At 40.4% G+C, this 64,258-nt stretch overlaps 1 protein-coding gene and 2 long non-coding RNA genes across 3 annotated transcripts; 1 reads left to right on the forward strand and 2 right to left on the reverse strand.

Annotated features, from left to right (window-relative positions):
• Positions 1 to 1,068: 1,068 nt before the first annotated feature.
• LOC124281193 lies at positions 1,069 to 18,529 on the reverse strand. The gene is made up of 3 exons (XR_006899871.1): positions 18,420 to 18,529; positions 14,069 to 14,075; positions 1,069 to 1,080 (listed from the first exon to the last, which is right to left on the reverse strand). It is a non-coding gene; the product is annotated as an uncharacterized LOC124281193 (long non-coding RNA).
• Positions 18,530 to 28,589: 10,060 nt separating this feature from the next.
• Positions 28,590 to 47,561, forward strand: LOC124281148. The gene is made up of 3 exons (XR_006899857.1): positions 28,590 to 28,601; positions 31,648 to 31,650; positions 47,453 to 47,561. It is a non-coding gene; the product is annotated as an uncharacterized LOC124281148 (long non-coding RNA).
• On the reverse strand, positions 37,941 to 50,765 carry LOC124281147 (myosin essential light chain, striated adductor muscle-like). The gene is made up of 6 exons (XM_046717172.1): positions 50,661 to 50,765; positions 49,796 to 49,823; positions 42,838 to 42,984; positions 41,590 to 41,757; positions 39,291 to 39,377; positions 37,941 to 38,506 (listed from the first exon to the last, which is right to left on the reverse strand). Exons 1-6 carry the CDS (start codon positions 50,661 to 50,663, stop codon positions 38,457 to 38,459), a joined length of 483 nt encoding a protein of 160 aa, XP_046573128.1. The 5' UTR covers positions 50,664 to 50,765; the 3' UTR covers positions 37,941 to 38,456.
• Between the last annotated feature and the right edge of the window lie 13,493 nt (positions 50,766 to 64,258).

Consider the following 64,258-nt stretch of genomic DNA (forward strand, 5'->3'; position numbering starts at 1 on the left):
ACCCTAGTATGGTGACCTACTTTCAGTTTTTAGTGATCTATAGCCTATTTTTATATTGTGTTGTCCCCTATGGTTAAAATGTTTTAGACTCTATTACTAGTTGTACATGTATATCTGTGATATTCTAGTTGTTTTACTGCCCTTCGTCGGCAGGTTTTTATAATTTCCATATATTTCATTTCAATATCAAATGTTCTCGTCACGATATGGATGTAATATTGCCAATGTGACGTTAAATATTAACTCACTCACTCACATATCGATAGAGCGTTGTAAGTCTTACCAACGAAACGAAACATTGTCACTGACCACAGCAGTATGTCTCTCAAGCAATGGGACTACCGAACGTTTCACAAAGGACATTTCTGGATCCTTACCATTCGCAAACAACAGTGTATGATAGCTTAAAGTGGCATTCACTGTCTACATTATAGATGCGTATGTCTACCTAACTCATCGTTTACGTACATCTTGATGTACAGAAGTTGTCGCAACGCGAGTTGAGGGTGACATTAGTTGTGTTTGCGCATGAATGATTTATGTTGACGCAAAGGAATCTGTTTGTAATAAATTGATAAATCAAAATGATAACACGTCAAGAAAAAACTAAGGCACAGGCAAAGTTTGGGTGTGGTGGAACGAAACTTGATGTCACTACAACCAGGATCTATTGACTGAAGCACATGGAAAATAATCACGTCTGGTATGTCGGATCGGCCGTAAAATACACTACAGTGCAAAAGAACTACCTCAGATGTGTGACAGCAAAGCTACACGATGCTGAATTTCCACATGGTGTTTCCCGCCGTGATATTGCTGGAAAATTGCTGCAAGCGGCGTAAAACCAAACTCACTCACTCACTGAATTTCCACAACTATAGCGTAGGCGATTTCAGCAAACCTGTCGCGGTTGTATCAGAGTGTTTCGGAAACTTTCTCTGTAATTTTACGGAACTGTCAATAAGAAGTACCTGCAAACTGCAGTGTACATCATCGGACAACCTGGGTGGCTTTTTAATACACATTGAGTGAGTGAGTTTTGTTTACGCCCTTTTTAGCAATATTCCAGCAATATCACGGCTGGGGACACCAGAAATGGGCTTCACACATTGTACTCATGTGGGGAATCGAACCCAGGCCTTCAACGTGATGAGCGAACGCTTTAACCACTAGGCTACCTCATCGCCCCTTAACACACATTAGACCACTAACGGTAAATTAGTGTAATTGCTGAGGTCTTTCCTGTACGAATGCCCTGTGATATGGACAAACGCTTGAATAAACAACTCAAAATTTAGACTATGGCGATGAGGAGATCTCCAATCAATTTGAGAAGTTTTTCTTGAATCCTTATTTTGCACCGTTGATGGCTCCGGATCTTAGTGGAGTAGCTCCAGCGTTTGTTGTCACAGCAGAGTTTGATGATCTGAGGGATGATGGTCTGATGTATGCTCAGAGGATGAAGGACGCCAGGGTCTATACATGGCTTTATGATGCGGGACAGTGCCATACCTAAGTATGCAGACGCTGATCACACAATAGACACGTTTGTAAAGTATGCAAAGAAACAGTTTAAATGATCAGTTACTGTTCCTGTTCTCTCATGTTTGATTTCTCATGTTATAAATGTGCAAGCTGATTCTTCATCTGTATTTAATAAACTTAATAAACTGGCCTTCAGGCTATGTTTGAAGAGCGGTTCTAATTCCTAACTCGTGTTTGCTGATGGGAGTGGGAGTGACTGAACCGTGTTTCACTCCGCATTCAACTATCAACTCCAACTAGGAGCTCCAGCAACTCCAGTACCTGATTTCTCGAAACAAACCTACGTTTTTATTGAGATTGAGTTTGACAATTTGAAACAGCTGAGTTTCTAACTGAGTCGCATCCTAAAACCAAAAAGCCAAAACAACTCGTATAACCTATGTACCTAACTCAAATTATTCTTGGAGATGCATTTTCCTGCTTTTTCTCAAATTTAAGAAAAAACTGTAACTAAAATCATAACTCATACTTAAGTTTCTTTCGAGACATTGGGGTCAGTCTTTGGTGTGAGTGAGTGTTCTTTTTTTCCTAATTCAACTAAGACTTCCTAGAATCTCTGGTATTTAGTGGGTGCACAGATTTCGAGATTGCCCTTTTCACCAAGATGTCAAAAGCACCATATAACTCTTGCCCAGATGTTGTTTCATCAAGGTAAAAATTTCAAAGGATTTTATGGTAGACATGTGTAGGACAGTTCCAAATGTGATGCACCCAATAAGATGTCCGATGCAATTCCGTCTGTTTGTTGCCGTGGGTTTGTTTTACGTGAAAAAATGACTATACATTGCATGTGTTTTGATGGGCGCCAACCGTGGGTCAGGGTACGCGCTACCTTTTGCCAACACGTGGTGTCAACACCATTGGAGTCGGAGTCGCACAATCAAGGCTGCTTTTAGCATATTTTGAGAACAATATAGAATATAGAAACGGTTCGTCGTGTTTATTCATATGTGACCAAAATTGTAACATCGTCTTTTGTTATGAACGGACATTAAATGATAAACGTTAAATAAACATATATATAGAAAGGTTAGATAAGAAAGATATTATAAGGTTAGGTAATATAGATATTAAACAAATAACGCGCCGTTGGATAAACATAGATATTACAAGGTTAGATTATACAGACATTGTATTGTCAGATAATAGAGATACAACAAAATAGTGCAACGTTAAATGGATATAGATATAGAAAGGTTAGGTAATAAAGATATTGTAACGTTAGATAATAATGATATAAAACAAATACTGCAAAGTTAGATAAACATCGACATTGCAAGGTTAGATTATAAAGACATTGTATTGTAAGATAATAAAGATACAAAAAAATAGTGCAACGTTAGATAAAGCTAGATATTGTAAGGTTAAGAAATAACCATATTTAAAGGTCACATGCCACCAAAAAATCAAACATAATTAAAACACAATTATCACTTATTCGTGACATATGATATACATTGCTGGTTATGAAAAAGCATATAAACAAAATTATAAGCGTACAATCGCAAATCAAAAGTACAATATTTTGTACTTGGGTTTACTTCCCAAGAAACGAAGCACCCGGGATACCGAACCCAGTCAGTACGGGTGGGTGTGCACTCAAGTGTAACGGCTGGTTCATTTGCAGATGCTGTCACGGCTCATTGTCTGTGTATATATATAGATGTTGGGTTTTGTAAATACATGTTCATTTTTGGTGTATAACATTTTGCAATCAACAGACATCATAACATGTCATGTGTACAAGTATCACACCTGCCTGTCTGTGTAATTACATAACGTGACAGAGACCGAACTCGCGCCATAAATCAATGCGTTTTGTTTATGGTGTATAGCCTGATAGGTTTGAAGTTCAAATTGCATGTGGTCAGTGATCGAAGTTGTGTATTGAATATTGTCATTAGCAGACAGGCAGGCAGACACATAGGCGTCAATAAAACAGACATTGAGTTTTGTCTGTGACAACGACATACCTATATCAAAGTTAGGAATTCTGTCAACGCTGAATAATGACATTGCTTTTAAGTATCGAACTGAGAAAGTGACTCGGTAAGAAGAACGTATGGTGAAATAGACAAATGAAATTATATAAACAGTTAAATCGGTAATCTACTGTCATAACATATGGAAAGCTCGCGCCTGTCAAATATCAACAAAACATTAGAAAAATAGCTCACACCAAAGCCTTCACCGAGTATTCACCGGACAACCCGCTTCCAAGCTGCGCGAACCTATTTCACTGCGCATGTTCTATGAGCGCAGCCCAGCTGTTGAAACCACTTCAATTCTTCTGGGGGAAAGGTAGTGAATCGTTTGAACTCCGATTTCGCGCGGATTCTTTCATCGCGTTATTTTTCAACTTTATAAGTTGAATTTGCACTTTTGATGAATTGTTTCTGTATGTCCATACCGAAAGGTATCAGAATCTGCAAAGTTGTGTTTTACGTTGCATGTGACCTTTAAGGTAAGATAATGAAGATGAAAAAAGTGCAACGTTAGATAAATATATGTATTGTAAGATTAGGTAATATAGATATTGCAATGTTAGATTACACAGAAATAGTAAGGTTAGATAAAAAAGATTTAGAATTAGTTCAACGTTAGATGAATATAGATATCGTCAGGTTAGATAATAAAGATGTTTGTATGTATATATATATATATATATATATATATATATATATATATATATATATATATATTGAATGGTTAGATTTTATTATTTTTCCAAGGTTAGTTGATAAAGATACAAACAAATAGATTAGAGAAATATAGATATTGTAAGGTTAAGTAATAAAGATATTGTATGGCAAGAAATAGGGATAGTGTATGGTTAGATAATAAATACTTACTTATAGACAGTGCAAAGTTATCTAAATACAGATATTATAAGGTTAGTGACGTTGATAACGTTAGATACACTACACAGCGTATCAACATACAGGAGCCATATGACAGCATGTACTTCTAATGTTTTGCAAGCTTCACTGTGAAAACTATCGGCCATATTCCATAGTAAATATCTGTTATTTATTACCCATACGGGTGAGGAGATCCCGTGTAATATTTTGATATTTGCACAGTGTGCAATTTAGAGATTCTCAACGTCGATTGGTCAATCGTATATTTGCACATTTTCACTGGATGCCGGAACTACTTTCACATAACCCACGTTCATTCATAATATTTCATCGATTCATTATTGGATTGACCTTGCTGACACGAGTAGGCTTGATCGACACATTTGCGATCTACGACTAGATATTGGATATGTAATTGTACTCGTTGAAAATATAGTTCAAATATACAAGGGGTGTGATTAATAAATTCGCCCTGAAACGACTTTGGAAACTGTTGAATTGTGGTCTTTTTCATACCGTTATCTACAGTACTATATTGTGGTTCGATTGTGATTCCATGAGGCTTGAGCAGTTTGGTTTCATACGCGCATTAATACAGATCAGCTGATTTAGCTGTAAACACTTACATAAGCCATATTTTACAGTAACTTTAAATAACTGTTATATATGTATTCAAATTATACGATAAAAGACATGTCACAGCAGCACTTCTAAACGGAGACAACCCATAATATTACCCATAATATTTCCGAGAGAATGCTACAAAAGAATTATCGTCGGCACAAACTATGACGACGATGATGTTTGTTGGGACACACTGCTTCAATTCGTGTTAGGCAAGTCTGTCATATCGAAACAATGGTTCGTTTTCACCTGTTGATATTGTGAAGTAGGACGCCCCATCCAAACTCCACGCAATACTCTGGCCATTGATTTCTTCAAAGTAAGGGAGTGTCAAAGCCTGCGTGGAATCCGTTAGAACCGACTCCATGTCTTCCTCTTTCTCAACATACCAGTAGAAGACATCCTCTTGGGACTTGAAGACGAATTCTTTACCATCAGGAGATATATCTCCTGCATATGGGGCCATAGATTCGCTCTCCTTTGGGAAGGCTACATCAAAGAGTAGTTTAGTTTCGCCATCCAGAACCTCATGAAAACCACCAGGTTCATCAAGCGTCTCCATCAGAAACAGCCGACCTCTTGGTGAAACCATCAGTGTTCTACAGTCCTCTAAGTCTGTTCTATAAACATAATTATGTAAAACTAAGTACTTATGCCCGTTGAAATATTGTACGTACCATATACGATGGTGTCTGAATATCTGTTCCCCTTTGCTATTGACTATTGACCAAAATATTTATTAGATATAACATTTAGCATTCTGATCATCCTTATGATGAAACAATTGTGATAATCTTCTCATTAACATTACAACTTATTTGCTTAACTATACTACCCATTAAAAGTTTAGATTCACTTAAAGCACTCACTATATGTTATGTAATATATGGTTACATCGAAGCTGAATTTCTCCACAAATTTTGGGAACCAACTGCAAACGTTATACAGATGAATTGCCCGAGGATCATGCATCAAATTGCTGAAATGCATGTGCAAATATCGTGCATGTGAACAGCTGCGTTTTGGTTTAAAGTTTTGTTAATAATTTGCCAATTCTCACTGATTTTTATCATTTACTGAACTCATGACAATATTATTTTCAACAATTTTTTACAATACATCAGTTCATGTGTAAAACAGTACCTTTAAACAGAATGGAATATTTTGCAAAATCTAGTTTAGAACAGTTGACTGAAGTAAGTGTCTATATTTACACTAATGAGTCTAAACTTTTGATGGGTAGTATTAATGGCATCATATGCCAATTGTGTTGAGTAGCTTACACACATGTATGCAGTAAGAATATTTATCATACAATAGCATCTGACTCCTTTGACAAACAATATTCGCTACATTTTACATTTAGCATTTTAATCATCATTTTGATGGGACATTTTTGAAGTGTACATTCGCATTGCAAATACTTCATATCTTCTAAAAATCATTACAATTTAGCTGTCCTTGTCATTGTCAATATATAGGTTGTATTGATAATGTACGAAGTTGAAAACTTACTCGAAGCTGATCACCTCAATGTCGTCCTCCCCAAGAGAGTGTTCCCGACCGGGCACCATCACCTCGGGTTCCTGTATCTTGTAAATGAGATTAGCAGGTCCTTCTCCATTATTTCCAGTATCAGGTATATAAATACAATGTCCCAAACCACTCGTATCACACGGACCACAAGCAACGTCCTCCCAGTCGACGTTGATAACATCCAGATTGATCTTGGTAACGAGCGAAGCATTATTTGCATAGTAAGCATATATGTTACTGTCATAGCCACTGTCACTGTCTGTCGGGCCTTCCATGACTGTATACACAATCCCCGGATGTTGGCGGCTAGCACATATTCCTGATGGATTCATCTCTCCAGAACTAAGGATGGAACCTACATACTTTCGCTCTGAAAATCCTGAAACACGAAGTCGAAACAGGTGAAACAAGATTTGTATCTATGTTTACAGAGCATAAATGTATACAGAACATTGATTAACATATGCAAAATACATAACATAGACATCATATAAGTAAAAAGAGCATATGTGTACATGACCATATATTTAATCATATGATGTATGCATATGATGCTTTTTCGCTGGCATACATGTGCAGCTAATCAGGCCTCTTAATCATAAATATCTTAATATGACGATAAAGACCTATTTCACATTACACATATTCGTACAGTGTTTAATTCACCTTTTGCTTTTCCGTGGAAAGGTTCTGTATTTTTAACACCATTATGTCCTCTTTCTGCTTTCTGTCCAAATTTCTCCGTTAGTTTCTCTTCTAAATATTTTATATCCTTCGCCACATCATTTAAAAAAGTATTTCGTGCAGAGAAAGTATCGATCCTGTCACCACTTCCATTGGAATGCATTTCTGTTTTGTATGAAGCATCACTTGCACTGCTGATAGTTGGAATGAGTTGCAACATCAAAATCATGAGCCTTGAAACATATATTTCCATCGTGCAATGTATGTGACGATGTTCAAACACTGACGAAATTACAACGCTCTATTTGTAAAGATGATCGAGCAAAACATATATAAACCTATTCCATTACAGGAATTTCAGTCTTCAGCTCCATCGAGCCCTTCCTGAACCTACAAGACAGACAATGGGTATACATGCCTTTATATATAATATAATTGTATACTGGAATATTCGTGTCATTTGTAGTGTATGTAAGTCACGAATACTTATCCAGTTACGGAACTGAACAAAAGTGACTATTACATTCGAACATTTTAATACGTCATGTTGTAACAATACGTTTAGCCTGAGATAAACAAGGCTGTAATTTGAGTGAAGCTTATCTGGCATCTCTTTTGTACATAACAAGGTATAACATGCACGTGTATCAGTTATGATAAGGAGTCAGTGATAAGGAACGTTATACAAGAGTATGCATGTCATGTTTCAATGAGGCAAATCAATAATGTGAACTGGTGTTTGCGATAAGGGTATCGACATTTCCCGCTTGGGTGAGTGAGTGATATTTCTTGTCACATACATTCATGGCGCTTAAATTGAGAATATAAAAACCTGTTGAAGAACTACATTATAAACAGCCAGAAAACAACAGATATAGATGTAACAGTAGAGAGACTGAAATAAACTTTTGTCAGTCTGTCTGTCTGCCTGTCTGTCTAACATGCAAAAAAGGTACCAATCGTCATCAACTGAAGTAGATCACCATACTAAGTAAGGACCATGGGGTCTTACGGTACGTTTGCTTCCTGCATGGACCCAAACTGGATTTACACAATCACTTCAGCCATTCTTCACTTCAGTGATTGTGCTGTTTATATATTTACAAAACATATTTATCAAACCTTTTCAAACAATTCTTCTTTTTTTTAAAACAATGATTAAATGATAATTGACCTGGTTAAAAAGATCCTTCATTGTTTTTACACCTTGTGATGGACAAAAAATACAGTGAAGCAGGACATGCTTGACCGTGATTATTTCATCACAAGGGATGCTTATTGGAGGATTCTGACCTTTCAATGTCTAGAATGACCAATACGACATTGTCGCATAATAACTTCTTCCAATCTGGACTGACAACCCAAGTAGGTATAACCAATAACTGGTTTAATTTCATATAAAAAAAAAATATAAACACCTGAGTGTCCCACTTCTTTTGCGTTTGATTGTAGATGTTGTAATGATCAGTTTGTAATCAGTATACAGAAGTAAAAGTGGTGTCACAGATTTGTTGAGAGCTGCTTTAGTGTCAGCCATAGTGTTACCAGAAATCCCAACATGGCTGGGTAGCCAACAAAATACGATGTCGTAATGGCCAGTAGCAAGAACCTTAAATAATTCAATTAAAATTGGATGTTTAGAGAAGACATGTTTTTGATAGTCTGAAGACACGAAAGAGAATCTGAAACAAGAGTCATCAGAAGAATAAAAATCCCCCCGGACCCCACAAATTTGGAAGAACAAATCATCTGACAGTTACTAAAGTCCAACTTGTTTTGAGAGAGTCTGAAAATATGGCGAACTGTGTATATTTAGACTGGTTATTTATATATTTTAGAGCTGTTAGTATAGCATTAGCCTCTGCTGTAAAAACGGAGCCGCCATACGGTAAACTTGAAGGTGCTGTTCTGGATCCCATGACATTGGCACTAGCAACTGTCTCACCATATTCGGATCCATCTGTGAAGATATATTTAAACGTAACATAAGTGTAATTCATTATCTTGTTGTTGGTTTGTTTCATATTTTCAGTTCAGTTAATGTTATGACCACCTTTAGACGTAGTAACTGCCAAGCTGAGTTGGGGGCTATATGTTAGAGATCGATTTTAGCTTTAGAAACAGCAGATCGTATTCTTGATGATTTGTTATTGTAGAGTTTAAAATCACAGTCATAGGCAGGGTTGGATTTAGTAGAACGTAATTTAGAAATATATTGACAAGATAGTTAAAGACAGCGTAGTTTTAGCGATGGATCAACAGCCGCTACGTCTAAACTATGAATCGGTAAGGCTCTGAAGACTCCAGGGCAAAGTCTTAGGCCTTGGTGATGGATTGGATCTAATAGTTTGAAATTGCTGTTACAAGCCCCACCATAAATGATGGAGCCGTAATCCAATTTAGAACGGATTAGAGCCTTGTACATCTGGAGAAGGGGTTTTCTTATCCCTTCCCCACTTCGAATTTGACACAACTTATATGTAATATGTCAAGCGCCTTCGGGCAATTTATTTTTAAACATTTAAATAAGGCTGAAAGGTCAAATGGTGATTGGAAATATTACTCAGGAATTTAGCTTCCTTTGCAACTTCAACAGGTGTGCCATCTAACCTTTGTTCTGGATCTACATGTGGTTTGTATTTTCTGCATAAATGAATTCAGTTTGTTTTGGTTTTCGAGAATTTGAATTCATTTTCCAAACACCATTGATTATTTCTATTTAAGCATAATTGCAGCTGCTGTTCGATGGTATGCAAAAAATAATTACACGGCAAGAAACATTAAAGCCATTCATCAATTGAATTGTTGAAAACTTTAGATAAACTGTTTATCTTTATATTGAGTGAAGTGACAGACAAAATACAGTCATGTGGGACTGCCTTTATGCTGCTTGTAATAATCAGACATGGTAGAACCTAAACGGACTTGAAGTTACCTGTCATGTAAAAATAATAATATAATTGAGCCAAACGACCTCGCGATCTAAAATCGTTTACATCTCTCAAAATTCCATATTTCTTCGTTGTGTTGTGTGCTTTTTGTAAATCAAATAGGATCAACACTGCATGTTGATTTTTTATAATGGCATTTTTACAAATGATTCCCATCGCACTAATGATCAATAGTACTTCGATTTTTACGGAAACGACACTGTACGTTCTAATGTCATAAAATAATATTTAAAAGCGTCTCTAAACACGATTCTGGTGACTGGTTCAGTAGTTGATAATGTATGCTATCATATCCTGTGGCTGTATCGTGAGCCAGTTCAAGAATGGAACATATCTCATTGTAATCTTCCCCATTATCTGAAAGGAAATTAATAGTTTTCTTTTCTTGTTGTTTTTGTTATACTTTTGGAATTGAGGTAAATTGTTAGAAGAGGAAAAATATGTGGCCAACGTTTCACCACATTTTATAGAAATATCGGATTTATTGGTTAAAAACTGGTATCCATCTTTAAGATGGTGAACGCTCAATTTAGAGCCCTTACATTTGATTTTCTGGATCATATTCCATTACCTTTGATATCGGTGTTCATGAATTGATTTTGGATATATAACTTCGCCAAGAGCGGCGTTTACTGTGTTTAAACAGAGACCATATACCGATCGGTATATGATCTCTGGTTTAAAGTTATGCGAGCTTTAGTGTTTACATTTTTTAATATACTCAAATTGTGGACTATCTGATGGTGACGGAAGTAGTGGTCAACCTTTTTCCTTGTCTTCCCAGCTTGTTTGCAGTCATTGTTGAACCATGGTTTTCTGATGTGTGGAATTGCACAGGACTTAGGGATACACTCGTCTGCTATATTATTCAGTTCATTCGAGAAATATTTTATAGCATCAGGAACATTATCAAAAAGTTCAGATTTAGGTTTGTCATTACATAGAGTCTCATACAGAGGCCAGTTAGCCTTTTCACAATTCCATCTTGAGGATGGAGGAACAGGTTTTATTATTGTTGGAAATGGTCACTTGCAATGAGGTTGTCGTGGACTGACCTTTCAGATTCATTCAGTAGGTTTAGGTCTGTCAATGACAAATCAAGAAGTGATTAGGTTCCTGTGCCAGGGTTTAAATATGTGTAGGAACCATCGTTATATATGCATAAATCATTATTTGAAATGAAATCTTCCAGAATCATCCCTTTATTGTTTGTATTTGTACTGCCTCAAAGTGGGTTATGCTCATTCAAATCACCCACGGTGGTCTTGGATTTTGGAAGCTGGTCATAACGCTCTTGAAGCTTGCTGAGCACAAAGTGAAAACAATGCGTGTGGTTATCCGACTGCCTGTAGTTTTGTATGAAGTGAAACAGTACAGAAACACGCTGTGAATCACACACTGCATTACGAAAACGGAAGGTCCCCCTACTATATAAATGCAACCAATGTTGCGTCAACAATAGTATCAACGTTAACAGTATTATGATAAGCACAATCAGTATTTTATTGGTGCGATTTATCTGGGGCTGTTGGAATGGTAGAGGTGGTCCACAACAAGACAGTGAGTATCCTTTTACGCCACTTTTAGTAATATTCCAGCAACATCACGGCGGTGGACACTACAAATGGGCTTCATAGATTGTACATATGCGAGAAATCGAACCTGGGCCTTTGGCGTGAATCACTGGGCTACCCCACCGCCCCATAAGACAGTATGTTTATCCTGTACGAACTTACTCAAATGTAATGACCCCTATCTCTTCCTCCCCCAAGGAAATAGGTTCACCCATAACTAATTCTTCTGGTTCCTGCACTTTGTAAATGACAGTCGAAGGATCACTCCTTCCATCTCCAGTATCGGCTATATAGATGCAATGTCGAAATTCTTGTGTGTCACAAGGGCCACGTGCAGTGTCCTCCCAGTGAATATTGGGAGAATCCAGAATAATAAATTTGTATGGTGCTATGTGTCAGTAGTTTTGTTACATGCAGTAGTAATTCTAGTATTGATTCTAAGTGGCAGAAAACTGACTGAGGCGCTCATAAAATACACTGTGATGATGCTCCCTCCGCAGTTCTTGTACTAGAGTAAGCTCCCCTTGTTGTGTACAGTCGAAACTCAACCCCAATGCTTGACACTTTCGCTACTCTCTTTGTGTAGGGATCTCCGCTGAGAGAGACTTGACTTGTTTACAGTTATCAGCTTCCGGGATTAATCTACATTGGTCGGGTCGCTTCGAGCCAGCATGTACTTGAAAACTATATTTACCTATTTAGGTGCGATAGAAGTGAGTTCCAGACCCCATTTCTACGACCTGACTTGAGGCTCATCTTCTCACCTTGACTTGCAACTCTGACACATACAGGACATTCGTCCTCTGACGTTTGTAATAAAGCCTGATAGATACATAGCTGCCGTCACATATTTTGTCCCAAACCTGAACCCGTTGTAAACCAAAAAATGGCATTTCAATATAGTTCGCTCATTGTTTAAGGATCGTGGGTGTTTTTTTGTTTTTTTTCATTTGTTTGACTGTTTGTGTTCCTACGTATTTTCTTGGTTAACCCTCGCGTTTTGAAATCCATGTAATACACATCCCAAGAATCTGGTGATTCTTTCAGGCATCTGTGGCATTTATACTCCATGAGTGACTTACGGGACATAATGCACATGGATGTCACGATTATTATGGATGATGTCGTTAACCTACTAGCATCACTCCGTAGTGCAATTTCGACTCCATCATGGGCATATGTTTATGAAGGACTATCAAATATCAATAAGACCGGGTGGGCTTGATGTTTGGATTGCTTCCAGAGTAGTGAGTATGCTCTCGGCACTTAACGTCAAACCTTTCAAACATCCATGTCCAAAACAAATCATAATGAAGCAAAATATTACTTGGTGCACATGTATATAGGTCCTGCTGATACACAATACCTTTTGGAAACCATATGCTATAGCACTTTTTGTTGAGTCCCAAATGACTTCTTCCTAAAAGTCGTCTTTGGGACTACAATTTCCACATAAAGTACGGATTCTGATACTGTTTTCGGTTGAATGGCACCTGAGATTCGAACCCGTACCCTCAGAGTCAGGCAACAAAGACAGCGATTCAAAGTACTGGAATATATGTCATATATAGGGGCCGATTTCAAGAACGATTAACAAAATTGCACTGTAATATTACCCTCGATAGAAATGGGAAATGCAATAGAATGGGATATGGCAATCACCAGTTGCAACTGACGTGCATCAACTGCTTGGAGTGAGATGACCTGAAGTGACATGGCGTCACCTTGGAAGAACCATGACCAAGGAAGAACATCAGCGTCCATGTTGTTTTACGACAGGATATTGCCCACTTGCCCACTTGCTCACCCATTTGTCGACACTTGGTGTCATCACTGATTTTCGGTCCTCAATTCGTACACTTACCACGGCTGTTTAGCCCTGGATGTTGCATACTGCAGCAACAGACGCTGTTTGTGAGGAAGGACATGCTCACCCAATTCACTAACACCTGGTGTCATCACTGATTTTCAGTCCTTAGTTTGTATACTTGCCCTAGCTCTTTAGCCCTTTGAGTCAATAGAATCTGTTTCGTAGGATAATAATCAAGGCAGGTTATTCTCTTACATTGAAGTTTTATATTCATGTTAATTTTTAACAGTGTGTTCAGAAAGGAGCGGTGGGGTAGCCTGGTGGTTAAAGCGTTCGCTCGTCACGCTGAAAACCGGGTTCGAATCCCCAATTGAGTACAATGTGTGAAGCCCATTTCTGGTGTCCCCTGCCCTGATGTTGCTGGAATAGTGCTAAAAGCGGCGTAAAACCATACTCACTCATTCAGTGTGTTCAGAAAGAGACATTAACCCTAAGTCAGCAACTTTGTAGCTGTTGTGGCACGGAAACCGACTTTTTTGTGAAACTGGTATGTTTGGAACAACCCAGCAACAATTGACACCAATTGTCTACTTCTGTTTGACTCATCCGTACATGCAGTTTTCCCCCTCCCTGATGTTTGATATACAGAGATAATAACAATGAAAAAATGTTTTAAAAATACAGATGACAAACAGTTTAAAAATACGAAAAATCTAGATAACTACTGTACGGAAACACTTAATTGCCTCTTTCCGCAGAGCAAATGGGACAGTCATAACTTTTTCTCCCATGAGTTGAGTTTTAGTTTTAATGTTCCAGGAATATCACGGGTTTTTTCAAAGGTTTCAGGTTTATTTCAGGGAGTAGACAAACTGGGAGTAATTAACTATACAGATACAGTACATTATTAATTGTAGGGGTGCTCCATTTTATGTTTATGTTCATGAGTAGGCAAAGTGGGAGTTATCATAATGGGAAGATACCCCAGGAATGGGCTTCACACAGGGAATCGAACCCGGGTCTTCGACGTGAAGAGGGAAATCTTCAACCACCAGGCTACCCCACCGCTCCTTCTCTCGTATGTGTTCCTATTTATGTCTGGCATTAGTTTTAGTGTTCACATTTCAGCACAAAGGGAAGTGAAAGACGAAATACACATATCACAGTATGGAGAAAGTTTCACACGACCAGTTTGGGTTTGAAGCGGTATTGTGTTGCAATTCAAGGTCATATCGAAGGTTTCGTGGAATTATGGTTATCTTTTGTTTAAAACAATCTTGAATGTCCTGTATCGACCGTAATTAACTAATTAACGATAATAATGTCTGGCATTACTTGTTTTTGATTGCGTGCGAATAATATGTATTGAGCGATGTTATCGTTTTATGTGTAGCTGTGTATTAGATCAAAGGCACGTTTCTGTGATTAAAAGACGATTTTTATCGGTAGAAATGATATAGGGTTAATCAGATATAGTTATCGTTGTGTGTGACAGCTGTGATCAAACTATACTGGTTATGTACTTGACACAAAGGAACAAACGATAATACGAACAATGTCGGTGGAAATCTAAGTGAAGAGCGGAAGAGGTGAGGTGAGGTGAAATTGGGTTTAACGTCGTGCTTGAGAATATTTCGCTCATATGACGACGTGCATGCGTGTGTATGTGTATTTGCGGCTGCTTGTACTAGCCCAGACTTAAGCTTGTTTTATAGTGCTAGCCCACTGAGATACCATGCCGCAGTGAAGCATGAATACCCCATTCAGACACATTATACTGACTCCGAGCGGACCAGTCCTTGTTGTACCCATTAATACCGAGCGCCAGGCAGGGACCAACAAGTACCATATTTTAACGTCTTTTGGTATGACGCGGTCGGGGATCGAACCCGCGACCTTCCGCTCTCCGGGTGGACGCTCTAACCACTACACAAGGGAGGCGGTCGAGAGCGGAAGAGATTAGATGATTGTGCGCGTGAGAGTGAGTTGACTGCGTGAGTGAGTTAGTGAGTGCGTGAGAGAGAGATATGAGTGAGTGAGTGAGAGCGGATGGACGCTGAGTGCATAAGAGTGAGTAAAGGAGCGAGTGATTGCGTGTGTGAGAGAAAGAGCTGAGAGAGCGAACGAACGCTGAGTGCATAAGAGTCAGTGAATGATCGAGTGAGAGAGAGAAAGAGAGAGAGAGATGAGTGAGAGCGAATGGACGCTGAGTGCATAAGAGTGAGTGAGTGAGTGAGTGAGTGCGTGAGATGATGCCAGAGCTGAGTGCCCGGGGACAGTGTGTGAAATAGCCACTGATCCGCTAGCCTGTAGCTAGTGAATTACCATCGGATCATTCTTTTAAATATATCACTCAATCAGATCTGTAAAGTTATAATGCACTTTAAATCATGCAAGATTATGGCCTGATAAAAATGTTCATCATATTAGCAGCTTAATCATGAAACTCGTGTCATTCCGACAATATCTTATTCTGATCTGTTTTTGTAATCATTTGCTTGGTTTCCACATTCAAATTTCGGGCTAGCAAACAAAACTGGCTAACAAAATTTGGAAACTATTTCGCACATTGTGTGGGAGTGAGTGAGTGAGTGAGTGATCGAGTTCACCCCAGTCAGATAGACATAGAATGTAATGATTCTGACGAGGGACATATCTTGTCAATTTCTCAGTACAGCACTAATGGTGGAGTTTCATTCAAAAACTAGAAGCTGCAAAAGTGTATTCCCAAATATAACACAAGTTGCATTTGATTACTTTCTGAAAATCATTGTGTACACATCTCAATACTTTCCTCGAATATTATGCAGTCATATCCCTCTCTCAGTCTGACTAAATCTATCAAACAAAATGGCAAGATATTTTCCACTTTACTTGTTGATGCTCATGCTGTTGAATACTGGATTGTCTTTTCAGAGATTCTTTACAGACCGCCACCATATAGCTGGAATATTGTTGCGTGTGGCGTTAAACAACAAACCAATCAACCTTCAACTTTACTGGCATTGTAAAAGATCGAAGGCCAATTCTCTTCCACTGACTTACCAACCTGAACTAAAAATCTAAAAGACCAGTGAACCAGATTCTGTTTAAAATTTAAACCTATGCATAAAGATACAAGGAATAAAACATACTCTCCTGACGATTTTATGGCAAAAAGGACGACTTCAGCTTTCCAATGGTCAAAGTTTCTCTTAATGTCGAGCGATTCAATCTTTTGTCGTTTCCATTTGAGGTACAATCCATATCACTATGATCTATCAGTACTATATACGATTGGATGTACTCCAGGCTTGTATTTGTTCTTGCTATTATTAAAATGTTGACAGAGTTCACTATTTGTAGACCGCCTCCGTGGTGAAGTGGGTAGAGCATCCGCCCGGAGAGCGGAAGGTCGCGGGTTCGATCCCCGGCCGCGTCATACCAAAAAGACGTTAAAATATGGTACTTGTTGGTCCCTGCCTGGCGCTCGGCATTAATGGGTACAACAAGGACTGGTCGGCTCGGAGTCAGTATAATGTGTCTGAGTGGGATATTCATGCTTCACTGCGGCATGGTATCTCAGTGGGCTAGCACTATAAAACCAGCTTAAGTCTGGGCTAGTACAAGCAGCCGCACATACACATACGCACACATGCACGTCGTCATATGAGCGAAATATTCTCAAGCACAACGTTAAACCCAATTTCACCTCACCTCACCTCACCTCACCTCACCTCACTATTAGTTGCGAGAAGCACGTGCACAAGTGTCGACAAAGTCATTGATTCACTTACCTGAGCTGTGCTGTCTCCATCCTTTCTCGAACACCTGTACATGTCCGTGTCTTTCTTTGCACTCCTCCCTCGTAACACTGACTGACTGACTAAGTTTGGTTTTACGCCGCCTTTAGCAATATTCCAGCAACATCACGGCGGGGAAAACCAGAAATGGCTTCACACACTGTACTCATGTGGGGATTCGAACCCGGGTCTTCGGCGTGACGAGCCAACGCATTACCCACAAGGCTACCCCACCGCCCCTCCCACGTAACAAATAGTGAACTGTGTCAATCTTTTAATGATAGTTTGTTAAACAAGTTTTTTTTCTGGAAGCTGATCGACAAGTCACGTTTCTCACAGCAAAGATTTCTATACAGAGAAAGTAGCGAAAGTGTCGTTTGGGGGTTTGAGTTTCGGTTGTATGCAACAAGGGGAGCTTACTCCAGTACACGACCTACCGTGCGAGCATCATCACAGTGTATTATATGAGCGCCTCAGTCAGTTTAGCCCCCAAAACAGCTCTGTCATGGACTGAATCTATTCTTTGAATTCGACCTTGTGGAATTCTGGCACATTCCTCTTGTGCAGTGCCTCCGACAGTTGATCTAACGTATGGGGCGTCGGTTTACGTTCAAGTTCGCGATGGTCGAGGTCATACTACAAACACTCAATGGGGTTGAGGTCGGCGATTTGGAAGGCCATGGAAGCACTGTAATGTTCTTTTTCAGACGATACTTACTAGTGACATGTGCTTCGTGAGGCCTGGGTTTATGTAGCTGGGACAACTCCCTCTGGCGGCCAATGATCGGAACCATGTGTGTCTGTAAGATTCCGTCTCTGTACAGAATAACAGTTAAATTGCCCCCAAAAAGCGCAGTAAGTTAGATTTCTGCGTGTAAGATATGGCTCCCCACATCATGCCATTCCCCCACACCATATCGGTTAACCTGGTCAACACAATTCATTTCAACGTTGTTAACACATACTCTTCCGTCACGGCACTGAAGCAGAAAACCTCTTTGAGAGGCATTTACAAGTTGGGGTAGTAAGGCATAGGCCTGCGCAATATAAACGGTTCAGACATGAAAACGAAACGTATTGCGATACGCTGATCGAAAACTGGTATTTTGACATGCATTCGGAAAATTTCGTAACACTCGGAAATCCGCGGATATTTCCGTTTTCCATTGTGTGGTGATCATGTTGATGAAGATGTTGATGACTGTGGCAATTGTGGTAAATGTGGTGGGAATGATCGTGGTGAAAATTACATTTAACATTAAAGTTTTTGTTCAAGTATTTCGCAATTTGTGGATCTGAAAGTTTTAAATATGTACTCATTAATGACCAGGGATCTCTGATATGTCCTGACCAGGTCAAGTTGCTGTGCAAAGTCTCAGGGCATTTTTTTTGAGAGTGGGGAAACTTGTTCAAATAGCAACCACTGTGTTGATGTTGAATTATTCTTTTCCAAGTTTCATTTGTGCCCAGTATTATTTACATTCGCCGCATTTACATTATTTGACATGATTAAAAGTATATATTAAAGCTTTTATCAAGAATAGTGATTCCGCTGTGTTTTTGCTTTTAAAATCTAGCATTAATTCGATAATACGCAGTTTTTTTGTTTTTAAAAAAACCGTTGCAATATATTGCAATACATATCGCAATATATGCTTTCGCATCGCAATATATCGCAATATAAAAATCCTCTGCAATACCCATCCCCAGTAAGGAAGGGTAACAATAAATGGATAAACACTTGCTTGACAACGGTGTTAGAACCTACACCGTAACGTCACTCATACTGCAATAAATTTAAAGAAGTTGTTCATCCATATATTGCTATCGTTCCTGACGTAAAAAAGCGTGATTTGTCACTGAACCATACACGTCGCCAGTTTTGTAGATTGCAGGATCGAACGTTCTCGCACCCCTAGACCTGTCGATAAGGCCAAAATAAGGTCTTCTGGCTCGAAGTCCTGCTTCACGTAAATAATTATGAATTAGCGCCGACACTTCCCTCAAACCAGGCACTTCACCTGAGTTTGTAGTTGCTGTGACAGTTCGATTCCGCAAATGAAGTACCCGGATTTACCTGTCCTGCGCTGCAGTGGTAATCCGAGGTCTACCACATCGAGACCGATCTTGCGCTGAATTGGTTTGTTGATATCGGTCCCATGGACGACTGATAGAACTCTGGTGAGCATTGAGGTGACTCACAACGGCTCCCCAGCCTCCAGGCGTCCCAATTGCATGGTTCCGATTTGCAGCAGTGAGTCGCGATATTCTTCCATTTAGCTCAAAAACGCCAATTCCAATGACTGTCACTGATGGCCGTTTAATGCAAAACAGCCTTATATAGGCACTGTCCCTGCTCACGATTCCTCAGAACTGCACGTGCAAATTGCGAACCATTTTTTCTGCATGACATTTTCATGTATACCCATGCCAATAATGGTTGTCGTCCCCTTCCCCACCCCAACCCCACACACATCTCACACGCACGTCCCTTCTACAATTAAAAATATTGAAGAGGGTGATAACCATTATTAGCATGAGTATAGGTTGACACTATCGAACGTAAAAGAGGATTACATTTTCCAAAGATGAGTTTTTGCGCACTGCATACGTTCCATGTACACAAACCGGCATTATAACGGCGAAATTATAATAATCAAACACTTATTTTGAAAACAAAATTTCAATCCATCATTATCACATGTGCATTTCTTTTGGGGAGAGTATATTTATTATTGTGCATATTTACCTATTTCCCAAGTTTGCTGGTGAGTTTAAGTTTGTTGGGTTGTGTTATCGACATTATAGCATACATCCACACAATGCAGTAATATTGCAGGATGATTGACACTATGGACTCTCATCGTGAAAGCTTAGAACAGATCTTTGGAGTGAGTGAGTTTTACTCCGCACTCAGCAATATTCCAGATATATGGTGGCGGTCTGTAAATAATCGAGTCTGGACACGACAATCCAGTGATCAACAGCATCAGCATCGATCAACGCAATTGGGATACAATTACATGTGCAAAACAAGTCAGCGATCCCGACCCATCTCTTAGGACAAGCATGAGTTACTGAAGATCAATTCTAACTCTTCGCGGGTCGAGTATTTGGAGGGAGATGGATTACTATGATACAATAACATTTACGTTTGCGAACTCGCTAGCTTGAACAATGTCAGCGAATTGTTAGATTAATGCATGTAATCTCCAAGCATAATATGGCCGTTCTTGGTCAGTCGAGCTATTGTCCAGAAAAGTGGCCAAGTGTTTACCACTAAAGAGCAAGAGATAGGATCTAAGCATTTCAGTGTACAGGTATGGTCATAATTAACCGACAATTTTTGTCCTAAGATTATAACGTATGATTAGCGTTTCATAGTTAACTCTGACCATACCCACAGAAATGTTCTTGTCGATATTGCGAAAGCTTCTTTAGAGAAAGTCAAATCTATGCAGATATTGAAAATGCAAATTCACATGACAAGGATTGTCTTTTTCCTTTTTCTTATTCAATATGTGCACGGAGACACAAGAAAAAACAAATTTGTCTCTGGTGGAATCATACAAATGGATGTTTTGAAACTCCGGTACGCATTTTTGGTCGATATGGAAGAAAGGATGAATAGGGTAGAAAAAAGGATAGAAACACAAATCCCCAAAGTGAAGGAAGAAAGGATTGATGAAGATAGAGGAAGGGACCGAGAAGGACACAATGAAGTTAAAACAACTTTCACAGGGAAAGCCAAAGGTGAGTTTACATTTTTACGATATAAATACTTTACGTTCAGTGGTACCAAATGACTCGGTCACATGTTCGTTGGTTATTTAAAACTTTCATTTGAAACGATTTTGTAGTGTGTTTGCTGTTTGCTGTCGGCCTGGACGCGGCACACAGCAATGTTCCAGCTATATGGCGCCGAAATCGAAATAAGCGAACTCTAGCGACGAAATACGCGACCTGTGATCAACATCAATATCATCGACCTTAACAGTAGTGAGTGAGTGAGTTTAGTTTTACGCCGCACTCAGCAATATTCCAGCTGTATGGCGGCGGTCTGGAAATAATCGAGTCTGGACCACACAATCCAGTGATCAACAGCATGAGCATCGATCTGCGCAACTGGGAACCGATGACATGTGTCAACCAAGTCAGCGAAACTGACCACCCGATCCCGTTAGTCGCCTCTTACGACAAGATAGTCGCCTTTTTATGGCAAGCACATGGGTTGCTGAAGACCTATTCTACCCCAGATCTTCACGGGTCCCTTAACAGTAGGGTTACGATGACATTGATGTATGTCAATCAAGATTGTGAGCCTGGACACCCGATCCCGTTAGTCGCCTCTTACGACAAGCATGGGTTTCCGAAGACCAAATCTTCAAATTGTGAGATAAACACATGATCCCATGAAGGTGTGCGGTGATCCCCAGAGGCATATCTTTGCTGTACAGTGCGACTTAATATTATATATATTTTGTCCTTTGTAATGTTTCATGGAATAAACATTGATAAAGTCAGTGATTCAAACTATGTCTGTAATACCCTTAAGTCTTTGAGTCAGTGACATGAAAAAATTAGGGTAGCAGCTAACGTTTTGGTCATACCATGCGCTACCAAAACCAGTTTTAAACAGCAATGTTTGTATATTCGTAGGGGCGTTGGGGTAGCCTAGTGGTTAAAGCGTTGTCTTGTCACGCCGAAGACCCAGGTTCGAATCCCCACATGGGTACAATGTGTGAAGCCCATTTCTGGTGTCCCCCGCCGTCATATTGCTAGAATATTGCTAAAAGCGGCGTAAAACTAAACTCACTCACTCACTCACTACACACGATACTGTATCTGTAAATATTTTTGTTCAAATAATATTATTCAAAATGAGGTAACTACTTAATTTTACAATGTGAAGCCATGTCGCCTTGGGATCAAGTTTAGGGTTTTATGCAAACTGTGGCGTACCTGATATCTTTTTGATAACGTCCTTCACAATTCAGAACGCTTTTGAGTAAGTGATCAGTGGGGAAATCGAACCCGGGTCGTAAGCGTAACGAGTGAACGCTTTAACCACTAGCCCATCCCACCGCCCCGGAGTTCCTCTGATATGTCATTAACAGATCAGGGGCGATGAGGTAGCCTAGTGGTTAAAGCGTTCGCTCGTCACGCTGAAGATGCGGGTTCGATTCTAAACAAAGGGTCAATGTGTGACGGCCATTTCTCGTGTCCCCCGCCGTGATATTGCTGGAATATTGCTAAAAAGGACGTAAAACCAAACTCACAAACTCACTCATCAATCTGTTCTAAGCTTTCTTGATGAGAGTCCTTAGTGCCACTCATCATGCAATATTACCGTACTGTGTCGTACAAACTCAGCAGCAAACTCGGGAAATAGGTAAATAAGCGCAATAATAAATATACTCTCCCAAAAAAGAAATGCACAGGTGATAATTATATATGCATTTTCAAAGATTGTTTTCAAAAATTAATGTTTGATTGTAATAATTCCGCCATTATAATGCTGGTTTTTGTAGATGGAACGTATGCACAGCGCAAAAACGCGTCTTCGGGAAATGTAATGCACTTTTACGTTCGATAGTGTTAACCTACAAATTGTCATGCAGAAAAATGGTTCGCATTATGCATGTGTAGCTCTGATCAATTTACCAAACCACTACATTACCTTTTCAGGATTTTCAAAGCGTAAATGCGTTGGAACGGCTGAGAAGTGTTACCAAGACATCTCCGGTATGTGTGTCAGTCGGCAACACTGCGGGGTACTTTACGTCGTTTACGCAGCATCCGACTTGAAAGACGTACAAGAGAGAAGCCAGATTTACGCTGTGGACGCAAGAAGTGTTTCGCTCATCTCGAAGATTATTCTGGATGCTCCCAATATTGACTGGGAGGACATTGCATGTGGTCCCTGCGACACACAAGGAATTGGACATTGCATCTATATAGCAGACACTGGCGATGGAAGGAGTGGTCCTTCGAATTTCATTTACAAGGTGCAAGAGCCAGAAGAATTAGTTATCGGTGAACCTATTTCCTTGGGGGAGGAACAGATAGAGGTCATTCCATTTGAGTAAGTTCGTACAGGATAAACATACTGTCTTATGGGGCGGTGGGGTAGCCCAGTGGTTACAGCATTCATGCCGAAGTCCTGGGTTCTATTCCTCACATTCGTACAATGTGTGAAGCTCATTTCTAGTGTCGCCCGCCGTGAAATTGCTGGAATACTGCTAATATTTCTTACGCCACTTTTAGCAATATTCCAGCAATAGCACAGCGGGGGGACACCGGAAATGGGCTTCACACATTGCGCCCATGTGGGGAATCGGACCTGGGTCTATGATGTGACGAGCGAACGCTTTAACCACTAGGCTACGAACTCGTATAATAATGGCTGACTGACTGAGTTTGGTTTTACGCCGCTTGTAGCAATATTCCAGCAATATCAAGGCGGGGGACACCAGAAATGGGCTTCACTCCGTATAATAATGAATGTAACATAACATATTCATGTGTCTATAATCAATGTACGCCTGAATGTTATTTAATCCTCTTGTCGGTGTGATCACAGTGATTTGAGATGGGGGGGAAGGAACAGACTGAAAGGACTGACTGACTGAGTTTGGTTTTCGCCGCTTTTAGCAATATTCCAGCAACATCACGGCGGGGGACACCAGAAATGGGCTTCACACATTGTACCCATGTGGGGATTCGAACCCGGGTTTTTTGGCGTGACGAGCCAACGCTTTAACCACTAGGCTACCCCACCGCCCCACAGACTGAAAGGAAATTCCAATACAATATTTCAAATATCAAACTACAAATATAACTGCTTTACATGTGTATTTTCAAAACTGTTGATAACCCATTGCCCGTATGGCGGGAATATATTTGCCCGTATGGCGGGAATATATATGCTTCCTCTTTGACAAACCCGTGAAGATCCGGATCAGAATTGGTCTTCAGCACCCCATACTTGTAAGAGGCGACTAACGGGATTGGGTGGTCAGGTTCGCAGACTTGGTTGACACATGACATCGTATTCCAATTGTGTAGATCGATGCTCATGCTGTTGATCATCGACTACCGCCATTTTGCTGGAATATTGCTAAGTGCGACGTTAAACAATAAACAAACAAACAGAAACTAACTTGACGGAATAAAGTGAGTGAGTTGGTAATTCCACAATATCACGACGGGGGTCACCCAAAATAGGTTTCACGCAGTGTACCTATGTGGGGAATCGAACCCGGGTTTTCGGCGTGACGGGCGAACGCTTTAACCACTGTGCTACCCCATCGCCCGAATTTACGGAATATGCAGGTTTTATAAAAGTCACCTGTTTTAAGCTAAAACGTATGGTGATTTCTTTGAGCGGCATGAGTGAGTGAGTGAGTTTAGTTCTACGCCGCTCTCAGCAATATTCCAGCTATATGACGGCTGTTTGTAAAAAATCGAGTCTGGACCAGACAATCCAGTGATCAACAACATGAACATCGATCTACGCAATTTGGATGGCATGTGTCAACCAAGTCAGCGAGCCTGACCACCCGATCACAAGAATCTGTATCGAAAACGTCGCACTCATGGTTGTTATCCATGAAGGTTTTTTTCAATAACATACGGTGATTGGCGTATTCCAGACATACCATTTATACAATGATCTATTATCGTCGCAGCTTAACGATGATAAAGACATGATTTTGCATTACTGTGTCGAGATGAAAGGTGACTGAGATATGCTGTACACATAGCCTTAGTTTTATTTGTATGACACTTGGAACTTCAGAGTGAAGGGTGTCTCAATGTGATTCCAGGTCACCTCTGAAGGACAGCCAGACTCTCCTGGTTTCACCACGTGGTCGACTCTTCATTTTGAGTTCACATACAAAACCTATTGGTGTATTTGAGATCGTAGATGATGAACTCAAACATCTCTTTGATGTCGTCATACCACAGAGATACAAGCACACTGGTCCGTATGGCGGAGACATCTCTTCAAATGGCAAAGACTTCCTCATCAAGTTCCAGGACTCTGTATTCTACTGGTATGTGGAAAATGAAGATGACATGGAAGCTGTGCTAACCGATCCTAAAGAGGCAATGCAACTTCCTTACTTTGAAGAAGAACATGGCAAATCAATTGCTTGGCATCCAGACGGGGCGTCTTTCTTGACACTATCTGCAGGCTGCAACGAAGTCCTCTATCAGTATGATAGACTTGATGATGTTGGAACCGAAGACGGTGATGCAGAGGACGATTATTATCTCACTCCTTAGAGTGACAGAAATGGGCTTCACACATTGTACCCATGTGGGGAATCGAACCGGGTCTTCGGCGTGACGAGCGAGCGCTTTTACCCCTAGGTTCCACCGCCCCAGCACTCCTTGGACCTACCCACCTGAGCCAATACGAATTTTGACCATGTACACATACACTCATATTTGTCTGTTTATAGAGTCTTGATGACATCCCGTTAAGTTAGCTGGTAAGAAAATACGATTAAGAAATCAAAACTGTAGATAATCACATCTTTCCATAACAAAAGAAATATTTACGTCAAATTGATGACTATAAATATATCCAAAAGTGAATTGTTTGATATTTGGACGTTGAAAAGTATACTGATGTACAAAAGAAAGTATAGACCTGGTGTTTTGAGACTATTGAAAAACGTAAATATTTTGTTAGCAATGTTCCAATTGGGTACGATATCTATGATGTTATTTCAACACGTACACAATGTTTGTGACTTGTGAGTCACAATCAAAACACCTGTCTAAATATTACGCTGTTTTTAGGAAAACATTTTACCAACGCATAAGGTGTGTACTTTCTTTTGTACGTCAGTTTAGAATAACATTTGCTGGAACCTTGAAGTTTTGTCATCGTCATGGGGCTCATCACCGTTCATGTTTCAGGTAAAAGTAGGGTAGGTCCGTGCCAAGATAATCATAATTACAGTACTTTTTTAAAATACCTACATTTCTTAGGCTTAACCATAGAAGCTCTAGATCACTCTTCAAATAAGCTCTCAAATAAATTTTTGCCTCACAATCGCTATTTTTCTTATTTCAAAAACCAGACGATTTCGACGTTCGAGCAAGCACAATGGCAGTCAATAATATAATGGTTCACATAAGAGTGCGATCAATGAACTGTTTAAGACGCATTCTAGAAGTTGTAAGCAATAGCAATGACAAGTCTTTATGGATGATCAACTGCTGTACATTGTATTTGTACAATAAATAAGCTGGCCATCCATAAAATCTTGTCATTCCTAGTACGATCATTGTTGTTAATTTGCAGTTGCTGAGTTCAACAAGCGGTTTGAGCAGATCAATAGATACATTCAATTATTAAGGTAAAATATTCCTTCTATTACCAGGAATACTTTTACATTTTCTGACATAGCATCCATTTTTGAATGTTTCCATTCATGGTTTCTCCAAGAGGTAGAACCTTATAGATACTTTAGACAAACCTTGTATGAAATCTTTTCAAATGAAACTAAACACCTCTTTGATGTAGCCCTGTTCAAGTTCAAGCGCAGCACATGTAAAAGTCTCAGAAGTGGAGACATATCTTCAGGTGGATTCCCCATCAAGTTGAAAAAGTATACTACTGATATGTTGATACATTAGTAGGTATGGAAAGGTCCTGGTAAAGCAGCCCATGAAACACCCTCATTGGCGAGAAATGTCAGCTGAATCAATTGCATGGAGTCGTGTGAAGCCTCTGAAGGCTGTAACGAAACACTGTATGCTGACACTGAATGCGATGATGGTGATGATGGAGAGGATGAAGACGAGTGAGTGAGTTTAGTTTTACGCCGCACTCAGCAATATTCCAGCTATATGGCGGCGGTCTGTAAATAATCGATCAACAGGATGAGCATCGATCTACTCAACTGGGAACCGATGACATGTGTCAACCAAGTCAGCGAGCCTGACCACCCTATCCTCGTTAGTCGCCTTTTACGACAAACATGGGTTACTGAAGATCAATTCTAACCCTATTCCGTTATTCGCCATTTATGACAAGCAGACGATTCGTTTCACTCTGAGGTTGCTGAAGATCAGTTCTAACCAGGATCTTCACAGGTTGTAGATCCGATAATGCTTGACAAACAAATAAGTTTGATGGAGATTTGGAACAAAAGGAAGCAGAACGGGCTTATTTGCCAAACAGGGCTTTATTGTACTTTTACGCCAAAATCAACAATATTTCATATACACTCTTCAAAGAAAAAGAAACGCACAGGCGTTTTCAGCAGTTTAGTCCGATATATTTTGACAGCAATCGTCATTAAGTCAAGTCCTATGTTTGAATCCCGTTAATCATGTCGGGGCTGTTGTATACATATGTGTTTGCAAACGTTTGTGATAAAAAATGAAAACGATACATGAAAAGTACATGCAAAAAACGTTTTCCACGTACTGCACGTGTAGTGTGTCGGAAACAAGAGTAGAGTAGATAAAAAGGCCAAACCTAAGTTTTCATTGCGAACTTTACGACGGAAACGAAGATTAAAAAATGCGAAGTTTGAATGCTGCAGACTGAAATATCGCCATTGGATGTATGGAAGCAGGGGAATCCCAGTCTGCCGTTGCAAGACATTTCAATGTCAACCACAGTACCGTATCTCGATTATGGCAACAATACACCCGCTTCAATTCCACCCAAGATTGTCACAGCAGTGGAAGACCAAGAGTGACCTCTCCTGCTCAGGGTCGATTCATCCGGGTGTTTCACCTACGTCACCGATTCCTGGTCTTCTATGAATTTCCAACCAAACCATCAGAGAGAGAAGTGTGAATTCCAGCATATCGACCAAAAGTTGTACCTGGCCTGACACGACTACACCGACAACAACGTGTCGAATGGTGCAACAGGGTACATTCATGAAACCTGGGGAACTGGTGACGCGTTTGGTTCGGTGATGAATCGTGTTTCCCCCTGGAACGACAGGACGGGGAGACAACGTGTCAATCGACGTCGACACGAACGGTTTACGCCGAACTGCCTTCTGTAGGTGGACAGATCTGGCCGACGAATGCGTCATGGTGTGGTGAACCATGTCCTACACGGGTAGATCAGGGCTAGTGGCGGCTCAAGGCAGCCTTACAGCAAATCGCTACACCTGCGACCTCACCTCCTCCCTCTTTTTAACCGCCACAGGGACCTGTTTCAACACAACGCCGGACTCCACACAGCTCGTGTAAGGAGTGCCTGTGTCGCCAATGCAAACGTCAGTGTCCTTTCCTGGCCTTCCAGATCACCTGATCTGAACCCGATTGAACATCTATGGTACGAACTTGATCGACGTGTCCGGAAACGTCACCATCGTCCTCAGACACATGCAGAACTTGCAAATGCGTTGCAGGAGGAATGATGAAGAATTCCCCAAGCAAAAATCCGACGACCTGTGCAATCCCTTCAAAGGCGGTGTCGAGCAGTGACGGTGTCACCAAGTGATGTCCTGAACACTTTGTGTCCACACATATGCAGTGAGTGAACTGAATTAATGCTGACAATGACAAGAATTAGTACAACATTGTATGTTCATCCGTGTTTCGAATTTCCCTCATCTATGCTCAAGCGTAATAGACTTATGTGTACTTACATACGTTTAATATAATTTCTTATTTAAGGTAAGTGCGTTTCTTTCTTTCCTTTTTTTATAGAGTATATATCAAATCAGTTAACGATGACACGTATTAAACCTAAAATGTCCACAATTTAGTCGCATCTAAAGATGAGCAATAGAGTATTGGAGACGTAACCTAACATGGGTTCCGTCGGAGGGCAATCCCTTCAGCCACAGTCCGTGAAGATCCGGGTTAGAATTGATCTTCAGTAACCCATGCTTGTCGTAAAAGGTGACTAACGGGATCGGGTGGTCAGGCTCGCTGACTTGGTTGACACATGTCATCGTATCCCAATTGCGCAGATTGATGCTCCTGCTGTTGATCACTGGATTGTCTGGTCCAGACTCGATTATTTACAGACCGCCGCCCCATAGCTGAAATATTGCTGAGCGCGGCGTAAAACTAAACTCACTCATTCACCCTTCAGCCACACAGAAGTCTTTCCCCTTTAAAACCTCTTCCATGTCACCCACGCATATCTAACGTCAAATATAATCAAGGTATACTGAATGGTATACCTAAGGCAAGGGAACGAACTCCGATCCGCCCCAACCAACCCCTACCCCTAAATAAGAAATTGATATAAAAATTGTAAATATACAATTCAATAAAATATACACCCACCCCAATAAACAACAAAAAACAACAACTAAACATAACAACAACAAAAACAGCAATTAACGAACAAACAACACAAACTGTGTATATATTGACTTTAATAGCAATCTTTTCAGGTGACAAGGATTACGTGAAAATAATGATTTTGACTATGACATCATATGAATATACATGTAATATCATCTGACAGGATAGAAAGTCACAATTATAGCTAGAACTATATATGCTATGATCCGCAGATAGTGGGTTCGAACGCCGAAGCGGGAAGCGCTTTCTTTTGGAAAATATGCTTTTCGTGATGATCTCGAATCAAACAAACCCTTAAATATACTAAGTGGCACGGCGGGGACACCAGAAATGGGCTTCACACATTGTACCCATGTGGGGAACTGAACCCGGGTCCTCGGTGTGACAAGCGAGCGCTAACCGTGAAGATCCGGGGTAGAAAAGGTCTTCAGCAACCTATGTTTGCCACAAAAGGCGACTATGCTTGTCGTAAGAGGCGACTAACGAGATCAGGTGGTCAGTCTTGCTGACTTGGTTGAAATATGTCATCGGTTTCCAATTGCGCAGATCGATGCTCATGCTGTTGATCCCTGGTTTGTCTGGTCCAGACTCCAGTATTTACAGAACGCCGCCATATAGCTAGAATATTGCTGAATGCGGCGTAAAACTAAACTCACTCACTCACAAGCGAGCGCTTTAACCGCTAGACCCTCGAGTGAAAGAAGTAATAATCTATTGAGGTTGAAAAGGTTAAAGGGAAGTAACCGTGTCTGTCTCGATCGAGTCAGCTTGTAGAATGGGATCTCACCATTTCAATATTTCGAATGATGTAGCCAAGGAGACACACAGGCAGTAAATGTTATATGCTGAACCCAGCAGGCACACTATACCAACACACGTGAACACAACTGTACGTTCAACTAATCAGTTGGAATGTTTATCAATGGTCCTAGGTACACTGACATGAATTGGCAATGGTGTTAATTGTGTATGTTTTACCCAGGCTTCAATATGCTGTCTGAGTAGGGTACCACCTTCAGGTATCAAATCGTTATAGTCTGGAGAGTTGTGTGCTGTTGTAATTAAAACCACGTTGATTCTAAAAAAATCAATGGATTTATTTGTCTTCCTTGTAATCACAAAAAGACACATGACCGATGATGTAAAACATTTCATTTCAAACGTTTATATACCACCGTCCCACGTGACAAAGTTGTGCAAAATCTTCCTCCCGCTGCCTCACGTGACAAATTTGTGCAAAATCTTCTTCCAATATCCCAAGTGACAAACTTGTGCAAAATCTTCTTCCCACTGCCTCACGTGACAAACTTGTGCAAAATCTTCTTCTTCCCCAACAAACTTGTGCAAAATCTTCTTCCAAATACCCCACGTGACAAACTTGTGTAAAATTTTCTTTCCACTCTTCTACGTGACAAGCTTGTGCAAATCACTCCTCCAAATATCCAACGTGACAAACTTGAAAATCTTCTTCCTTAATCGTGGGGCAGATGGCTCGGTGATTAAACATCTAATAATTTTTAGTTGAAATCATGTATTCAAGGGTTCTTCAGATAGACAGGAGACATGCATCTCCAGGGTAAAATGTCTGCTCTAGCTCCTCCTTGTTGGTCTGTAACTGGGGCGGTGGGGTAGCCCTAGTGGTTAAAGCGTTGGCTCGTCACGCCTAAGACCAGGTTCGATTCCCCACATGGGCACAATGTGTTAAGCCCATTTCTCGTGTCCCCGCCGTGATATTGCTGGAATATTGCTAAAAGCGGCGTAAAACTAAACTCAGTCAGTCAGTGGTCTGTAACTGTTAGCATATAAGGGATACTTTCCGCTCGGACTTACGAAATCAAAACATGAGCTATGCTGGGATCTTTGTGGCCTTTTCACACAATGTGACAGAAACAACACATCCGCTTCTGCATTTTAACAAAATATTCATGTATCTCTTTTCAACAAATGTAGGGATCACGCAGCGCGCAGGAGACAGTAAACAGGGGAGATAACTAACCTACGACTGTCAAATTACACGCCACAGGGTAAGTGCACCTGAGCACTAAAATGTGCTGACGAAGCTGTTCGATGGCCGTTTGGTAAAGATATGCACGAAAAATGCATTCCACTATTACAGTTAGAGTACTGTGCAAGGAACACGTGTAATTTGAAGCTCTTTATATTAATGTGGTTACATAGAGATAAATGTTTGCTCATGTGTCTGTTTCGAACACCATCTAAAACTAAACATGACACGATGAAATTGCACTCTCCGAAGCTCATAACAGATGTATGTGTGTGTGCGCGTGCAAGCGTGTGTCCGTGCTTGCGTGTGTGTATATGTATTCCGCTATTAAACTGTTCATACAGATTAAATTTAAAATAGTGAACAGGGTTTGTATGTTACGTATCATGGTTAACCGACGGGTTGTGGCATTGCTATCAACATGAAATTTTGTTAACATCGGCTTAAAACTACAATGAATCCCTGTTTGGCAAGGAAACACCTTCTGCTTCCTTTTATCAAAACTCTCTATCATACTATTATGTTTGCCAAGTATTACCGGATCTACAAGACCGCCTCCGTGGTGTAGTGGTTAGAGCGTCCGCCCGGAGAGCGGAAGGTCGCGGGTTCGATCCCCGATCGCGTCATACCAAAAGACGTTCAAATATGGTACTTGTTGGTCCCTGCCTAGCGCTCGGCATTAATGGGTACAACAAGGACTGGTCGGCTCGGAGTCAGTATACTGTGTCTGAGTGGGGTATTCATGCTTCACTGCGGTATGTTATCTCAGTGGGCTGGCACTATAAAACCAGCTTAAGTCTGGGCTAGTACAAGCAGCCGCACATACACATACACACGCATGCACGTCGTCATATGAGCGAAATATTCTCAAGCACGACGTTAAACCCAATTTCACCTCACCTCACCTCACCTCACCTCACCTCACCTCACCTCACCGGATCCACAACCTGTGAAGATGTTAGGGTTAAAACTGAATTTCAGAAACCTCTGTATGTCCGCAAGGGCGAATAACGGGATCGAGTTGTCAGGCTCGCAAGCGCGATTCAAACGTGTCCTTTGCGTATCTCAATTGCGTATATCAAATCTCATGATGTGATTCACTCAGTAATTAAGCACTGACATCATAGAGCTTTCCGTTACACAAAACAAAAATCGACCCTCAGTTGTATTGTATTTGTTTGTAATTGGTAGGTTGATAGAATTCAAGGATTCAAACTCACGTCAATTGCGTTACACTATGTAGATTCCATAGGTTCCACAACCCGTGAAGATCCGGCTTAGAATTGGTCTTCAGTAACCCATGCTTGTCGTAAGAGGCGACTAACGAGATCAGGTGGTCAGTCTTGCTGACTTGGTTGAAATATGTCATCGGTTTCCAATTGCGCAGATCGATGCTCATGCTGTTGATCCCTGGTTTGTCTGGTCCAGACTCCAGTATTTACAGAACGCCGCCATATAGCTGGAATATTGCTGAATGCGGCGTAAAACTAAACTCACTCACTCACAAGCGAGCGCTTTAACCGCTAGACCCTCGAGTGAAAGAAGTAATAATCTATTGAGGTTGAAAAGGTTAAAGGGAAGTAACCGTGTCTGTCTCGATCGAGTCAGCTTGTAGAATGGGATCTCACCATTTCAATATTTCGAATGATGTAGCCAAGGAGACACACAGGCAGTAAATGTTATATGCTGAACCCAGCAGGCACACTATACCAACACACGTGAACACAACTGTACGTTCAACTAATCAGTTGGAATGTTTATCAATGGTCCTAGGTACACTGACATGAATTGGCAATGGTGTTAATTGTGTATGTTTTACCCAGGCTTCAATATGCTGTCTGAGTAGGGTACCACCTTCAGGTATCAAATCGTTATAGTCTGGAGAGTTGTGTGCTGTTGTAATTAAAACCACGTTGATTCTAAAAAAATCAATGGATTTATTTGTCTTCCTTGTAATCACAAAAAGACACATGACCGATGATGTAAAACATTTCATTTCAAACGTTTATATACCACCGTCCCACGTGACAAAGTTGTGCAAAATCTTCCTCCCGCTGCCTCACGTGACAAATTTGTGCAAAATCTTCTTCCAATATCCCAAGTGACAAACTTGTGCAAAATCTTCTTCCCACTGCCTCACGTGACAAACTTGTGCAAAATCTTCTTCCAAATACCCCACGTGACAAACTTGTGTAAAATTTTCTTTCCACTCTTCTACGTGACAAGCTTGTGCAAATCACTCCTCCCAAATATCCAACGTGACAAACTTGAAAATCTTCTTCCTTAATCGTGGGGCAGATGGCTCGGTGATTAAACATCTAATAATTTTTAGTTGAAATCATGTATTCAAGGGTTCTTCAGATAGACAGGAGACATGCATCTCCAGGGTAAAATGTCTGCTCTAGCTCCTCCTTGTTGGTCTGTAACTGGGGCGGTGGGGTAGCCTAGTGGTTAAAGCGTTGGCTCGTCACGCCTAAGACCCGGGTTCGATTCCCCACATGGGCACAATGTGTTTAGCCAATTTCTGGTGTCCCCCCGCCGTGATATTGCTGGAATATTGCTAAAAGCGGCGTAAAACTAAACTCAGTCAGTCAGTGGTCTGTAACTGTTAGCATATAAGGGATACTTTCCGCTCGGACTTACGAAATCAAAACATGAGCTATGCTGGGATCTTTGTGGCCTTTTCACACAATGTGACAGAAACAACACATCCGCTTCTGCATTTTAACAAAATATTCATGTATCTCTTTTCAACAAATGTAGGGATCACGCAGCGCGCAGGAGACAGTAAACAGGGGAGATAACTAACCTACGACTGTCAAATTACACGCCACAGGGTAAGTGCACCTGAGCACTAAAATGTGCTGACGAAGCTGTTCGATGGCCGTTTGGTAAAGATATGCACGAAAAATGCATTCCACTATTACAGTTAGAGTACTGTGCAAGGAACACGTGTAATTTGAAGCTCTTTATATTAATGTGGTTACATAGAGATAAATGTTTGCTCACGTGTCTGTTTCAACACCATCTAAAACATGACATGTTGAAATTGCACTCTCCGAAGCTCATAACAGATTTATGTATGTATTGTGCGGGTGCAAGCGTGTGTCCGTGCTTGCGTGTGTATATGTATGTATTCATACTGATCAAACAGATTAAATTTAAAATAGTGAACAGGGTTTGTATATTACGTATCATGGCTAACCCACGGGTTGGGGCATTGCTATCAACATGAAATTTTGTTAACATCGGCTTAAAACTACAATGAATCCCTGTTTGAGGAAACACCTTCTGCTTCCTTTTATCAAAACTCTCTATCATACTATTATGTTTGCCAAGTATTACCGGATCTACAAGACCGCCTCCGTGGTGTAGTGGTTAGAGCGTCCGCCCGGAGAGCGGAAGGTCGCGGGTTCGATCCCCGATCGCGTCATACCAAAAGACGTTCAAATATGGTACTTGTTGGTCCCTGCCTAGCGCTCGGCATTAATGGGTACAACAAGGACTGGTCGGCTCGGAGTCAGTATACTGTGTCTGAGTGGGGTATTCATGCTTCACTGCGGTATGTTATCTCAGTGGGCTGGCACTATAAAACCAGCTTAAGTCTGGGCTAGTACAAGCAGCCGCACATACACATACACACGCACGCATGCACGTCGTCATATGAGCGAAATATTCTCAAGCACGACGTTAAACCCAATTTCACCTCACCTCACCTCACCTCATCCCTCACCGGATCCACAACCTGTGAAGATGTTAGGGTTAAAACTGAATTTCAGAAACCTCTGTATGTCCGCAAGGGCGAATAACGGGATCGAGTTGTCAGGCTCGCAAGCGCGATTCAAACGTGTCCTTAGCGTATCTCAATTGCGTATATCAAATCTCATGATGTGATTCACTCAGTAATTAAGCACTGACATCATAGAGCTTTCCGTTACACAAAACAAAAATCGACCCTCAGTTGTATTGTATTTGTTTGTAATTGGTAGGTTGATAGAATTCAAGGATTCAAACTCACGTCAATTGCGTTACACTATGTAGATTCCATAGGTTCCACAACCCGTGAAGATCCGGCTTAGAATTGGTCTTCAGTAACCCATGCTTGTCGTAAGAGGCGACTAACGGGATCGGGTGGTCAGGCACGCTGACTTGGTTGACACATGTCGTAGCACGATGCTCATGCAGTGGGTAACTGGATTGTCTGGTCCAGACTTGATTATCTACAGATCGACGCCATATAGTTGGCATATTGCTGAGTGAGCGTTAAACAACAACCAACCAACAATAATTTCCGCTATACCATTATTCTTGTTCCAAACAAAAGGAAGACTAGCGTTACTTGTGGTTGGTAGGAGTCAATGGCGGGGACTCACGAGAAAAATGTCACAAAATGTTTCGGAAAAATCGGGCATCGACAAAACCATTACACTCAGCTTGATATGCCGGGTGACCTGAACAGAATGGGTTGTGAAAACAATAAAAAAAGCTATTAAAGCAGTAATGAAAAACAATCCTGAACATATGACTAAGATATATAATCGTATTTATAACATTTTCTGCTATCCCTCATTCCCCAAACACCGATGGGGGCGGTGTGGTAGCCTAATGGTTAAAGCGTTCGCTCGTCGAGCCGAAAACCCGGGTTCGACTCCCTACATGGGTACAACTTGTGAAGCTTATTGCTGGTGTCCCACGCCGTGATATTGCTGGACTATTGTTAAAAGCGGCCTATAACTAAACTCACACACCCAAACACCGGTGAGTCAGTGAGAATATACGCCGCTTAGAATATTCCAACAATGTCACGGCGGTGGTAAGCAAAAATGGGTTTCAAGCGCTCTACCCATTTGAGGAATCGAAGTCGGGTTGTCGGCAGTGCAAGCGAATGCTTTAACCACTAGGCTGCCCCACCAAGCACCAGCCAAAACGACTGTGAAATGTTGATAACCTAAACAGGTTCTCATATCAAGCAGTTCCCTGCGAGGAGGCGAGCTTTCCCGTTAGCCCGCTAATCATTCCCCCACGATACTAGTGTTTATATACACCAGGTAAAGGTTAAGTGCAGCGGCTTCTTTAGTTCCACGTGTCCCGAACATCCACGCATGTTCTGAAAGCATATCCATGACATTTATCTCAGTTTTGGTCATTGCCCAAGATACCAGGGATATCCCTTGAGCAGTCCCAAGAAGGACGCCGCATGTTACTTCAGATGCTGGCAACATGTTGGTGATATCACATGACCCAGAGATGCGGTAGTTTAGAAAGGAGGGGGTGCACAGTTCATTTTCACCTGTTTCAATGATCTGGACAAAAGGGGGGAAGTGTGTGTGTGTGTGCGTGCGTGCGTGCGTGCGCTCGCGCGCGCACACATCAAAGTTGATCTGATGTTTTCATTACACTCAGCGTTGAAATGAATGTTTGATCACGTACCGATTTGGAATTAGATTGTGATTCATTTTGACCACACTTAAGTGAAGTTCTTACAAGCACTCAAACAACCCATCCAGTCAATGTAAGGGCAGTCTAAGCTACTAAATCAAAACGGACTAGCAGTTTCTAAGACCTGGCTGATGGCGGATGGACCTCACGTGTCCAGTCAGTGGTTCGCTTGGTCCAGTCTCAGCTATTCCATGTCACAGTGACATAACCGGAACAGTGCTGACTATAGCGTTAAACCTCACACCTCACTCACTAATAATAGTCTATTATTACAAATGCCTGTGACCGCTGTCAGCATACCCACAATATACGACCCTCGGACTCGTTTTCTCAAATACTGTCTGGATAAGAGAATCTCCGGATATATGAATATCTTGACAGTTAAACCCATAAATTTTATGGAGGCACCACCCCACCCTGACTCTTGTATATAGTGAATCATACGATGATCCAAGTATCACTTCAGAGAATTTAACTGAGCGAGTGATTGAGTTTAGTTTTACGCCACACTTAGCAATATTCCAGCTATATTGCAGCGGTCTGTAGATAATCGAGTCTGGCCAAGACAATCCAGTGATCAACAGCATAAGCATCGATCTACGCAATTGGGATACGATGACATGTGCCAAACCTGATAGTAGCATGGGCTACTTAACGGGTGAATTGAACTGAACGAGAGGGTAGTAACAAAACTGTTTGGGTTTTTTCGTAAAACATCATTAGACATGACCGTTTATCATTTATGTTGTACTTCCTGTAATATCTGTATTTTGTTGCAATATTTTTACCAAGTGCTTAGATACGACAAACAATGATGATGTATTGAGTGAAAAATCTTTAATTCGGGGAATTATTTCACTATACACACCGCCGAGGTTGCAGAAAGGATACCCACAAAGATGTTCATCATTTTGTGACTACGTTGCTGATGAATTCACTGTACATGTGAAAAGTCAGATAGTTCCCATGGAAAACGGGCACCGAAACCGGTTTCCCATGAAAAACATTTACCGGAATCGGTTTCTGAAAAAAATATTGCACAAATGAATAGAAAAAAATGTCACACGGCAAAATATTCCCTACGAGGTAGGTTTTACGAAATCTTCGTGAACTGTGCTTCTCCATGAAAAGGGGACGAAATTCAAATACTGTGCACTAGATGTTCGTCGGCCTATGACTAATTTGTTCGCTAGGTGTCGCTTCAGGTCCCGAGATTGGCAACTTCCGGCAGCAGCTTCTCAAAGGACCTTCACCTTGGATAATCTATTCAAACGATATAATTGGTTGATGATTGACTCTGTTTGGCGCATCAGATTGGTTTTGAATTTTAAACTTTTTACTTGTCCTTGTCTGGGTAAGGTCCGGCCATTACTCTGGTAATGAAATCTGAAAGAACAAAGAGAACCGGCATTAGTACATCACGCCCCTGTCTGGATAATCGAGGTTTTTCTGTGGCCTTTGATTGCAAGGTACTCTGAACTATTCAATTTAAATGACCATTTCATTTAAAACAGAAAAATGAGGAACCACCGAAATGATGAATCATATAATTCATATGCTCAGCAAATCGGAGTCACTGCATTCACTATTTTTATTCCACATAACACTTAAATTAGTAGGCCCATGGTAGAATGAATAATAGAAGACAGACTGAACCTTCAAAATAGTAGGCCGAAGGTAGAATCAATAATAGAAAACAGACTGAACCTTCAAAATAGTAGGCCGAAGGTAGAATCAATAATAGAAAACAGACTGAACCTTCAAAATAGTAGGCCGTGGGTAGAATCAATAATAGAAAACGGACTGAACCTTTACAATAGTAGTTAGTGGGTGGACTCAATAGTAGAAAATAGACTGACCATTAAATTAGTAAGACGTAGGTGGAATCAATATTAGGAAAAATAATGAACCCCTAAATAGTAGGCCTTGGGTGGCATCTGTAGTTGAAAATAGACTGAGCCCTTAAATTAGTGAGAAGTGGGTGGTTCAGTCTGGGGCTATTTGAGAGCATCTTGTAATAAATATACCACACTACCTTAAATGGAAAAATGCATAGCTAAACCATCACCATGTTTTCAAACCAAGTTTTGCTCAACTGCGAAGTATCAATTGAAGTCACGAAATATTGATGTGTGAATTATTTGAGGCATATGTGACAGTAATTTCTCACCTTCATATTTGACATTTCCTTCAAGATCTTCTCTCAAGTCCACACACTGAATAATATCGTCAACCTGCGGGTCCTTCAGCCTGTCACCTGCACAACAGAAACACAGAAACTAGGTGAGACAATGGGTTATGAAGGTGAGGACGACTCTGGTTTCAGAAACCAATCACGCCGTGATAGGATGGGATATAACCCGTGGTCGTGGGTTCAAATCCCGGCCCGATACTGTTTCCAGGTTTGTCGGCACCATGCTCCTGGGTTTTCATCAAATTGGTAAACGTCTTAGATCTCTATTACTTCGGGATTTCCCCCACAAGAAGCTGATAAACCGTGAAATAACATCCTCGATAATCTCCAGGGTATACGTTCCGATAAATCTCCACCAGTACCCTGGGTGCATCTATGACTCAGGTCGATCATTCTATTACCTCCCTTTGCTGGCTTTATATCCAATCAGGCGTTTACGCTGGGAAGCTGAGCGCACCAACCACAAGTCTTCTAGCACAACTAACTTTCACGCGGTAACTTCAAACTTTCTAAAACATTTGTAGTTGAGTCATTACATTATGTCTCAATGTATCCTACTGAAATACCTATAAGCAAAACGTAGAGTGGCCATTAAGAGATGGAGGGTAAATGGGCAACGCTGGATTCATCCGTATTTCAGTCATACAGAATCGACAAAACGATTTCCATTGGACTAACGCTTAGTCTCTTAATATATATAAGTTTGATAGTAACAAACAAGCCAATTTAAATTGAAAAGGAGACCCAGGGAGACCAGAGATTCAGAACCCTACACAATTGAACCTGAGGAAATGTTGATTTGGTTTATTTAGGGCTGTAGCACTGCAGAGAGGGCTTGGCAGTAGGGAAAATAATGTGGTTCTGGGACTGTGAGACAGACTAGATCTCCATTTGCAAAAGAAATCTCTACTAAAAGCAGAGTCAATTGTACGAATCCGATCGTGTCATGTGTTTATAAATCACCATCAACTAGTGTTGATACAAGTGTTCGCTAATAGGTGAGGGTATCCTGTCCCATCCATGGCACCCGTCACAAACTCACGCAAAGGCAGGTCAATTATTCACCTAATATACACATATGGTACATGTGAAAACAGGGAATTGCATTGGCCTGACACTGGTGCGTCGTAAATGAAACCCTCTGGTGTCTGCCATCAAACGTTTTACTGAGGCTTTGTAAACTTAAACAGTTTCTTAGCTGGATTCGTTTGACGATCTTTGAAATCTCGGTTGAGAGAGCTCGGTTGTATCCCAAAGGTGGCGAAATGTAAACAACAACTACTGGAGTATTGCTCGACATACAGGGAAAGTTTCTATTGGAAGGTTGAGGTCACCACTCTTGTAGAGATTAATGTTGGGAATTGGTTAAAACATCTAATAATTGATGATTGGTCCATTACAACAGATCAATCATCGAAAATAATTGGTTAGCGTCATTTATCAAATGTTCCTGTTATTTTCTGTTGAAGATTAGTATGTTAGGAACACATATTTCCTGGATTCTCTAAGATAAATTCAATCATGACTTGGAACGAGCTTGTGGTGCTTATAAATGTAAATTTAATGACACAGACAAAACCAGCCTTGTGAAAAATATTGTTAATGCAAACAAGTGTTCCAAGATTGGCCGTGTTCGATTACGAAAAAAGATTGCTTGGTCGTTTAGTCACTGGGACCAATCTACGATTAATTCAATTAATCGGACCACCACTAGTGGAGATTACTTCACGACATTTCAGAAAGGGGCAGTTGTGACAGAATATACGTATTTCGAGGAATCACACCACGTGAGCCGTAATAATAATAACAGAGCAATGATCTAAATCAGAATTAGAGGTGTGACGATACAGAAATTTCACGATACGATACGTATCGCGACATCGATACGATTCGATTCGATGCATATCACGATATGCTATCTTTAGTTAATTTCATTAAAAGAAAGCAAGCAACAGTGTAAATTTTGACATAACGGTCAATTTCTAGTGACAATTAACAGTTTTAAGGTCAACGATACATATCGCGATACGAAAAAAGTATCGATATATCTATCATCAGATAAAGCATCACGATTATCGATACTACGATATATCGTTACAGCTCCCTATCAGAGGACCCTGCCCTTGTTCGGATATTTTAGGTTCGTGGTCTCCATGGGGACCAGCATTAACATTTCTACCAGTGAGATCATTTCAGCCGGCCGTGATGTAGCAAGCAATATTGCTGTCCACGGCGTAAAATACCACTCACTCAAGATGTGTTCAAGATGACGTACCCAGTGACGTCAACACGTGTCTCAACTCGGCAGATGAAATGAAACCTTGTCCCTCCCTGTCGAAAGTTTTGAAGGCCTCCATAAAGTCAGCAAACGTTCCGGTGTCTTGTATTTTGGCGCAAGCTTCGTAAATTGTGAGGAATTCTTCTAACTGGTAGGATTTTTCACCTGGAAAGAAACAAAGAACGTTACATCTAAGTCCGTTATGATGATAAAGAGAGTTACGAGTGAGTAAGTTTAGTTTTACGCTGCTTTTAGCAACATTAATATCACGGCGGGGGACACCAGACTGACTGAATGAGTATGGTTTTACGCCGTTTTTAGCAATATTCAGGCAGTATCACTGCGGGAGACACCAGAAATGGGCTTCACAAATTGTAATCGAACCTGGGCATTTGGCGTGAGGAGCGAACGCTCTAACCACAAGGCTACCCAACCGCCCAGGGGGACACCAGAAATAGGCTTAACACATTGTACCCATGTGGGGAATCGAACCCAGGTCTTCGGCGTCACGAGCGAACGCTTTAACCTCAAGGATACTCAGCCGACACCAAGAGCGTTAAGAAAATACAGAAAGAGTGAGTGGGTTGGGTTTTTACACCGTTTTGATCAGTATTCCAGTTATATCATGCCGTGTCTGCTTAATGTAGGAGAAAAGCCCGAAGTCATGCATGTCTCACAACGTTAACACTTTTGTGCAACCAACGAGCTGGGTGCTGACAAATCTAAAAACATGATCAAGGCCAACCGGAAATCGAACCCACGGGCTGAGGAAACAACTCGGCACAGCGAACTGCACCTCCTAAGATTACTGGGTCATCATGACCTTTTAAAATGTGAACGTTTATCTTCTATTTCTGGTAGATCGTAAGAAACGGACTGAATACAGTGTGTTCGGTTAAAGCGTTCGCTCGTCACGCCGAAGACCTGGGTTTGAATCCCCACATGGGTACAATGTGTAAAGCCCATTTCTGGTATCCCCCGGCGTGATATTGCTTGAATATTGCTAAAATCGCGGTAAAACTAAACTCACTCACTCTCTCTTTTAAGTCAAATCTGGGATATTCCACGAGTTCAGCCTATGTTTTTTGTAATTGGATTAGTAAGAATGGCGTACTGACAGAAAATGAGTGGTGAGTGGGACTGAGAAGGTTTACCCGTATGCATCCTTTCGAAGCATGGTTTCCCCGTTTCGATGTTTCTGAAATATTGAGGTTAACGCTCATTTCAGTCAGTGTTTATACCTACCGAACTTATCGACACCGCCGTTGCTTTTGATGGTTGCTTGTGTGGGGTTGAGCCCGAGGCAGTACAACATGTCGCCGGTTTTGGCAGCGTCTACATCTCCGTCTCTACCGTCCCAGAAATCAAACAAGTCAAACACCTCTGTACAATCTGCAAAACAACATTATATAGGTAACATAAATTAGAAAGGAAAGTATTCATCTGTCACTCGTTGCGTGCAGATTGTGGACAAGGCGACACCATGATAACAATTCATGTAACCCACTGACAGACAGATCATATAGTTGAGTCTCCCTCACGTATATACTTAAATGATATACAGCTAAACGCCATCGTGTCTAAGTTACTTCGAGTTATCCGATGTTCGAACTAACGGACTAAGCTTTTCCTTCGAGAAACCCTGAGTTGCACACACCGATGTTCAATGTACATGTACATAAGAAGACAATAGCATCATTATAGGCTGTTCAGTGGTCACGAGTGGGGCATGAGTTGATGTTCCCTCCATGTTTGTTTACGTTCCCTGACCGCAAAGGGCGAGGGGAACATAAACAAACAGAGGGTACATCAACCCATGGGCCCCGAGGGACCAGTGAACAACGTACTCAATGTTAATTTTGAACTGTTTGGAGCACGGGTATTGGATCATAATAAGGAGTACCGGAGTTAAGCAACAGCCCAAACGCTACTAACACGAAGTACCACAGTTCAGCATTTCCAGCGGGTAACATTGAAGCGGGGTACATTGATTGGCTCAGCCGATCAGAAAGCGACATTTATGTGCGCGGTAAGATAATAAATATCCGCCAGCCACTCCATTGGAGTTCAGACTGACCTGTGTATATACATGTTAAAGGATATACACACAACACAAAAGAAACGTACACAAGACTAAATAAAGGGGTATTATCAGATGCCTTCATTTCTTGACAACCTTTAATGTTTGCACATTTAAACAATACGTAATAACTGGTGTGGCCAATGATGTGGTAACAATGCTGAATCTCGCGAAGCATTATAAAGGCCTGCAAATACCTTGTGAATATTTATTTTCGTTGATTGGAGTATTTCTTTAAGTGACGTACTCTAGCGTATTTAAAATAATGATTGAATGGTCACAATCCCTCAACGCCTTTGAAAAGCGGAAATATCTTATTTGGATAGATAATGCAGGTAGTATAGGTGTTCGTAGATGAAACTCATTTTGACCTGAGAGTTTTTGATATCAAAGGGAAAAAAGTGGAAAAGTTACTTCGATTTTGTTGCTAGTTGTAACTGCCGTAGACACATTACGTCAATTTACGAGTGAAAAAGAATCAACGGATTCATTAAAACTATTTAAAGGACAAAGTAAAAGTGTAAAATCAGACGGCCCGAAATCGGCTTCCAAAACAAAACTATCCAGGGATTCGCCTGTGGGCAGCTATGCATGACAAATGTTTTCATTGGCTGATCTTTATCTTGTTAGTAATAATCTTCTCTTTTTTTCGCCATTCCGCCTGGAGAATTGACCCAAACTGGTCACGTGGTCGGTTGCTAGGCACCTATAGTACACTTAGATTTACATGTAGTCTCAAACACATAGCAGTCTTTTTTGGAGATGTATATCTAGAAAATTAAATGCTGAAAACCAAATATAGTCGAAATAATTCTTACTTATTCAGCTTGAGGACATTGGAGACTTGACCAATTTTTCTGGACTTGGATTTGAATACTTTTTTCTATTCATTCTGCATTGTTAAAGCCCTTAATGAAGCAAGCCTAGATGTTCTTAGGTCTGAATCTCCCACCTCATAAAGCTCCTTTTCGGTTGAAGGGGAATTATTTGTTTCCATCAGTTGTAAAAAGCGATTTTATTGGATAAAGATTGGTTTCTAATGACGCTTTTTTGACAGACTGCTATAAGGATCGTGATTGGTCAAAATCAGACATGTGACCTAAGGCAGCCAATCATACTACGGCAATGGATACCGTCCTCGTCAACGAAAACGGTTGTTGAATGGGTTAAACACGATATGTTTGTTTTGTTAATTAATTAATGACCATCAAACAATGTTGATTCACCACCAACAAGATTGATGTATACTGTACCGCTAAGTGGCTGAGCTGAAACTGAGTGAGTTCGCTAATCACGTCGTTAATTGGGTCTTGGGGGTAGTAAATCAGTTCGCTATAGCCGTTAATTCGTTACTCACGAGTTCGTTAATCACGTATAATTTTAATGATATTATAAAGGACTGTTGCCGGGACTTTTAAATTTGTTCGCTATATCCGTTTGTACGCTATATCCGTGTTCGCTATAACCATGTTCTACTGTATATTTATTTTCAGAGACTATGCATAAGTCTAGAGAACATCCCACTGAGTACTAGTACTAGTACTCCCCTGAGAACATGTCAAGGCTTTTAGCTGGCCAATCCAGTGTTCGTTGTAGTGGTAGATAAGCTGGGACGACAGTTACCATGTAACTATCAGTATCTAACACAAAGAACCCTTTCATGGTGATACTACAGCCCATGCCGTTCTGTGTATAAATAATTCAGACCGATAAGGACAGGTATTCGCTACAGTCTGGGAGCATGTACATATGTCGAATCTCGGATATCGCCTAAAGTGCAAAGGTTGGTGTGCATGAGTGTTAAAACGCACACGTTAGCTGCCTAGACTTACACTTAGTCTCTGAATATTAGGGGTGGGTATTGCAGAGAATATTCCTATTGCGATATATTGCGATGCGAAAGCATGTATTGCGATATGTATTGCAATATATTGCATGAAATATTTTTAAACAAAAAAATACATATAACCGAGTTACTGCTTGATTTATAGAGCAAAGACACAACAAAATCTCTTTGCTGGATTAAGCTTTAATAACAATTTTTAATCATGATAGAATAAAAATGTGAATAATATTTGGCACAAATAAAACAAGGAAATATCCGAAGATTTCCGAGTGTTACGACGTTTTCCGAATACATGTCAAAATACCGGTTTTCTATCAGCGTAACAAATATTTCATCAGTTGGTTTACTTATGTTCTAACATGCCGTTTAACGTGCACATTAAACATACAAGAAGTTGCATTTACCTTGGGGTATAAATGGCCTCACCACGTTAAGATTATATATGACTATCAAATTTTAGGATGTTCTCATACTTTTTGCTTGTAGTATATATATAATTTTGATAGAAACAAACAATTCCTTTTAAATTGAAAAGGAGCTCAAGTGAGAAGGTGATTCAGAAACTGAGAAAATCTGGTTTGCTTCACTTAGGACTTTAGCATTTCTGAAAGTGCGACGCAGTTCCTATAACTGTGAGTAGCGCCAATTAGCTGTCCTATTTCCAGAAGAATATACAGAATATATCTGACATGACTTGTCATAAACGCGAATGGTAAATTCTTAATGAAGCAAATGGATGGGTTTGATGCTCATTAAACCAAGTATAATAATTTAGCGGTATTAGTACGGTATAATGAGGCAATCGAACACGAGCACGGATCAAGGCAAGCATTTTGCATACACAGCTAACTTCAACGTTTTATAGTTCTGAGGAAGTGAATTATTTCAAAAAGGAAAGGTAACCCTTAAAATTGACTGACATCTAGTCTCGCAATAAACAGAAAAAACTTTCCTAAATATTATCATAAAATATCTTGAATAGGAGCCTCGACACGTTCTTCATTACTACAGTGATAACCTAGTCTTCCCACAGATTCTTGACTTAAATGGGCTTTGTTGGGTACATGTATATCTATTTCATAGGACAGATCACTCTTATATATTTAAGCTGACCGAAGTATCTGACCTACGAGTGTAATTATGAGTGTAGCCATAGTCCACCTGTTTCAAGATGAAAAAAGGTGACTCTTGTATGTACAAGTTATGTCGAGTTATGCATAATATTCGACACACCGGCATTCGACTCATCGGGATTTGACTGTATTGCCATGAAGGTAGATGCTTAATGAAAGGAATATGATGTGAGTTTAGTTTTACGCCGCTTTTATCAATATTCCAGCAATATCACGGCGGGGGACACACCAGAAATGGGTTTCACACATTGTAGGTTACCTATGTGGGGATTCGAACCCGGGTCTTCAGCGTGACGAGCGAACGCTTTAACCACTAGGCTACCCCACCGCCCCTGTATATGATGTGAAGTTTATACAGCTATTACACAACATTCCATTGTGTATTTATTTATGAATACGCGAAATTGCGATAGGTCTCTGTCGTCTTTGCTAGCGATTGTATATTATTTAGATATTGTTAGTGTTACTTGGCACCATTTCAGCATTATGACAAAGCCCTGCTCGTATATAAATTCAAGTGTCACGTTTCGTACAATATAAGTTGCAGTTCCTAAAATCAAGTCAATTCTCAAACGTCACTTTCCCTAATAATTACAAAATCAAGACGATATGTCAATTGTATGATGAAATCAAATTTCGTTCCGCCAGTGGCAGAGCTAGCACACAGAATTGGACACACATTTATCTCCCTTGCCTAACTGCAGGATCTTAACATCCAGGATGAATAATTTCGGTTCAATGGCCGTTTCAGCATTGACTCAGCCAGGCATTGTGTGGCGTAGCTACCATTATGAAAAAAAGCCGGGCTTACACATGATTTTTGCTAAATGGTTGGGCAAACCCTCAATTCTATCTAAATATATAGCTTTGTAACCTATCGGACTTACGCGAAAAAAATGGCTTACTACGCTTCTGAATTAGCCCACGTAACTAAATGTCTGTTGAATTGAAGATAATGGAGTATTACTGTCGATTAACAAGTCTGCTAGTTAACCTTTTCTCTCTTCCTATTAGTAAAATACTTACTAGAGCAATATACAACTGCAATGAGGGGGCATAAACCCTTACAGACAGCCGTGTCCATAAACATGCAGGATAGCAGCGTTTATGTTCTGACAATAGGTAATTTCGAAAGACATAGCACCATTTAAACTGGATTGAGTAAGGAGTAAAGAGATTAAGAACTTGTGGAAAAACTAGATACTAGATATAGTCTAGAGCTTTTCGTTATATGACAAAAAATGCCATGCGGCGCCATTCAGACGCTCACGTGGAAAACAACATTATTGTAAGGCCAAGATGGAGGGGAAATAATATTTTAGAAAGGACCGTGAGACAGACCAGCATACATGCATACGGACATTTCATTATTTCTCATTCACGTGTTCATGAAAATATTTCAAATTTATGGGAATATGCAATTTAAGTGGCGAGTGAATGGCGTGAATATAAGTCTCGAGTCAATGATAAATATTTCCAATCGATAGCAACGATTTATCAAAAGCAAAGGTATTAACTTATCCTTTCAACCTTACATGAGAGGTGGTGCGTGAGCAGCTCGTGGTTCCTCCGAGCAGACGATATCCGGTTTCAGATGAGATCTCTCACCGTTTATTTTCGGCTGACGTCGAGATTGTTCACACCGATCAGTCTTCACACGACTGACAAAAACGCGTTATATATGTCCTGTTCATTCATTTCGGAGCATGCATGCACTCTCGGGGGTCCTTCGGTTCAGGCAAATTACTCCTGTTTACAAACACTGAAGGTGTGAGCCTGGCACATCGGGCCGCGCTACATACACGGGATATCGTCTTGTGTCTTAACTATATAGTTACTTTTGCACATTATTAATTGTCTGACATGCAGGGAATACTATATGAGGCATCCTTGTCGCTGAAACAGAGTCTCTTAATATACGTTCCAAGCGGGCTAGATCCTTCCACACATCAGTCAAAAAAACTGGTTGAACAACCATCATCTGTTTGTAGTTCAATCCGCCTCCGATCGGTTCATGGTCGGCTAGCTGCCAATAATTTGACCTCTGTAATAACGCCGTTAGCGTCATTTCGTCTCTTTTTTTTATTTACTTCGTTTTCTTTAAATCGTATTTTTTTAGAGATTTCTGGACTTAGGTTTCTGTATTGACGCAATGGTCGCATACCTCATTATGTGAGGACAGAATTATTTGACCTTCAGGAGTCTAAATATGGATTCGGTGTTCTCGTGGAAGCGTTATTCGGTAACATCCTCTACAGAGGTCGCTGCGCTGTTCTTAGACTAACGCTTAGACTCTGAATGCATATATATGTATATATATATATATATGTTGAAAGTGACAAATAAACCCATTTAAATTGAAAAAGAGCCCCAGTTAGATGGGAAATTCAGAACCTGAGTAAATCTAGACTTACTTCATATGCAGGATTGTTTTATTTCAGGGAGGGCTGGACAGAAGGGGAAATGTGGTTCAGGGACTGTGAGACAGACTAGGAGGGCCAGGCAGTAGGGAAAATAATGTGGTTCAGAGACTGTGAGACAGACTAGGAGGGCCAGGCAGTAGGGAAAATAATGTGGTTCAGAGACTGTGAGACAGACTAGGAGGGCTAGGCAGTAGGGAAAATAATGTGGCTCAGAGACTGGGAGACAGACTTGGCTGTTCTTTATTGTCAGTATCGGGGACTGGATAATTGATCCAAACTCCACTGTCAAAGTCGCGTCATCAAGTATATTTGTCTAAGAAGTAATCATGTTGTCCAGTGTACTGTTTGTACAATGTGACTGCATATTGTTTGCGTATTCATATATTCACTTTTGCCTTTTTGAAAAACATTCGGCCTTAAAACCTCAAGATCAGTTTTGGTTATTCGAAAAGTGTTTTTCTCCACTTATCGGAATAATGACCTTTTATCATTTATCAGCTTAATTTGTGTAAATTTTCTTAAAAAAAGAATACGGGCCAGAGATCAATAAAATCGAACTTACCTCTTAAACATATGCTAATTTTGTATTTTCGAAAACCCATGTTGCCTAGCTTTGCCTTACCTGCCACCAGTGACAACCACAACACAATACCTCCACCCACGTGGTAAATGGTATCCACACATACATGATTCAGTACTCCACAAACACAGGGACACTCACCGTCAATCTCGTCCCGTGATAAAGAAGACTGAAATAAACCAAATACAATGTTATACATTTGGATATGTATTTTTAAGGGCAATTCTAATTGTTACGTGACCCAACACTACATCTAATCTGAGAGGAAGTTAATCATTCATCTAATTTCTAAAGATTTAAAGGGCAAATATTATATATACAGAGAAATATTTGATTTTCTTATTCATTATATTGTTGTGAAATATATTGCAATGTACATATGATTTCACTTCCTCACCACGAGGTAGTAGAGATGCATGTCATTGAGAAGGGCAAACAGCCCACATGGCCAGTGAAATGGCGGCTGGGGTAAATTAGCGATATTACCCCCATGGTCAATTAACAGTTCACCGTTAATTTCACCTGCTAGTGATTCTGACAACCAAGCATGTGACCTATCGCTCAGGTTGATGGTAATACAATTACTAGCTTATGGTGTTGTAACGAGGCTTAACGGAATGGCATTTTATCGCTCGACAGGTGTCTGTTCTTCGGATGCATGAGGACTCTGCTTTAATAGCTGTCATTGCAGTGGAACATTATTTAAAATATTTGCATTAATGAAAATTAATTACGAATTCAATTTTACTTATATTAAAAAAAATACACTTTTTTTTCAATTGTGAAAGAAATACTGAAATAGCCACATCCTATGATAGTTGGAAATCCTTTTATTTTACAATACGTTTTAATGGATATTTGAAACTAATAGTGACTTGTCACATTATCAAGTCTAATTTGATAATGTGAGACCAGGTGATAATTTGTAAGAATGATCAATATAGGACGAGTAAACTAAAAGCAAATAAAATATATCCTGATAATTTTTGATGGATTTTCTACTTACCATCTCGTATGTTCTTTCGCTGCTGCCGTGAAGATGGTTGATCGAGAAAGGACTACCCACGGAATGCTAAAAATGCCGTGTGGTGCTTCATCAAGCATCGACTGCATTTATAGGGCGAGCCCATTTTTACAACAGGGGCGTGGCAAGTTGACGGCTGATGGCAGAAGGCGGTGCGTCTGTTCTTTGGCCATTCTAAGACCTCTCTATTATGGTAATATTTGGTTTTCGCTGACACCTTGTTTGTCAACATTAATTAGAGGGGACGATTGAGATTCAACAGGTTTCTGTCCGTTTCTTTTCAACTTGGTCCACCTACAATCCACGCCATTTAAACGGAAGTGACGCAAAAAGGTAACAATATATATCTCAGCATTAGGCATTACGAAGAACCCTCTTAAACTGCTAATAATCATTTTAAATGTAACAAACAGCGTGCATTTTGTACGCTTTTTAAAGTTTATTAGCTTGAGAAATTATATCTCTTCAGCTTATAGTTTTATATAAAATTATACTGCGCAAATCTTTAATCAAAGCCATTTTGCTTTTTATTCAATATGGCGGACAATAGCTGTGCCGTTGCTAGGGCCTACGTTTACAGCAGCTTTGGACATATTTGGAGAGTAAGGGACGAGTCATACCTGCTTTGTTAGACATGTGCCAAACTTGGTATGAGGGCAATCCGATACTCGGCAGCTGGCTGGAGCAAATGAAGGGATATCGTCGGTAACCGTGGCAACGGAAGGGGCAAGAGATGTACTATAATCGCCGATGTCGGCATTGTTGCTTGTGTTAGGAATCTTCAACTCCTGACTTTCAAGGAACCGGCGAACGCCGCCATTTTAATCTGTCGGAGCAGACGATATTGTTTGCGGTGGCGGCAACGAGAGATTGTGCCTATTATTTTTTATCTCAAAGTAGAAGATGAAAGTCGCTTGTATGAGTGTTCAACTTTGACTGTTATTGGTGAGTTATGACGTGTAAGAATACGTTAGAAGAGAAATAGCTGGTAAATTTAACCCTTATGTCAAAATGATTCTGAAGGGTGTCTGCTCGTTTCAATTGGAATAATACCATGTCCTTGATATAGCTGAAGATGTTAAAGAGGAAGCTATACAGAACTTGTACTATTGTTAGTCGGATCATATCGATAGAACTCTATGTATCAACATCGTCTCCATCGTCTTGAGGACCGCCTCCGTGGTGTAGTGGTTAGAGCGTCCGCCCGGAGAGCGGAAGGTGGCGGGTTCGATCCCCGACCGCGTCATACCAAAAGACGTTCAAATATGGTACTTGTTGGTCCCTGCCTGGCGCTCGGCATTAATGGGTACAACAAGGACTGGTCGGCTCGGAGTCAGTATACTGTGTCTGAGTGGGGTATTCATGCGTCACTGCAGCATGGTATCTCAGTGAGCTAGCATTATAAAACCAGCTTAAGTCTGGGCTAGTACAAGCAGCCGCACATACACATACACACGCATGCACGTCGTCATATGAGCGAAATATTCTCAAGCACGACGTTAAACCCAATTTTACCTCACCTCACGTCCATCGTCTTGAAGTACCATCTCGACTAACAATCGCCTTGTAAACGATGGCCGGGTTCGATTCCCCACATGGGTACAATGTGTGATGCCCATTTCTGGTGACCCCCTACCGTGATATTGCTTTAATATTGCTAAAAGCGTCGTAAAACTAAACTCACTCACTCCTGCGTTACTCTGGGCTACCATCCCACAATAACCAGACATTACGTCACTCAATCCCAACATTGAAACAGACCGACTCCTTTGCTGTTTCAACATGATAGTCGTCACATAATCGCAGCAGTGTAGCTATATTCTGTTTGCAGTGAAAAGTGACGAATTTCACTTTAAACAAAAACGTAAATCAAATAGTGAAATTAAGATTGCGAATCCTCATAATTTGACCTTGCCAATTGAACATTTAAATCTCAGAAGTATATATAACTTAGGATAAAAGTTGTTTAACAAACGATCATAGATTTAAGTCGCCATTATTGGTTTGTATTACAAGGGGGTAAGCGCAGTAGTTGGAATAGTACAACAAATGCATGTGTGGTTTGTGATGAGCGTTAACTTAGACCAACCCTACATGTTCTCGGTGTTTCATTTAATGTGCATACCCCCTTGTAATACATACCAATAAGAGCGAGTTGAAACTATGATCGTTTGTTAAACAACTTTTATCCTAAGTTGAATAAAATTCTGAGATTTAGATGTTCAGTTGGCAAGGTCAAATTATGAGGATTCGCAATCTTAATTTCACTTTATTTGATTTACTTTTTTGTTTAAAGTGAAATTCATCGGTACGTTTTCACTGCAAACAGACTGCTGAATAAATGTGAGAGGAAACTGTCCTTACCACCCAGTCTTGTCAGCGATGGTCCCTTTCAGACGCAAACATTCCCCTCCAGACAGGAATGTCGTCAAAACAGACACGCGTACTACGTTGTTGTGTCTCAGAGTTCTTTATGAATGGCATTCCGATATCACGTGATGTGTCTCAAGCAATTACCGTCGTCTGTCAGAAGATCAAATTACCGTCTGGCACTGTGGCATGCTATTAACACGTCTCGTGCAGCACGTGCGTGTCACATCACGCCTGCACGAGTGGTTTACGTTACTGGTTAAGTGGTTAACAAGGTGCAAGTTTATGAGATTCTGTTTGCACGGTAACAGGTCTGTTTTTCTCTGCAGTGTCGTAAAGTTTAGTATGTAGCTAAACTGTTGGTTTCGGAGCATGTGTCAAGATAACTGCGCTTGGTAACTGTTGTACGTTAACGTCTCAGACGCAGGTAATTCACGCTGAAGGGGTCCGGCGTTGTCGGCGGGGGTACTACAGATATGTAACCCAGGTACGTTTCTGTATACAGAAATGTGCACCAGCCAAAATCACTGACTGAGTTTTACGCCGCTTTTAGCAATATTCCAGCAACATCACGGCGAGGGACACCAGAAATGGGCTTCACACATTGTACCCATGTGGGGATTCGAACCCGGGTCTTCGGCTACCCCACCGCCCCCCAGCCAAAATCAGAATACAGAAACGTACCCTAACACGAGTCCATTGTGCTGTTTTCTTAAACGGAACTGGCATATTGTTGTATTAGATGGATTTGATTGCGTTGTATAAGAAACGAGCATACACAGTAATAAATATAGTGGTTCACAATACCACTCGGAATCAGTTGGAACTACATACGGTTTCGGGTGTGGCGGTGCGAAAAATGGACTCGTCCCCCCTTTCAGGGTACTGGGTAAGCTTCTGTATTTTGACTTTGTTTAGGGTATATTTCTGTATGCATAAACGCACCTGGGGCACATATCTGTAGTACCCATGCCGACCCCTTCGTTTTTTTTAAGGTTGATATATTTCAGTTTGATGTTGCATGATAACGCTTACCGCGAGTCATCGTTGGCTACAGTAAATGGCATATCAATGTGTCAACTATATATCTCACAAGGGAATGTAGATATGTCTTATAAAGCTACCAGCCGTGTGAACAGCCATCCTCTTCTATCAGCAATAACTACAACCACTGTTGCAGCTACTACCACCACCACTACTACTGCTGCTGTTACAACTACTACTGCTTCTACTACCACCACAACTACTACTGCTACTGTTACAACTACTACTGCTTCTACTACAACTACTGCTGCTGCTGTTGTTGTTACAACTACTACTGCTTCTACTACAACTTGCTGCTACTACAACTTACTGCTGCCTACTACAACTACTGCTGCTGCTGTTGTTGTTACAACTACTACTGCTTCTACTACAACTACTGCTGCTCCTGTTGTTGTTACATCTACTACTGCTTCTACTACAACTACTGCTGCTGCTGTTGTTGTTACAACTACTACTGCTTCTACTACAACTACTGCTGCTGCTGTTGTTGTTACAACTACTACTGCTTCTACTACAACTACTGCTGCTGCTGTTGTTGTTACTACTGCTTCTACTACAACTACTGCTGCTGTGCTTCTACTGCTGCTACTGTTGTTACTACTACTGCTTCTACTGCTTCTACTGCTGCTGCTGCTGCTGTTGTTACAACTACTGCTAACTACTACTGCTTCTACTACAACTACTACTGCTGCTACAACCTGTTATTGTTACATCTACTACTGCTTCTACTACAACTACTGCTGATGCTGCTGTTGTTACTACAACTACTACTGCTTCTACTACAACTACTGCTGCCGCTGTTGTTGTTACAACTACTACTGCTTCTACTACAACTACTGCTGCTCTGTTGTTGTTACAACTACTACTGCTTCTACTACAACTGCTGCTGCTGCTGTTGTAACTACTACATCTACTACTGCTACAACTACCACCAGCTACTATGCTTCTACTTCTACTAACTGCTGCTGCTGTTGTTGTTACAACTACTACTGCTTCTGCTACTACAACTACTGCTAACTACTGCTGCTGTTGTTGTTACAACTACTACTGCTTCTTACTACAACTACTGCAGCCCTTGTTGTTACATCTACTACTGCTTCTACTACAACTACTGCTGCTGCTGTTGTTGTTACATCTACTACTGCTTCTACTACAACTACTACTGCTTCTACTACAACTACTGCTGCTCCTGTTGTTACATCTACTACTGCTTCTACTACTGCTCCTACTGCTGCTGCTGTTGTTGTTACAACTACTACTGCTTCTACTACAACTACTACTGCTTCTGCTTCTACTAACTACTGCTGCTGCTGTTGTTGTTACAACTACTACTGCTTCTACTTGTTACATCTACTACTGCTGCTGTCTACTACAACTACTACTGCTTCTACTACAACTACTACTGCTTCTACTACAACTACTGCTGCTGCTGTTGTTACATCTACTACTGCTTCTACTACAACTACTGCTGCTGCTGTTGTTATTACAACTACTACTGCTTCTACTACAACTACTGCTGCTGCTGTTGTTACATCTACTACTGCTTCTACTACAACTACTGCTGCTGCTGTTGTTACATCTACTACTGCTTCTACTACAACTACTGCTGCTTCTGCTGTTATTACAACTACTACTGCTTCTACTACAACTACTGCTGCTCTGTTGTTATTACAACTACTACTGCTTCTACTACAACTACTACTGCTTTGTTGTTACATACAACTACTACTGCTTCTGTTATTACAACTACTACTGCTTCTACTACAACTACTGCTGCTGCTGTTGTTGTTACAACTACTACTGCTTCTACTACAACTACTACTGCTTCTACTACAACTACTACTGCTGCTCTAGTTGTTACATCTACTACTGCTTCTACTACAACTACTACTGCTTCTACTACAACTACTGCTGCTGCTGTTGTTATTACAACTACTACTGCTTCTACTACAACTACTACTGCTTCTACTACAACTACTGCTGCTGCTGTTGTTATTACAACTACTACTGCTTCTACTACAACTACTGCTGCTGCTGTACTACTACTGCTTCTACTACAACTGCTGCTGCTCCTGTTGTTGTTACAACTACTACTGCTTCTACTACAACTCCTACTGTTTCTGCTAACTACTGCTGCCTCTGTTGTTAGTACAACTACTACTGCTTCTACTACAACTACTACTGCTTCTACTACAACTGCTGCTGCTCCTGTTGTTGTTATTACAACTACTACTGCTTCTACTTACAACTACTACTGCTTCTGCTTCTACTACAACTACTGCTGTTGCTGTTACAACTACTACTGCTTCTACTACAACTACTGCTGTTCCTGTTGTTGTTACAACTACTACTGCTTCTACTACAACTACTACTGCTTCTACTACAACTACTGCTGCTGCTGTTGTTATTACAACTACTACTGCTTCTACTACAACTACTGCTTCTACTGCTTCTGCTACAACTTCTACTACTGCTGCCTCTGTTGTTAGTACTAAACAACTACTACTGCTTCTACTACAACTACTACTGCTTCTACTACAACTGCTGCTGCTGTTGTTACAACTACTACTGCTTCTACTACAACTACTACTGCTTCTGCTACAACTACTGCTGCTTCTGCTACAACTACTACTGCTTTCTACTACAACTACTACTGCTTCTGCTACAACTACTACTGCTTCTGCTACAACTACTGCTGCTGCTTCTTGCTACAACTACTACTGTTTCTGCTACACAACTACTGCTGCTGCTGCTGTTGTCGTTACAACCAGTTGCTGTACTACTGCTTCTTATGCTATTGATTTTTTCTACTACTGTTACTGCCACTACTACTACTACTACTACCACCTCCCTCCCACCACTACAACCTACTCTCTACCATTACTATCACTACTACTACTCTACTGCTTCTACTCACTACTACTTTGCTTCCTTGCTGCTTCTACTACTACTACTACTTTCTACTTCTGCTGCTTCTACTACTACTACTACTACTACTGCTTCTACTTCTACTACTGCTTTCTACTACTACTACTACTACTACTACTGCTTGTTGTTGCTGCTGCTGCTGCTGACAACAACTGCTGAGACTACAGCTACCACTGCTGCTACAGCTACAACAATCATTACTGCTGCTGCTACAACTACTGCTGCTGGTGTCTCAACTACAAATACTGCTATGACTACTCTTCCTACTACAACTGGTCGACTACTATTGCACCTTGCTTTACTACTACTGGGGTCACATTTGTGCACTCGTTTTAGTCGCCACGGGGGCAGTGGAGTAGCCTAGTGGTTAAAGCGTTCGCTCGTCACGCCGAAGACCCGGGTTCGATTCCCGGTTTGTGAGGCCCTTTTTTGGTGTCCCCCGCCGTGATATTGCTGGAATATTGCTAAAAGCAGTGTAAGACTAAACTCACTCACTCACTCGCTGACTGACGTTCACTGCAACTGATATTTCAACTACTTCAACAACAAATATTAATTATGGTGTATTTTACGAACAAGGCAAATATGCCGATTCACTTCATATCGTTGATTTCTCACATCAGAAACGTTTTTGTTATATGCGCACTTACGTAAATATATTAATGCGTATAATTCATATTCTTGTAACGCGCCCTCAGTAATGAGGTCAGAGCGTCATGAGGTCAAAGTGTCATGACCTAAGTAATGCATCACACATGCCCACCTCCCAGCACCGTGCGAGGGTAAGTCGGCGGCCAGTTTCACCTGAACAGCGAACACACCTAGACTGTCTCACAGTCCTTGAACCATAGTATTTTCCCAAATGCTTAGCCCTCCCTGCAATGCTAAAGCCCTAAATGAAGCAAGTCTAGATTCCCTCAGGTTCTTAATTTCTCATCTGACTGGGGCTCCTTTTCAATTTAAATGGGTTTATTTGTTACTATGAAAATTATGTATATATATTCAGGGACTAAGCGTTAGATTACGAACGCACCACACGTGAAACCAATTAGTTTCTGTCCGACTGAGTGAAGATTTAGACTAACGTTAAGACCAAGAAATAAAGTTTAATTATTTAAACATATGTATCTACAAAACAGAAATATAATATTTTATCCTAACGCAGCCTGTAAGTATGCCTAATATGACGCTATACAGACAAATAACTCAAATCAAGTTAAAAAGGAGCCATCGATGCTCATGCTGTTGATCACTGGATTGTCTGGTCCAGCCTCGATTATTTTCAGACCGCCGCCATATAGCTTGAATATTGCTGAGTGCGGCGTAAAACTAAGGTCACTCACTCACTAAAAAGGAGCCCCATTGAGCTGAGAGATTTAGAACCTGAGGAAATCCCGAATTGATTATGCTTCATCATTGCACAGTGGAGTGGGAAATAATGTGGCTCAGTACCTTTGAGACAGACCACTAAGGGTCTGGCGATAGTCTAATGATTCTATACTGTCCCTGTCCTGTACAATGTAATAGTTTCAACAAAGCGATATTTATCCTTGAAATGTCGTAATTAAAACCATGAACTGATTAAAGGAATATGGATAGTTATGTCATTTTAAGGTGAATGGACTTGCTCACAAATGATAATTGGATTACCAAGGTCTTGTCCTATGAACAATCCATTTGGGTATTTCAAGCGTCTGGAGCCGACTCGACTCACTCTCGTCGGGACCCGTGAAGTACCCTATGCTTGTCGTAAGAGGTGACTAACGGCATCGGGTGGTTACACTCGCTGACTTGGTTGTCATCGTATCCCATTTGCGTAGATCGATGCTCATGCTGTTGATCACTGGGTTGTCTGGTCCAGACTCGATTATTTACAGACCGCCGCCATATAGCTTGAATATTGCTGAGTGCGTTAAACAACAAACAACAAAACTAAAAAGGGAATGAGAGCACCTAGATCGTGTGTGCTGCTGAATTATGTGCAGGCTTTAGTTGTGGTTTATATTTTGTTTCCATCCCCGCTTTAGGGCATACACCGTTTTGCGGTGGGTAGCCTAGTGGTAAGAGCGTTCGCTTGTCAAGCCGAAGCCCTGGGTTTGCTTCCTCTCATAAGAACAATGTGTGCAGTGGTTAAAATGCCCCTTTGTCACGAGGATGACCTGGTTTCGAGTTGAGTGTGTGAAGCCCATTTCTGGTGTCCCCTTCTTTGCTGTGTTAAAAGCAGCTCACAAACATACTTACTCACTCACTCACATATAACGTTTAACACCAGAAAGGCATCATTTGCTTTCATAGGTACAATGTGTGAAGCCCATTCCTGGTGTCCCCAGCAGTGATATTGCTGGAATGTTGCTAAAAGCGGCGTAAAGCTAAACTCACTCACTAACTCACTCATTTGTTTTCAGGATATGCAGAATTTTGCTTATTTTTGTCAAATAATGTTTTTTAGTATTTTCTTGTCTGAAGTGAATGTGTGACTTGAGTGAAGGGAATACGTGATTTCTGTCATCAAATATTTTGCTTGCTTGATTTGAATCTGTGACTTATTTGATGGGAATGTGTGACTTGTTTGACGGGAATGTGTTACTTGTTTGATGGGAATGTGTTACTTGTTTGACAGGAATGTGTTGCATGTTTGATGGGAATGTGTGACTTGTTTGACGGGAATGTGTGACTTTTGTGATGGGAATATGTGACTTGTTTGATGGGAATGTGTTACTTGTTTGACGGGAATGTGTTACTTGTTTGATGGGAATGTGTGACTTGTTTGACGGGAATGTGTTACTTGTTTGATGGGAATGTGTGACTTGTTTGACGGGAATGTGTTACTTGTTTGATGGGAATGTGTGACTTGTTTGACGGGAATATGTGACTTGTTTGATGGGAATGTGTGACTTGTTTGATGGGAATGTGTGACTTGTTTGACGGGAATATGTGGCTTGTTTGACTGGAATGTGTGATTTGTTTGATGGGAATGTTTGACGGCAATGTGTTACTTGTTTGATGGGAATGAGTTACTTGTTTGACTGGAATGTGTGACTTGTTTGATGGGAATGTGTGACTTGTTTGACGGGAATATGTGGCTTGTTTGACTGGAATGTGTGATTTGTTTGATGGGAATGTTTGACGGCAATGTGTTACTTGTTTGATGGGAATGAGTTACTTGTTTGACTGGAATGTGTTACTTGTTTGATGGGAATGTGTTACTTTTTTTACGGGAATGTGTGACTTTTGTGATGGGAATATTTGACTTCAGTACCGTTAGAATAAGCCAGTCAAATCTGCTGAGTCGAGGGAAATTGCAATTATAAGACCATGGTGACGCCTTTATATAGCTTGAATATTGCTCAGTCAGGTGTTATACAACAGATTAAACGTTTCTCAACTGACCTAGCCATGTTTTACAGGATTTGTATTTTCTACAGCAGTTGCACACTAACTCATGCTTACAAAATGCACCCTGTTCTTCCTAAATGCTGCATTAGCTCTTTTACGATAGGGTGTGTCTCAGATCTGAAACTGATACCATCATGAAATATAACCATGTTCATTCATTGACGTAACTGGACCCATTCTCGACGTACATGCACTTCCTAAGTCACGGCATTCCTCGCGAGATTTATCAACTGATGACGTAACCCACATCCGTACATTAAACAGGTGTTATCAGAACGCAGCTCTCGCCAACAGGCATTCGCGACGCTAACATGTAGATAGACTAACGCCTAGTCTCTGAAAATATATAATATTTATGGAACCAAGTTATTATACTTAAAACGAAAATAAACCCCAAAGAGATGGTTGATTCCAGAACTCCAGTAACATCAAGACTTGCTTCATTACGGCGTTTGCATTGTCGAATTGGCTGTGTGGAATTAAGCATTTTGGTTCTGGGATTGTGAGTGAGTGAATGAGCATGGTTTTACGCCGCTTTTAGCAATATTCCAGCAACATCACGGCGGGGAACACAAGAAATGGGCTTCACATATTGTACGCATGTGAGGAATCGAACCCGGGCCTTAGGCGTGACAAGCGGGAGCTTTAACCACTAGGCTACCCCACCGCCTCCGGGATCTTGACAAAGACTAAGATCCAGATTAACTAAGCACTTGTCTAATACCTAATAACACAGATTGTCTACTCCGTAGACAGGGCTATAGTAATCATAATCATAAACAGTTACGCTACAGATCTGAAAGTCACAGAATATTACTCTAAAGCTGGGTTTCTCATGATCATAAAGTCTACATTGGATCTCCACAGAGGAAGGGGGTGAGGGGTGGTGGTGTATGATAATCACTTACCATATACCACGTGTGTAATTATATAATAATCACAGACCATATACCACGTGTGTAATTATATAATAATCGCAGACCATATAGTGTGTGTATGGTGTCTGATAATCACAGAACATATAGTGTGTGTATGATGTCTGATAATCACAGACCATATAGTGTGTGTATGGTGTCTGATAATCACAGAACATATAGTGTGTGTATGGTGTCTGATAATCACAGAACATATTGTGTGTGTATGGTGTCTGATAATCACAGACCATATAGTGTGTGTATGGTGTCTGATAATCACAGACCATATAGTGTGTGTATGGTGTCTGATAATCACAGAACATATACATTTGGTGTTGTATCTGCTTATCACAGACCATATACTATGTGTTTTGTAGGTTAGTATCTGATACTCACAGACCTCATACTCTGTATACCGATCTATGTACTCTAGGTAATCTAGGAGCATCAGTCATGAAAAGCATATATCAGTATATATGAAAAGTATATATCAGTATATATGAAAAGTATATATCAGTATATATGAAAAGTATATATCAGTATATATGAAAAGTATATATCAGTATATATGAAAAGTATATATCAGTATATACGAAAAGTATATATCAGTATATATAAAAAGTGTATATCAGTATATATGAAAGGTATATATCAATATATATTAAAAGTATATATCAGTATATATGAAAAGTATATATCAGTATATTTGAAAAGTAAATATCAGTATATATGAAAAGTATATATCAGTATATATGAAAAGTATATATCAGTATATATGAAAAGCATATATCAGTATATATGAAAGTATATATCAGTATATATGAAAAGTATATATCAGTATATATGAAAAGTATATATCAGTATATATGAAAAGTATATATCAGTATATATGAAAAGTATATATCAGTATATATGAAAAGTATATGTCAGTATATATGAAAAGTATATGTCAGTATATATGAAAAGTATATATCAGTATATATGAAAAGTATATATCAGTATATATGAAAAGTATATATCAGTATACATGAAAAGTATATATCAGTATATATGAAAAGGAGCCTCAGTCAAATGGGGACCTGGGGAAATCAAGACTTCCTTCATTGCAGGGATTGTCGTTCAGGGATTGTGAGACAGACTGACATACAGGGTGTTCACTTGTCACATACAGCATGCATCAGCTTACAGCATATCCTACATATACCAGCTTCATCATCCATCATTATTCATCATCCTGCACATACCAGCTTCATTGTCCATCAATATTTATTACTTTGCATATACCAGCTTCATTGTCCATCAATATTCATCATCCTGCACATACCAGCTTCATCGTCCATCAATATTCATCATTCTGCATATACCAGCTTCATTGTCCATCAATATTTATTACCTTGCATATACCAGCTTCATTGTCCATCAATATTCATCATCCTGCACATACCAGCTTCATTGTCCATCAATATTTATTACCTTCCATATACCAGCTTCATCATCCATCAATATTCATCATCCTGCACATACCAGCTTCATTGTCCATCAATATTTATTACCTTCCATATACCAGCTTCATCGTCCATCAATATTCATCATCCTGCACATACCAGCTTCATCGTCCATCAATATTTATTACCTTCCATATACCAGCTTCATCGTCCATCAATATTCATCATCCTGCACATACCAGCTTCATCGTCCATCAATATTCATCATCCTGCACATACCCGCTTTATCGTCCATCAATATTCATCATCCTGCACATACCAGCTTCATCGTCCATCAATATTCATCATCCTGCACATACCAGCTTCATCGTCCATCAATATTCATCATTCTGCATATACCAGCTTCATCGTCCATCAATATTTATTATCCTGCACATATACCAGCTTCATCGTCCATCAATATTTATTATCCTGCATATACCAGCTTCATCGTCCATCAATATTTATTATCCTGCATTTACCAGCTTCATCGTCCATCAATATTCATCATTCTGCATATACCAGCTTCATCGTCCATCAATATTCATCATCCTGCATATACCAGCTTCATCGTCTATCAATATTCATCATCCTGCACATACCAGCTTCATCGTCCATCAATATTCATCATCCTGCACATACCAGCTTCATCGTCCATCAATATTCATCATTCTGCATATACCAGCTTCATCGTCCATCAATATTCATTATCCTGCACATATACCAACTTCATCGTCCATCAATATTTATTATCCTGCATATACCAGCTTCATCGTCCATCAATATTTATTATCCTGCATTTACCAGCTTCATCGTCCATCAATATTCATCATTCTGCATATACCAGCTTCATCGTCCATCAATATTCATCATTCTGTATATACCAGCTTCATCGTCAATCAATATTCATTATCCTGCACATATACCAGCTTCATCGTCAATCAATACTCATCATTCTGCATATACCAGCTTCATCGTCAATCAATATTCATCATTCTGCATTTTCCAGCTTCATCGTCCATCAATATTTATTATGCTGCATATACCAGCTTCATCGTCCATCAATATTTATTACCCTGCATATACCAGCTTCATCGTCCATCAATATTTATTATCATGCATATACCAGCTTCATCATGCATCAATATTTATTACCTTGCATATACCAGCTTCATCGTCCATCAATATGCATCATCCTGCATATACGAACTTCATCGTGCATTAATATTAATTATCCTGCATATACCAGCTTCATCGTCCATCAATATTAATTACCCTGCATATACCAGCTTCATCGTCCATCAATATGCATCTTCCTGCATATACCAGCTTCATCGTCAATCAATATTAATTACCCTGCATATACCAGCTTCATCGTCCATCAATATGCATCATCCTGCATATACCAGCTTCATCGTCCATCAATATTAATTATCCTGCATAT

Source organism: Haliotis rubra, unplaced genomic scaffold, assembly GCF_003918875.1.
Source record: "Haliotis rubra isolate DU_JTF1 unplaced genomic scaffold, ASM391887v1 Scf28, whole genome shotgun sequence".
Classification (NCBI taxonomy): Eukaryota; Metazoa; Mollusca; class Gastropoda; order Lepetellida; family Haliotidae; genus Haliotis; species Haliotis rubra.

Coding starts and splice junctions, on each gene's coding strand:
- LOC124281147 (XM_046717172.1), bottom strand. Junction 42,985..49,795: donor ATCACGGGACGAGATTGACG/GTGAGTGTCCCT, acceptor GTTGTTTTGCAG/ATTGTACAGAGGTGTTTGAC. Junction 41,758..42,837: donor CGGCGGTGTCGATAAGTTCG/GTAGGTATAAAC, acceptor GTTTCTTTCCAG/GTGAAAAATCCTACCAGTTA.